General features: G+C 38.2%; 1 protein-coding gene across 3 annotated transcripts; it reads right to left on the reverse strand.

Annotated features, from left to right (window-relative positions):
• Positions 1-21,504: 21,504 nt before the first annotated feature.
• Positions 21,505-51,230, reverse strand: Vstm2a (V-set and transmembrane domain containing 2A). Of its 3 annotated transcripts, none has more exons than XM_036200707.1 (5): positions 50,713-51,225; positions 48,669-48,835; positions 47,215-47,265; positions 45,348-45,684; positions 21,505-24,946 (listed from the first exon to the last, which is right to left on the reverse strand). In XM_036200707.1, the coding sequence occupies exons 1-5, from the start codon at positions 50,789-50,791 to the stop codon at positions 24,822-24,824; spliced, it is 759 nt and encodes a 252-aa protein (XP_036056600.1). In that variant the 5' UTR covers positions 50,792-51,225; the 3' UTR covers positions 21,505-24,821. The 3 variants fall into 3 exon arrangements, with proteins under 3 accessions (XP_036056600.1, XP_036056601.1, XP_036056602.1); XM_036200708.1 differs by having other exon boundaries at positions 24,878-25,068; positions 50,713-51,230; XM_036200709.1 differs by lacking the exon at positions 21,505-24,946 and adding an exon at positions 25,075-25,206 and having other exon boundaries at positions 50,713-51,229.
• Between the last annotated feature and the right edge of the window lie 20,859 nt (positions 51,231-72,089).

Raw genomic sequence — 72,089 nt, forward strand, 5'->3', positions numbered from 1 at the left:
TTTCATTTTTCAGAAACAACAGTATTCTTAATATTTAAAATTGCTTAAGTATAAAAAAGAATGGATAATGAAAATGAAATATATATTATATATGTATGAAATGTTATATATATGGAAATTTGTTCAGCCACAAAGAATAATCTATGCCATTTACATGAAAATAGATGTGACTGAACAGATAATTTTAAGCCAATTAATTCAATCACAGAAAGACAAATGTCATCTATTTTCTCTCATTTTTTATTTCCTAGGTTTTTCAAAGATGAATAAAAACATGTATGGGTGCAGGGTAGGAGAGAGAAGTGAAGGTTTAGTGAGAAACGAAACGGATGGCTGTGAGGGTTTAGGGGACAGAAAAGAGGGTAGGGTGAAGTGGGGGAAATATATCCCATGTACAATGTGTAAGCATGAAGTATATCTAGTAATATCATGAAAAATCTAAAATAAAATACACCAACAAAATAATCTAATTAAAAATTGGAACAGAGCTAAACAGAGTTCTCAAAACAAGAAACACAAAAAATGAGAAATAATTCTTTTAAAGCTCAACATCCTTAATTATTACGGAAATGAAAATTAAAATTACTTTGAGATATCATCTTACCCCAGTCAAAATGGCTAAAAACAAAAACAGAAGAACAACAAACGCTGCCATGGATGTGGGGAAAGAGAACACTTATTCATTGTTGGTGGGAGCACAAACTGGTACATTTGCTGTTGCAGTCAGTGGAGGTTCCTCAAAAAGCTAAAGACAGATCTAGTCACACAACTTCGAGGCACAGTGCCAAAGGGCTCATTGTCCCACTGTAGAGATAATGTGCTTATCCACAGCAATTGTTATTCTATTCACAATAACCAAGAGATAACCAAATAAATGGGTAATCAAGATTTGCTGCATGTACAGAATATAATACTATTCATCTGGGTATCAAAGTGAAATTATGGTATTCCCAAGTAAACCAGATGCAGAAAGACAAAAGTTGCACATTGTCTTCCATGGATGTTAGTCTGAAGCTCAATCCTAATTAGTCTTAACAATAAAAACCAGGAGTCAGATATTGAGCATGAAAGCTGAAAGATCAGAGTAGCAGAACAGCCAGCCACCAGGAACTTCTTACCTCTATGAAATCTCTAGACTGAGTGGGAGCTTCCTATCTCTACCAATCCTTACATAGTCTGTCTCAACATGCCTTATTATATTTCTGTCTCCACCTCTTTAGTGCTGGGATTAAAGGTGTGTGCCACCAGAGCCTGGCTATTTCTCTTTTGGACCGATTGAACCTCGTGTAGCTCAGGGTGGCCTTGAATTCCCGATCTTCCTGCTTCCTCCTCCCAAGTGCTGGGATTAAAGTGTGTGCCACCACTGCCTGGCCTCTATGGTTAACTAGTAGCTAGCTCCACCGTCTGATCTCCAGGCAAGCTTTATTTGTCAGAATACAAACAAAAAAATCCTGAATTTTTAGAGATTTACTTTAAACTGGAGTGTCTATAGAAGTCAGGAAACTAGAAATGGGCCATGGGGTGAGATTTCAATGGTTGAGGATAGAGCACAAGAAGTATAAAGGGGAAAGGAATACAATGAAAGTCAGATAGTTAAATAGGATACGTGTGAGGGCTGGTTAGAAGAGGAGGTATGTGCAGAACAACTAACAGTAAAGACTTATGGAAACCTACTACTTCAGACCCTTCCTACAATCTGTACACACATATTTAATGGGGATAATGTCTCTTCCAGACACCATAGGGTAGACAAAAGGAAAGCCCAATGCCAGGTATGTGTAAACTCTTTTCAAGTTGTTGGTCAATGGAGTCTCATAGACCCCATTCTACTCTCTCTCTCTCTCTCTCTCTCTCTCTCTCTCTCTCTCCCTCTCTCTCACATTCCTGATAGGCCATTTCAATTGCTCTTGGTTGCCTTTCAGATCTCCAGAGCTTGATGGTAAGAAGCTTTTGCTAAAACCCTATACACATGAGTTATAGAATATAGAGCAATCAAGCTAGTACCACCCATGGAGCTTTAGCCCAGTCAGAGAGGCAAAACAGTGTTAGAAGGTGTGATAATAATCATTAGTCTCACTCAGTTGTGAACTTGTAAGCTCTGATACTTTCTGGTCTGTCTAGTTATGGCCACTGGTGAATTAGTAGCAATTGATATAATGGAAGTAATTAACCATGTTCTCACTGGATTCAAGGCCAGCTCCACCAAGCAGAACTCTGCTTGCCATGAATAACTGGGCCAAGATCTCATGACTGGTAGATAAGGCCTTATGGGAGAACCTAATATTACTATTTCACTAAATGGATATTGTATTAAAATCTTCCCATAGGTTCTTATTTTTATACTCATAGATTAGTGCATCTCTCAAGCCTCATCAGAGAGGAATCTTTTTGCATTACTTAGTGATTAATGACCAACAACTGGTCAACCTGAAGTGAATAGAAGACTATGGAGTGCTCAGCTCTAAATGAGACATCGGTATCATTGCCCATTGTCCAAAAGAACCGGAATTATTATTGCTGAGGAGGGACACAAAGATTGTAAGAACCAGAGATAGTGAACACCTGCAGCAAAACAGTATTTGGCTGGCAGGACAGGCCATAGTTCAAGCATAGATTGGACAGGGGCTTATGGAGTCTTAGCCTTACATGAGGCATTATTGGTAATTTATGGCTGGTGGGAGATGGAAAACCAGTTTTCTTTAGCAAATCAACCTCTGAGAGGCTAACCATGTTTCACTAACTAGTCCTCCACTCATTCCCACACAGGCAGCAGTAAGTGGTACAGAAAGCACGTGAATACTGCAGTAAAAAGTGATGGGGGAAAGGAAAGAATTGGAAGGGAGGGAATGGGGCTAGATTTGGTCAAAATGCAGTTTGTGCATGTATGAAATTCTCAAACAACAAAATTAAATCCAAATATTTAATGAAATATTGAATTTGAAAATTACTCACTTGTAAAGACTTCAGATACCCTTGAATCCCAGTAATTAATATAGTGATCAACAATATCTTGATGTATTTCTTTCTAGAACTATATACACACAACTATATTCCTCTATGTTTGTGGTGGTTTGAAATAGAAATACTCCTTGTAGGATCAGGTATTTGAATCTACAACTGGTCCTCAGCATGGCATTGTTTTTTGGAAAATTATGGAACCTTTAGGAGATGTAGTTTTGCTAGAGGAAGTGCACTACTGGGGGTGGGTTTTAAGAGTAAAATTTGGATAAAAAGAACTTATCAAGATTGACCTATTTGCTCTCTGGGTACGTGGATTGAACTCTGCCCTTCTGATGCCATCTTTTTTTTTTAGACCTAGTCTCAATTTGTGCCCTTGTCTGGCATGAGATGCCCTCTACAGTCCACACTAACCTTGAACTTTTGGGAGCCCTGCTACCTCTGCTTCCTGTGTGCTGGGATTATAAGTGTGCTACCATGTCTGTCTATTACCCTGGTCCGTTGTGAACTTCCATTCTAATCTGCAGTTTCAAGTCAACCCAAACCTCTAGGTAAAAATCCAGAAATCAATCTCCTGTGGTTCTGCTGGGCTGGAATGAGATGGTTCTTCAATGGCACCTGGCTTATTTAGTAACAGTGAAGACGTGGTGGTGTGGATGAAAAAACATAGCCACAATTCCCTGGTTGAATGTCAATACTGGACCACAATACTTGACCATTAGGCCTCTTCTCACTTTTCCTTGACTACTGGTTAGAGTGTATATTTCTCTACCACCTCTTAATCAGTCACGCTAAGTCGAATTATGGCTGCTCTTTCCTCTGGGGGACAACTATTATAATCTGTGGGTCTAGATGGGGAGGCTTGTTCTGTTCTAAGAATCAGAGACTGGGACTGCCAGGAGCACTTTGAAATCCGGATTCATTGGGGTTGTAATTAGCATAACATTCTTGCAAACTCCGGCAAAACACTCTCTCTCAGTCTTAGCTTTTGCAGACAGAATGAGTTACCATCATTCTGCTTAGGCACTGTTTCAGAATTTTTAAGTGAGGCTTCAGTTTAATCTAGGCATCATCATTTTTTTCTTTTTCTCAAAACTCAAAGGAACTGTAATTCCAGGGAAAATGTTTTTCTAAGAATCCTTAAATACTTAAACTTTTGAAAATTTGCTACTTCTTTAATATCTAAAGACAATTTCAGCTGGGTTTTGGGAAGCTGTGACTCAGGTGAAGTTTGATGCAAATTTTGACTGGGTCCCTAGCAGGGACCTTACAATCATGTGTTCCATGTTTTTGTTTCGCTCTTTGGAAAACATTCTGTTTATCGAACTTTCACTATTTTCCATAGCAACACTGCTGGTAAGAGGTTAAATCTGCTGTATCGAATCCCAGGGCTCTTTAGCTGTCTTCTGTGTGGAAGATAATAAAATGACACTTTTAATCTTTTATTAGCATTTCAGAAATTTCTTCACATACATTGTCTTATTTGCTTCTTGTAGCTGCCACATGAAATAGGCAGGGCAGAACTCATTACTTCCTCTGACAGGGGAAGAGATTGAGGGCCAGGGGAGTTAAGTGCCTCATTATCACCACAATCCTTTGACAGAGGTGTCATTGTGGACAGGGGTGGGTACCTGCTTAGGAGGCAGTGCCTCAAGTCTCGTCATCTCCATATTCTTATATTGTCTTGGCATACTGTTTAAAATCCCTGGTCTGGGTCATTAACTGAGACATGTAAAGCAAAGCAAAGTGTCAGGGACATGCTAAATACAAACTCATAAGACTCTTTGAAGATCGAGAGAGTGAGGCACACAGACAGTAGGTTAGGCAGAAAGGGCTCGACGGGCCAAAATGAATGATGAAAATGGAGTGGAAAGGAAATGGCCATTATTATTTGCATTTGTTTCCTTTGCAGAATATTCATATGTATAATCAACCAATAACCCAAGAGACACTTAGTGATGAGCCACGTGGGGTTTATTGTGTAGGACATTACAGCCTTTTCTTCCTCCCTCCCTCCCTTCTTTTTTTTCTTTCTTTCTTTCTTTCATTCATTTTTTAAAAGTATTTAACAAGCAGCAGGAAAATACACTTTAAAAATAGCTTGATCTGCTCAGCCTGGGGCTTGAGTGATGTGTTGCTGGGTTCTTTGTTACTAATGACAGCATGCTGGGCATTGGGGTATGATGAATAGGGTACTGCTGGTGTTTTGTAAAATCAGTGCTGGAAAAATCTGAGACGATAGGGTGAGGCCAGGACTTGAAGAATTCCAATCACTTGTTTAGATAGTGTTGTTTTGTTTTTTTTTTTTTTTTTTTTTTTTTTTTTTTTTGAGACGGGTTTCTCTGTGTAGGAATTTGTGATCTATACAAAGGGAAAGACTGGCAATATTATGCAGATCATTCGTTCTTCATTTGTTAGATATAGGCACACTCTTATAATGAGAAAAAATGAAGGCACTTTAAAAATCTAAATTATTTACGTTATGTCAATCATACATTACAATTATTATAATTCTTTAATTTACTGGAGTTTTATTGTAATCATGTTGATTAAAGTAAACATACTGTGGCTATTTATGAAAATTTTCAGTGTAACATTCTCTACCATGTGCTCTGGGGAGAACAGCACTGTGCCTAAGACAAACTAGAATGTGCCAGGCAGGACTCACTTCAGAGTTTCATTTTCTGTGAGTTGAACAATGAGGACAGAACCTTTGTCTCTTCTAGTTTTCCCACATTATAATTAGTATTTTATTTTTAGAGACCCTTCATTGAATTCTTTTATATCACGCTATAAGGTTAGGTTCCCACTCATGGCTGCTCAAGATGCTTAGAGCAAATTATAGTTGAATCCTCAGTCTAAACAGGACATGTATACCAACCTCTCTAAGGCTAAGGGGGCATTCTGAAAGGGAGAGCCTGAAGAATATAAAATCTGGAAGACAGAGAGAAGAAATGCCAAATTCTACTTTCATGGAATGATAGCCACTGAAACATAATCTTAAAGCAGCCCGTGCTTGCCTGCACTCTGCCTGTCACAGCTAATTGTGGATCAGAGAGGAGCTCATGAGGCCCCTACCGTCCCCTGCTTAAACACTGGTGACTGATGCATTTGGGATCAAGGGAGATGGCAGTCATCATCTTCAGTTGTATACCATGGTGAGCCCACGAGGCTCCAGTGGATACTTTCAAATGGAGGCCACACAGAAGATCCTGGTTAAAATCCGTGGATCTTTCTCTCTGTCTCCCTGTGTGTCTCTGTCTCTGTCTCTGTCTCTCTCATACACACACACACACACACACACACACACACACACACACACAGACCTTTTGAGTTTTCTCCTCTAACACCTTCAGGTACTATGCAGGCTTACCAATGCAGAGGAAGCTTCCAGGTTGGTACCAGCTTGCTTCATCCATGTGCAACAATGAAAATGTGTGATATCTTACCATTGAGTTCTAGTGTTTAACAAAGAGCGATGACAATAGACCATGCTACAACCTCCCTTAAAAATCTTTCTTCTTCTGCTGGGCAGTGGTGGCTCATGCCTTTAATCCCAGCACTTGGGAGGCAGAGGCAGGTGGATTTCTGTGAGTTTGAGGCCAGCCTGGGCAACAGAGTGAGTTCCAGGGAAGGTTCTAGGGAAGGTGCCAAAGCTACATAGAGAAACCCTGTCTCTGAAAACAAAACAGAACAAAAATATTTCTTCTTCTTCTATTGGTTAATATATTAAGGCAACTCTAGGTAGTTAAAAAGAAGGTTTATTTTGTGGGGTAACTTACAAGTGAATGGATAGATTACAGGGTCTGGGATAGGTGTAGCACAGTCTGGTGGTGTTTTCTCTAGAAGTCCGCTTGGTCCACCTCCAGCGTCCAGGGTCCAAGAACCAAGAGAACTCCCCTATCCAGATCTCGGGTCTTTAGGGGTCATCTCTAGGCTCTGCCTTGTAGACGTGGCAGTTACCGAGGCCTCAAAAGGGGGTGGTTGAGGATTTAGCTCAGTGGTAGAGCAATTGCCTAGCTAAGTGCAAGACCCAGGGTTCGATCCTCAGCTCCCCACCCACACCAAAACGAGGTGGGGTGGTATTTCCAAGTCAAAGCTGGAACGGCTACCCACTACATTTTTCCATCTTCCTATGCCCACTTTCTAGGTTCTTCATGCTAAATGCATTTAAATATTTAACACTTGGATATGTGTCTGAGAGAGAATATTTGGCAAATTTGCCTCTGGGTTCTCTCACTCAGTATATTTCCTCCCAGTTCTACCCATTTCTGTCCTTTCACTCTTTAAGCAGTATTTCTTGGAAGAACTTAAAAGAGGAATTTTATTTTCTAATCCAATCTGCTACTCTGCGTCTTTGATGGAGAATTCAGATTGTTAATATTCGGTTATTACTGAGAGGTGTGTAATGCTCCTTGTTGTCTTCCTGATTTTAAAACTTTTGGAAATTTCTTATTCACATTTTTATTTGTGTTTCCTATAGTCTCTTGAATGTGTTTGTCTTTCCCGTCTTCCTTAGGTTTTCCTTCCAGCGTCTTCCGTCAGTTCGCTTGGTGGTCATAAATCCCCTAGCTGCTTTGACCAAGTGAAGGTGTAGTTTCACCTTTAGTTATTGTGGTCTTGTCTAGTGTATTAGATGGTGCTGACAATATCTTCTGTCAGAGTTTAAAATGCATTATTATAAGCCCCTCTTGCTCTCTTCTTAGTTTGGACTGAAATGCCAGCATCATTTGGATAGGCTTGCCTTTAGAGGTGATTTGGCATTTGTTTGTTTGTTTTGCAGCTTTCAGGGTACTTTCTTTGTTCTATACAAAGTGTGAATACATTATGACATGGACAGTTTATTCTCTGGCCCTGTATGTTTGGTTTTCATGTATCCCCTGTTTCTGAGTGGCTTCTCTTCCTCTATATTAAGAAGGTTTTTGTCTATGGTTTATTAAAAATACATTGTATTCCATTTACATGAAATTATTCCCTATAATTTATAAGTTTTAATTTTAATTGTGTCTGAAGACCTTGCCTGAATGATCTAATTCCTTTATTTTGTTTTCATATCTGGATGTTTTGTCTTCTACATTCATTGGTGAAGTTGTATGGGTCCCAGAAAACACTGCAGGAAGACACAGACTCAAATAGTATGCAACAGCAAAGAATGTTTATTTACCAGCATATGTGAGGTTGTTCACTTGTACACAATGGCCATGACCCCAAGAAGAGCGTATGGGCTCCTTTTAAGCACAGCTAGGGGAATTTCAGGGGCAGTTAGGTCATCTCAAATGTGATTAGTTAAACACGGAGCAGTTTCATTAGTATATTTTTAACTGGATGAGGTTTTATCTTTGGTCATACTTGGGTAAGTTTCAAGGGGGTTGCAGGAACTGTCCTTGAGACATTGTGGGGCTGATGCAGGACCTTTTCATGCCTCTCCCTGGTCCCTGAATGTAATTTGTTGATAAATGGCCCTTTGTTGGGAGGGACACCTGTTTGCCACTCTCAGAGACCTGAAATCTAAATTCATTTTGGAAGTGGGGAAGTTTAAACACTTCAAGGTTTTCCATTGAACTTTTTATTTGACCAGTTGTGGTTTTCATTTCCATCATCATTTCAGTTTGGTTTTCTTGAGCAATTGTAGCTCTTTATTAAATTTTAATTTTGAATCTTGAATGGCCACCCCTTTTTTGTTAAGCTATTTTTGTTTCCTTGGAAGTGTTTGTATCTTTAGCTGTTTGACTATATTTATAATCACTTTCTTTGAGTTCTATGTCTAGAATTTTGCTTTATAGCTTCTAGGGATGGCAAATTCTTGAAAAGATGAGTTATCTTGGTTTTTATGTTACTTGTGCCTTTTAGCTGGGATCTGCCCACCTAGATGTTCCATTGTTTGCTATGTTGGTTTGGGTTTTTATTTTTATTTTTTTTGAATGGATTTATTTGGCTTATATCCCAGGTCATACATAGTCCAGCATGGGGGAAGCAGGGCAGAATGTAAATAGGAAGTTAAGCACAAACCATGTGGGAATGATGCTTGCTGCTTCACTGACTCATCATGCTCAGCTAGCTTTCTTCTTTTTTTAATTAAATTTTTTTTTCATATATTTTTATCATGTTTCTTCATTGTCCCAACTCTATTCAGGTCCTCCCCATCTCCCTACCCAGCCAACTTTATGTTCTTGTTCTCTCTCGCTTCAAATAAAAGTAAAGATATATATGCAGACATTGTAAAGCAGATCAGCTTCTGGGCTTTGAGAGATGAGGATGAGAAATGCATGTAGGAAATGAGAAAGAGAAAAAGAGGGGAAAGCTGTGTGTGTGTGTGTGTGTGTGTGTGTGTGTGTGTGTGTGTGTGTGAGAGAGAGAGAGAGAGAGAGAGAGAGAGAGAGAGAGAGAGAGAATGTGTGTATGTTGAGTGCAACTTTGTTTCCCCTTCTCTCTCTTAAAAAACAGGAAACAAAAAATAATACCAAGAAAGAAATAAACAAATAATCTCCTCTCCCCTTAAAACAAAAACCACAGCAACCAAGTAAAACAAATATAACAACAACAACAAAATGCAAAACATAACAAAAACTCCACACAAAGACAATTGAATTAGTTTTATGTTGCTAACTACTCCTGGGTTTGAGGCCTGCCCTGAATTGTGATTGATAGACTCAGTGACATTTCACTGGGGAAAACAAACCAAAACAAACTTTTCTTCTGTCAGTGAGTATCAGTGACAGATAGCCTCACGGTTAGAGGTAGGAGCCTATGTGTCCTTTCCCCTTTCAGTGCTGGGACTCCATCTGGCTTGAAACTGTGCGGGTCTTATGCAGGCGGTCACAGTCTCTGTGAGTTCATATGTGCACCAGTCCTGTTGTGTGTGGAAGACAGTTTCCTTGGAGTTATCCATCCTCTCTGGCCTTTATAATCTTTCTGTCTGCTCTTCCTCATAGATCCCTGACCCTTGAGGGAGGAGTCTCATGAAGACTGAGTGCTTCCACTGGAGGTTCTCTGTGTATTAGATGTCATCTATTGCATCTATTAATTCTCATCTCTTCCCTGATGATGGCTGAGTGTACCTATAGATCAGACGATAGTGTTAGCTTTCCCATATACCTGTCACCTATTTAGTCTCAGGTTCCTGGCCCCTTTATCAGTGTCAGGTATGGCTTCCATCATGGAGTGAGATGCTTTAAATGCCTTATTAGAAAGTGATTTGTGACTCCCCTCGTTAGTTAAGTCTTTTTTTGTTACTTAATTCAGGCTCATTTCATTCAGTAAATGTATTTGCAATGTTGAGAAAAGATTATGATTTCATATATTAGACTAGTGTTCCAGGCACCAGCATCTATCACACATCCATCTTAATGACTGAATACTGTTGGCAGCAATAATCACCTCTCAGCAGTAACCCACCCTGATAACCAAGAACAAGTACAGATATTTGTTAAGTAGCAATTGGTTTATCTAGCAGGGGGGGGGGGTGGGGGCGGCGCAGATAGTACTCAGTGTGCTGATATGTTAGGACGAGTCATAAGGAAAAGGAAAGAAGAGGTAGGCAATCATGGTGAGACTAGATGTTAGGTTGTTAGAGGGGTGAAGGAGTGGAGATGTGGAGTTTTGATTAATGGTCAAACTTCTAAAAGCGGTAAAGGTATGTGTGTAAATAGTGTAAGCCAGATACACTCTGGGGCTTTGGGAGGTGTAATAGTAAGAAGAATGGGTGTGGGGAAAGTGGACAAAAAAAGAGAAGGAGAGAGAGTGAGAAAGAAGGAGGGGGTATAAAATGGTAACAAGGGATGGGCAGCCAGGGAGAGTGTTGCCCTCCTACCTTGAACTAGTATTATATAAGCAGGCAATAGTTGTTCAGGGGAAGGGGTACTAGATAGTGGAAATCACTTGTTGTGTGATATTTTGTTCATGTTCTGACAAATAAAGCTTTCTTGGAGTCAGAGGATGGAGCTAGCCACTAGTTAATCATGGAGGTCTGGAGGGCTGTAGAGAGAAGGACAGGAAGCAGTAAGACAAGATCTCAGCCCTTTTGGTCAGAGGAATGGAAGAGATAGGAAGTCATTGGTGGTTTCTCCCCTGCTTCTCTGATCTTTCATGTTTTTACCCTGATATCTGACTCCTGGGTTTTATCAATAAGATCAATTAGATTTACACTCCAATCACTGGTAGATAAAGAAGAGTTGTAGGTGTTGAGCTAGGTGGAGATGTAAGAAAATGAGATCACTTGTCTCCCTGGTGCATCCTCTGTTTCATTACCCTGGAGCAGCTAGTCCAGGTTGTACTTGCTTTGATTTTTGCCTGTCCTGCTCTTCTGGACATCCAGGTCCCTGTGTGTGGATAATGGGCCAGTGTCACATTGTTTTAATGATAAAACTTTCAATTACCTTTCTACCTTGTACTTTCCTTCATTTCTTCTCCAAGATCAAGTTTAATTTGACAAAATTTCCACTTCTGTTCCACTCTCCTAACAACTTGGGATGTGTTTCGGCTGTGACAAGGAATGCTGTCTGAATAAAGACTCATTCTGGAAGATTTTCCAATGACTAATACTATTTTGTGTTCTCTTTGTATGAGTGGTAGAAATTTTCTTCCTTTAGGTCTGGCATATTTCTTGTTACTTTTATTCTTTTCTATTATTTGAGAATTTCATGCTTTGATGGAATATATTTTAATCAAGTCTACTCCTTATTCCTTCCTCTCCATTTCTCCCTCTATCCATCTACCACTCCCACCCACCAATTCTTTGGTTTTAAACCTACTGAATCCACTTAGTGCTATGTATATGGGCATGGGAGTAGGACCATGTACTGGATGACCTATAATGCCCCAGGGGTCACATCCATGCAAAAGTTCTGATTTCCTTTCTCAGAGCTGAGGAAGCAACTCACAACATTCCCCAAAGAGCTATGAGTAACCTTGACTGTTGGTATTGTTATTATTGTTTGTTTCTGTACACATTTTCATTTCCACTATGTTTCTTTAACACAGAAAAGCTGTGTTTGATGTATTAAGATTTTGTCTATCCCCATACAGTCAATTACTAGGTTTTGTTTGTTTGTTTGTTTGTTTGTTTGTTTTTGATTTTTGAGACAGGGTTTCTCTGTGTAGCTTTGCTCCTTTCTTCACACTCACTCTGTAGAGCAGGCTGGCCTTGAACTCACAGAGATCCACCTGCTTCTGCCTCCAGAGTGCTGGGATTAAAGGCATACGCCACCACTGCACGGCAATTACTAGTTTTAAAAGTTGTCAGTTTATCATCTGTCACTTATTCCCATTTGAACTTGTGATTAGTATATTCTTTCTAGTGGATTTTCCCTCCTTTTGTCATTTGTACTGGTTCAATGATCAGGTAACTATTATATTTTAAATAGTATTGGTGATCCTGAATAGGTTTCTAACCTGAATGAAATTGTTCATAGTGTCTAAATGTCAGCTTAAGGCATATTTCTTTTGCCTCTGTGAGAGCTTGAAACTCAAATTCAAATTAAGAATGTGTGTGCGTGTGTGTGTGTGTGTGTGTGTGTGTGTGTGTGTTTGGTGAATTTTGAAGTATATAAGTTTCATGTCTTGTCTGTAAAAGCAATCACTATATTTTAGCCTTATTAAAATCTTTTCTAATCTTAAAATAATACAAGTGTGTGGGCTCAGAGACAGAGTCTTACCTCTCAGGACACACATGTCTCTCTCCATCAGGTGGAAAAGAGTTCACTGGAACACAAGTTAGGATTGCTGTTTGCCCTTTGAGCACTGACACCATAAAATTCTGTTGTAGGTTATCATGATATGTAATCATATAATTTTATTATATTTGAGTGTCATCTCTTATTGATTTAAACCTATGTTTTCACCCACTTTTTTCTTGGGTATATTATATTGCTAGAAATTATGCTTGTTTTATTTGTTGCTTTATAAATCTTGTCTTATATTTACTACTGGAGATTTTCTATAGCACAATTCATTATTTTGAGCTCTTTATTATTATTATTATGATTTCTTCTTATGTTCTTTTTCACTCAACTGTTTTTTTTAACCTTCTTGGATAGAAATATCACTTACACAACTTCATTTTTTGATACCAAAATACTTGAGAATATCTATTTTTCTGAAATTCTTATTTCTATATGCAAAGCATAGTCTTTTCTCACTCCATTTGGGCTGTTAAGAATGCTAGACTGGATGATTTTAACCATAAGGGTTTATCCTTCATAGTTCTGGAGGGAGTGGTATCAAAGATGATGTTTAGGAGGCTTGCTTCTTGAGTCAGATAAGGCAATCTTCTGCTGTGCCTCACAGTGTGTGGAGGTTGCTGGTGTGAAGAACTAGGGAGGAAAGAGAAGGATACACTCTTTTAGGTCTCCTGTATAAAGGGCACTAACCCCATTCATGGGGCTCTGACTTCATGATCTCATACTGTAGTTACAACATGGAAGAAAGCAAATACTTATCCATCATAATATAGTTGTAGTTGGTTTCTTTTGTTTCAGTGAGGTTGAACATTTTGATGTTCTTGTACATCTATGTTGATTATTTATGCTTCTTAAAAATTATAATCATTTACCCATTGTTTAAGTAACTAAGGTAATTTATGGCCTAAATTACATTTAAAACTATGCTGGATGTTGATTTTTGGATAATCATGTGTACTGAAGAGGACTTCTCTTTTTAATTCACCTTTGAATTTGATCCGTTACCTAAATGTAAGTTCTGCCCTGTTATTGAGAAATAACTCCACCAGAGAACACTCATGGACACTCTTAAAGTGGAATAGAAGTCTTTATCTCTGATGCCTACACAGGAAACTTTCCCAATTCATGCAGCCCCTGAGCCTCCATACTTTGTATTTTGTGCACAAAACATGTATCCTGGTTGACACACTTCAGTTAGAGAGAAAAGTTAGCTTGAAGCAAAACTACAGAAGCTAAAAAGCAAGATTAGTATGTTTAGGGACTTTCCTGGATCCTGGAACTACTTACTAGGTCTTTGAAGGATTAGGTCTTTGTTACCATTTTGATAGATCCCAGGGCCTACCTGGACCATTCTAAGATCAAAATGGTGCCTTCAACATGGTGTCAGTCATGCTAAGGTCCCCAGATCAGTTACACTGTGACTTAATCTTTTCTTACTCCGTTTTCACTTCCGTCAATTCCTCTTACCCCACAAATAGTCAATTACTACAGGGTTAACTTATAGAATAATTTTCCTCCATCATTCGAGATGTTCTCATTAATTTTTTTATTGGTCTCTTCCTCTTTCTCACCCCCATATTCCAATGTTTGTTTAAGATCTGTTTGGTATTATGTCACATTTTATATATCCTCTAGATATTTTAAAATAAGAAAATTTTCTGTTTGCAAACCCATTGGTAGGTCAGATTTATTACTCTTTCTTCATAAATAGCTAGTTTTCACAGTGCTATAGGGCAGACTGCCTCAGGGCTGACAGTGTAATAGGAATAGATACTCTTAGGCTTGTACCTATTTGTGACAACTATGTGTACCTTGACATCTACCTACTGTTTGCTATTTACTTCTTAACAAACAACAGTGCTATGGTATTAAGGTAGGTCAGTTACTTGCTGCAGAACACAGGACTGTACTACAAAAGTGTTCTTGTCTTCAGTCATATTTTCATGAAGATTTCAGTGGCCTTGGATAGTTTGTCATTATTGCTAATGAGACATGTTGAACTCCATAGCACCTACCCATTCATATTTTTATCATGACTTGGGCCGGACTCATGATCCTTCTTCTGGGTTTACCTTGAAAGATGGCGAGCTTCCATGTCTCCAGAAAACAAAACAAACCAAACATTCACCTGATGGTGGTACATAATTTTCCAGAATCCGCAGAGAAGCATAAATGCACATTTACTTTTAGTAGTGGAGCAAATAAGATGCCAGAAATCTCTGCTTGGGGAAGGAGTTTTCAGACTTGCTTCAGTATCTGATTTAATTTGCATGATTCTGGTTCTCTCTCTCTCTCTCTCTCTCTCTCTCTCTGTCTGTCTGTCTCTTTGTGTGTGTGTGTGTGTGTGTGTGTGTGTGTGTGTGTATTTAAAGATGGGTGAAGGTGGGTGAGTGTGAGCTTGTGGGTACATATGCACAGGTATGAAATATGTGTGGAAGCCCATGGTAGGTGATGTTGGGTGTCTTTTCTTTCTTTCTTTCTTTCTTTCTTTCTTTCTTTCTTTCTTTCTTTCTTTCTTTCTTTCTTTCTCTCTCTCTCTCTCTCTCTCTCTCTCTCTCTCTCCCTCCCTCCCTCCCTCCCTCCCTCCCTCCCTTCCTTCTTTCTTTCAAAAGTATCTTTAATTGAACCCCAAACTCATGGGTTCAGTTAGATAGCCAATAAGGTTCAGGAATCTACCTCTCTGCCCTGCCCTCTCAGGGTGGGATTTACAGACATATGCCATCTTGCCTGGCTTTTAATGTGGCTTCTGAGAATATGAACTCAGGCCCTTGTGCTTGCATGGTAGGCACTTTACCAATGAAAAAATCTCCTTAGTCGTATTTCTATTTGATTAGAAAAAATAAAAACAGGACTCCAGTGTGCATATGTATATATGCTCACAAACTCACATGCACACAACACAGAGAGAGAGAGAGAGACAGAGAGAGACAGAGAGAGACAGAGAGAGACAGAGAGAGACAGAGAGAGACAGAGAGAGGAGAGAATCCAGAAATGTGCAAATTAAACCAGAATATGTATATTTCTTTATGGCTTTAAAAATGACTTTAAAATTCATCCATAATTTATGGATAATTTATGTACATAGTTCTTATTATTTATTTATCTATCTATTTATTCATTTTTGCTTTCCAGTTTCTCTTTGGTAAACAAACCTATGGTTTGTATGCTCTCCTGTATTGGTCCTCTATGCTTTTATTTTGACTAGGGTTCATTAAATAAATGCTTCCCATAAATGTGGGAACTGAACATCATGAGCATGTATTCACTTTTGTTTATAAAGGGCAAGTATTTAATCAAGAACAAATATTTAACTTCATCAAATGTGTTTTTTCCTTCTCTGGGATATATATGTCTGTTTTTCTCATCTGTTGTGGGGATGATTGTTGCAGCCGGAACTGCCATGGCCCATATCTACCTTAGCAGTTCATTATGTGCAAACATATCTCCAGCTGTCAAAGTCTGCAATCCTTTTACTGAATGTAGTCTGGGAAGGACTTGTTGTGCTCTGTACAAGGACAGTGGAATTTATACTATCTGTGGTTCCCCATGAGGTAAAATACCTTTACTAATACATTCTGTCTTTGTATTTCTTCTTCTTCTATGCGTGGCCCTGAACTTGCTAAATAAATTAATTAGAAACAAGCTCTCCTCTTTGTCTACTCTGCAGCAGTCTTTTCTAAGACTACTGAGAGCACCATTGGTGACTTTTCCAATTTACTTTTCTAGAATGTACCATGTTTATATATGATTATTGCATTTTGCTGGTTTTGTTTTGTTGTGGTTCTTTGGGGTTTAGCACCTATAGTCATGAGCTAGAATGAGTAGTAATTTCCTTTTTTTCCCACGCTGTCATTGTCAACTTTTCTAGCAAGTTAATGTTATCCTCACAAATGAACTTGTGGCTCTGCTTCTTTCTCCAGTTGCTTGCCACTCTCAGTGATGGGGGAGGGAGCTGAAGCAAGTGAACAGGGTAGGACGGCTTGTGAGTCAGTGCTCTGGGGAAATGATTTAAATGTTACTACTCTGCTTTATTCCAGAAAGACAAGGTAATATAAAGGCTGGGGACAGTGGCTGGGGCATCACCTAATTTGCATTAAGTGGCATGCTCCTATCATAAGGCTTCCTATGTGATGGTAGGGTCCTATAGCAAAGCTCCTAGTATAAATCTTAGTGACTATATGGGCAGCAGGGGAGGCTTCCAGGAGGGAACTGTGCCAAGGGTCATGCTAAAGATAAAATCCAGGCTTAGAAACAGCTTTCGGATAAGGTCAGTCCTCCATGCCCAGGAACACATTCCAGATAAGGGCAGGTAGAGAGCAGGAAGTGTCCCTAGGGAGAGAGTTCCCATATCCTCAGGCTTTGGAAAAAGCTGCCAGGCCATGATAGACTGTGGCCTCTGACCAGTAAAGTCTTCCAATGGAACTGGGGAATGTACAGTAATTTTGTATTCACTGTGATAGTTTGTGGAAGAGTAGAATTAATACTTGGTTGGGTATTTAAAGATGAATTCAAAGCCAACTCTTGTCCATATTTTTATAGAGCTTATCTTCTGTCTTACAGGCTGTATATGTATTATGAGGCCTCTAGGGTGCTATAGTTTCCTGATTTCTGGATGTCTTTAGTACATTATCCTAGGATCTGGCCAAGCAGACTACTGTGTGGCCAAGAGTCAATGTAACTTTGAGGTGCAATAAATGATAAAGATGTAATAATTGTATACCTGCCAGGTTTAAAAATATCTTCTTTTTAAAATTCTAATTACAATAAAATGATTGACTTCATAGCAGGTGTTGAGAATGCTGCTCATTTTCCTCAGAAAGTAATCCACACCTGGACCAGCAGCTATAATTGTATGCAGCCCATGATTATGCTATGATTATCCATACTCAAGACTCAGCTGCCTTTCCTATCACCAAGGACAGATATGAAAGCCTTATCCTTGTAGCTGATAGGATCATGGTTCTTCATTTTCTCAGAAAAAAACAAAACAAAACAAAAACAACTAATTGTTTTCTGTGGACAATTTTGATATAGAGAAGAAAATTCTGGGTCTTTTCTGGAATTGTATTCACTGCCTGGTAGGACAGAAAAATCTATGTGGAATTTTTTCCATTTCTAAAGCTACACATTTCAACTGTGTGTTACAAGCTGGAGGAATGACTGTTTGTAGACACAGTGGCCTCATCAGGCCCACAACAACTCTTACATATCCCTCAAGTCACTGTAGAGTGCCCTAGAGCCCATAGAATGTAGTAGTGGTTCTGAGCCATAGTCTGAGAACCCAGTAAGATATAGGCATTTCTCTTTTTTGCTATTTTTCTTAAAAATATTCAATTTGAAGTAAGGCTGACAGAAACATTTCTGTTAGGAGGGTCATAAAATATTTTTAGGATCAATGCTTTCTTCCATAGGTCCATGAAATGATTTTGGTGGTGGACTTGGGTGGGGGCTGTGACTTTATTAGGGTTTTGGTGGTGGACTAGAGTGGGGCTATATCTTTATGGTGACTTTTGTGATGGACTTGAGTGGGGCTATGACTTTACAATGATTTTGGTGGTGGACTTGAGTGGGGCTGTATCTTTATGGTGACTTTGGTGGTGGACTTGAATGGGGCTATGTCTTTATGGTGACTTTGGTGGTGGACTATGACTTTACTATAGTGTTTAGACATCTGCTTTCAGGGAATGGAGTATTTTTATTAGGTCATGGAAATCAAGTGAGGATTCGAGAAAGGCATCCTTCTGCTTACTTCGAGACTCCACAATCAATCCACCATTCAAAGTATGTCACAGGATGACTAAGCGCTGACTTCTATGTTTCCAGGGGCAGGATGGAAGCAGGCTTGAGTGCTGTGGTACTGCTCTGATCACCCAGGTGCTCCTCAAATCTTACAGGAAAGGTCTGCTGCCAACTAGATTTAGCTTAGCAGCCTGGAACAGAACCCAGATGACACACAAAGACTGCAAGCATGAAGGAGAGCCCCAGCCCTGGTTACACTCACCAGCAGAGGACTGGGAGCATTTCTTTGTCTGTGGTTCATCTTTGACTGTCCATTTTTGAATAACATAATGTGAGTTATATAATAATATAATATTTGGCAGTGAATTGTTCTTTGGAATGAAATATACCTGTGATTGTTTTGTAAAGTATGTAAAGTAAAATTAATGTGTGATAATCAACATGAATAAAATAGAACAAAACTGAAAATACTAAAGGGCATGAACAAAATGATGGTATTATTTTTTGTACATAGTGAAATAGAATAAAATACTTTATTATTATTTATATTTAACGTACTTTCAAATTTCTTATGGTTCACAGTTTATGTTATAGGTATTCACTTATAGCTTTGTGTTTGATTATTGCTGCAGTTGGGGTACACAGGGAAGCATTGCTTGCAAGTGTCCATACATCTGGGGCTGGCAAGATGACACAAGAGTTAAGAGTGTGCAATGATATTACAGAAGACCCAAGGTTGGTGCTCAGGACCCATTTGGGGCAGCTGACAACCTGACAACCACCTGTAACTCAAGCTCCAGAAGGTCCAAAGACCTCTTCTGTCTTTCATGGGCATCTTCACTCAAATTTACACACACACACACACACACACACACACACACACACACACACACACACCACAGACACACACATATAATTAAATCTTTAAAAAGTCCATACATCTTATTTTTTAAGGAACTTTGTCTATCTCAGAATGATTTTATTGTTTTCACAGTGAAAATACAATACATTGTAAAATGGTTTTGAGACAAATTTTCCTTTGAAAACACTATAATCTTCCATTTTGTTTCTTTAGACAAGGTTTTCATTTTCAAGTTTAGGCTGGCTATGAACTTGTGATCTTCCTGCCTAGTCTCCAGGCATGCACACCTGGCTAGTGCTCCAAGCTCCTGACCATTTATTCTATTGTCTTCTGAAATTTTTGTTGTGGAGAACTCCAAGATCTTAATTTCTGATATACAAAAATAAGTTTGTGGGTATATGTATGCACAGACATGTGGTATAATAAATTCTCCTCTACCTTCTAAAAAAACAGTCTTTCCAATAAATGTCTAGGAGTGTCTGTTCTTCCAATCTGTCTGCTCTTTCCATGAGAATAAGGTAGTTCCTCCCCTCTTCTTTGTTACTGAGGGGGATATGTCCCAAAACCCCCAGCAGATGCCTGATGTCACAGGTAATACAGAATAATCTATAGACTGTTTTTTTCTATATGTATTTATCTTTGATGTAGTTGAGAACTTTCATCTTTCTATTTAGAGTAAGCATTTCATAACTGTTTTTTGTCATAACTGAATTGCTACCATCACTTCTCTGGTGACCGTGGTCAGTTGAACATAAGCCCCAGGATACTACCACAGAGCATCTGCTAACTGGGATGGCTACTAAGTACCTAATGGGTATAAAGTATGTGGTTCTTGAATAAAAGATTGATTCATAGAGTGATGTGCAGTTCATTATACTACCCAGATTAACATACACTGTAAAGTCATGAATTGTTTGGGAGGTTTCCATTGGCTATTTTCAAAGTATGGCTAACGGCAGAAAACTAGAGTGAGGCAAATGTACCCATGCTTTTATTTTAAATCATGAATGCAGTTACAGTCACTAGTTCCTTACCATATTCCAAACAGTCCCAATTATCTTTTCAATCCCCAGTCTTACCCCTGAAAAGTATCCACTGTATATTAGCATTTAAAACATGTTAATATCTCACATCTCCTGAATTCCCACAGTATCAGTATAAAAGTATAACTAATTTGGGACTATGGAGAAGTTTCAGTGGGTAAAATCAAATGCTGCAAGAGTATGAGTGTGGCTGAGGATGCCTGTAAACACAGGAGATGGGAGGATTCCAGGGTCTGCTGTTTTCCAGCCAGGTTCCAGGCTCAGCAAGTAACCTTGTCCCAAGGGAATAAGGTGGAGAATGACAGAACATGACTCCATGCATACTCCTCTGTCCTCAACATGCACACATGAACACACAGCCAGACACACAGTCACACACACACACACACACACACACACTTTGGAAACTCCAGTGTTGTTCCCAAAGAGTGTTGCTAACACGATTAACTGACTAAGTGACTAAGCTTCAGGATGGCAGAACAAGCCTGTCTCCTGAGGGCAGACTCAAACCTTGAAGTGAGATCTCTGCAAGATCTAGCTCTTCTTTCTTTGCTCCCCTGGGCTCAGTACCTTCTGAAGATCCCTATGTAATCCTGCCTCAGACTCTCTCTCAGGTCCCTCTCCTGTCTCTCTTTCTTTGTAGGCCCATGTTCACAGACTATGCCTTGGACAACTCTACCTGAAGTTTGCTCCAGATGATTGGCATGGGCTATTCCCTCTCCCTGAAGATACATCTCCCAAATCTTCTGTTTCTTATCATTTAGGATTGCATAACTGCACCCCCAGAGCAACCTCCTGTGGCTTCCCAGTCACTCCCCTTTATCTCCTCTGATTGGGTCATCACAGAAATTATTGGCATCATACATTTTATTGCTTCTGAATGCTTCCCTCTTGTCTCTCACTACATACAGGGAAAGACCTTGTCTATGTCATGGCTGACATTTCCTGAATGACAGAGAACTCCCTTTACTAATGAACAATTCTAAAAATAAAATTTCTTGGTATAAATACTTGAAACTTAGAGCATTCATGATTTTTAACTTCATAGTCTTAATTCTATGATACAATCATTAGTTTATTTATTATCTCAAGAAAGATTGCTTTTACTTCTTGTGATTATTTTTTATACAAATTAACACTACAGTCAATATTTCCTATATAGGATTAATATAGGAATAATATCTGTGTGAGGGTTTTTTGCAAAATTAAACGAGCATATTTTATTTTATTTTATTTTTTAATGATTCAGGTTGTAGACAGGTTGGGCTTGAACTCATGTTTTTCCTATTCTAACCTCCTGAGTCTTGTGGTTACAGGAATGTGCCACCATTCTTTTTTTTTTATTAGCATCTGTTGTAAAAAGTCAACAAATATTACTCTATGATTATTATTCCATCCCATGTATAATAAATTTTAAAAATTTTCTAGGCTTAAAAATATATGTTTTATTTGCCCAATATGTGTGCATGTATGTGTGTATGCTAATATACTTATCTGAACACCTTTGTTTCTGAGAACTTTAAGGTAAACCACTTCAAAAACATAGTAATGAGGACTTTTCAGGTTCTTAAAATCATTTATATATTTCTTTCTCAGGCAAGGAAATCACATGAAATTTCTTTTCAGAAGTAATTCATGCCAAGGACTATCTCCATAAAATGAGTATCAGTAAAACCATACATCTATAGCTCTCCACCTAGCATCTGTAGATAGATGGCTGTACAAGCCAATCATTGGCTATCAGAATGTGTAGGTACTCAAGTCTTTCAGATAAAATGGCATAATATTTGAACACAATACACACAGCCTCCTGTATGTTAAATCACCTCTAATTGCTATGCCTGATACAGCACAAACACCACACAGATGGTTGCTACAGTATGCTGTTTAAGGACATGTAGGGCTGACTGTAAACAGGGCTGGTTCCTGGATCCTATGAAGCTTACTTACTAACTCAGATTACAGCTTCTGGTCTAGAGAATTCTATTATCTTATTTTGTTCAGGAGTAATTTCATTTGCCTCCTTTGCTTTGTTAACAGCGCATAAGTCGTTAAGGAATAACGTATTTAACTTATACTCATGTAAGCAATTTCAGCTTTTTAAAACTCTGTCTTATAAAAAGATACTATATTACCTTGGAAACAAGGTTGAAAAAGCCAGATTCTTTACTTTTGCATTTCTATTCACTTCCTTTGTCATGGCTACATAAAATTATAGTCCCAAAGGAATATAATATAGTGTACAGATGTTTAGAAATTCTCATTGACAGCTGTATTTTCTGCTCTAATGTTTAAAGTTCCATACTCTCTTTGAGTTTAGAACAAACAGATAGTATGCCATATTCTTTTTTCAAAGTGGATGATGGGCTGGACTTTGGTCACACAGTGATAAACAGGTCTTTATTATTTTGGACACTGATACAATGAATCTAGTGAGCATTCTTCCCAAACTAGCATGTGCTCTTTTATTACAAGCATGATGAACATTACTGATATGGGTACAAGTTTGGCTTACTGTAGAATTGGCTGATATCATTAACTGGACATTGAGTAAAAACATAATACATGATAGTTTTTCCCAGTTTGGTTGACTTTAAATCAGTATATTAATATATGCCTTAATGTATGGAACTCTTAAAGCTCAGAGACCTAACAGGCAATATTTACCTATCATCACTTTATACAACTTTCAGATATTAACTTTGAAAGAAAATACATTTGTATTTTAATAAATTATCACAATTAAACCTTTATTTTTCTCATTAGAAGGAAATAATGAATCAAATGAAACAAGAGAAATGGCAAGGAAAGATTTAGCATAAAGCAATATTTCTTAAAAGAAAATGTCAAGAATTTTATGAAAATATGCACATTTCTTATAAGTGAATGGCAGAGTCCAGCCCTTTACCTTAAAAAAAAAAATCAAAGCTATTCATAGCCTTTAAGCTTCAATTTAGGACCTTAAGCTGGGAATGGACCATTCCTAAATAGATGGTGTTCTGAATTTATAATGAAAGTAAATAAAGTAATCTCTCTGGAGGACTATCTGGATGTATTCTTTCTCAAACCATAACTATGATATTTTGGAAGAAGGATTATATGAGTTGTATCTTTCTTTGCCAGAGAAAGATTTATTTGGAATAGGTCTAAACAAAATATCTTAAAGTCAAAAATAACCATGGAATATTTAAAATTATAATTAATGAGTGAAGATTGAACACCTATCTTGTTCAGTATGGGTTTTGCAGTCATTTGCATATTGTATTCAGCCAACAATCACATTTTAAATTTTAATTAGTAGACATTAAAATATAATTAGCAGCAAATAACAGAATGACAAAGCTACAAAAATTCTTGAAGAACCAAGGAAGCAGCGTTATTTAGTCTGGGTGTGACGTGCTCTTCCAGGAACCTGAGGAGTCAAAATGTCTTCTTCAGCTTTCCCACTTGGCCTCATTCTATTTCTGAGATAGAATATTGATAACATGACGAGATCTGTCAAAACTAGGATGTGCATTCTTCAGATTCAAGATCCCCAAACCTCAATAAACACACATATAAAAGAACGCAGCAAGTTCCAACATGGCATACACACAACAAAATTAATTCACTTATCAGAGACATATACAATTTAAATATGCATTTTTCAGGAGGAAGCAGAGGACAACAGAGATAAACCGTAGCTGTCAAACCAGTGGAACAGAGAAACACACTACAAAACTCACACAATACATGAGTTACAGATGAAAAATAATGCTTTAGAAAAAGAAGTTGGTAGCCTAATATATGCTCATGTATATATTTGTATATAGAATGAAGAAAGTCAGCTTGCATGAGGGTCATATCTATCTACCTTGAAGTCATATCACACTTACTATAAGCAATTTACAGAATTTGCCAGATTTGCATATACAGAAATTGCAAAATGAATTAAAATACATTGAAATATAGCACACTCAATATGTATGAATATAAACCTCTCAGGATTAACTAGAATTGGCCATAATTGGCACTTGCTACCACGGAACAAGGATGGCGATTGAGGAAAAGAAGGGAAACTCCAAGAAAAATTCCAAGGGGAAAAAGAAGTTAAAAAAAAAAACCAAAAACCGAAAAACCAAAAACCAAAACTTGCTTTGATTCTTCCTTATGTAAAATAAAGTTGCCTGTTGTTGATTTGCAGTGTCCGGCATCTTGTTTTTTGTTTTTTTGTTTGTTTGTTTGTTTTCCCCCAGCTGGGGTGCTGTTTGAAGATAGTTTACATTTCTTAGGCTTTCCATCTTTGTTTGCTTCGTTCAGATTAGGTGTCCCTTGGTAGGTAATTGGTGAAATCCATGGAAATATTTACTATACTGATGACTTCCAGGCCAACTCTTGAGCAGTCAGTGAAATGTAGATTTTATTTGTTGAAAGAAGAGGAAAAAAAAAATAGATCTTGTTATTAGAAAATGTCCTATCGCTTCACATTAATTCTCTTCAAATAAAAGATCAGCCACTTCCCAAAGAAAATACTATCAATAAAGCGTGTGTTAGCCTCTTCACTTATGTTTCCGGAAGCTGATGCTCCTTGTGGAGGTAACTAGAGTACAGGGGTGCAGAATGGTGCTTGGAGTTTAGGGTCAACTTTGCTGTCCGCTCCGTAGATTTTACAGGCGATTTGCTCTTTGCTTTAAGAAGAGAAAGTGATATTGGAAAAAAGTCAGCACTTTAGATTAAAGCAAAGCACCCTTCACAAAGCCACAAACAAGAAGCAGGACAGAAAGTCCATGGCTTGTAGCTATCCTCGCACCTGCGGAAGAAGTTATAAGATATTCGCTCATCTTGAAGATTTCCAATGCTCCTTATTAGGCTGTTTTAAACATATACATATATATATTTAATTAGCTCGCCAGCTTGGCTCTGGTGCTCATGATTGTCTTGGCATGCACTGCAAACAACAACACATACAAAACATTTCAGTCCCAAGAAGCTGGTGGTGTCTGTTTTTACACAATGCCATCCCACGGCTGGGAACTCAGAGAGTAAATGAATCCAAACATGTTTCCCTTAAGAAATGGCATGAATCTCACTTCTTGTGATCAATTGGTTGTTCTCACCCTTGTCCCTGAGAGCACATTTCCTATTTCACTAGTGTGTGAGTGTAAAAGTGCAGAAGAAATCCAAAACTTAAGAGTACCATGCTGCTCAGTGTTGAGGACTGTGTTGGAGGCAACCACCTCTTGGGGATTACTTTCTGAGTATGACCCTTCTCAAGCTTTTATTTCTCATGTCTGGAGAAGAATTATCAATGCTAGGAACTTAACAAGCTCTGAAACTAATTGTATATGGTGGGGAGGGGATGAAATTGTACTGTCACAATGCTTCCTTTATTATCCAGTCAACTTCTAGCCTTAATGACATATCAGCAACTAATAGTAAAACCAAAAAATGTGAGGGACAAAAAACACTCCTTTTTTTTTCTGTGTTTACTTGGAGAATGGTTATAAAGAATTGAAAAGGAAAAGGGGTGCAACTTCAAATTGTTCAATATTTCAGCTAAACCAGGTTGACTCCTTAATTCCAAGGATAAGAGCTGATGCATTCAAAGAGCGGCTGTAGAATAGACATGTGAGACTTTGGAATGGCCTATTGAAAGACCAACACATCTGCTTTTTTGGTCAGGTTGCTTTGGTGTTGACTCTGACTTGCTTTCCTGGGAGGTGGCCTGTATATACTGCATGGAATCTCCTTTCATCAACCTAAGGACTAGAGACCCAGTAAGTGCCCTGTATGCAATTTCAATTTCTGTGAGAACATTCTGAGACCCAAAAGTTACTCTCAGTCCCCATGTGGCTCTAAGTACAGAGAACATGCAAATCAAACATGTATTCTAATCCACTAACTACTTGTAGCTAAGCATGTATTCATGTTAGATTTTGAAGTAAGATTCTTTGACAGAAAGAGAAAGACAAATTACTACCCAGTTCTCTAAATAGCTGATTGCACTTGATTTGACAGAAATATGTATGCCACCAAGAGAAATTTAAAAATGATGAAATAGCAAAATCTTTGGAAAAGGCTTCACTCCAGGAGTTATTTTGTGATGGAGCAGTTTCCTTCTCTAGTGAGTGATAGAAGTTGGGTTCTAACTGAAATTGCTCTTTCTTGGTGCTCCTTTCTTAGATATACTTAGATATTTCAGAACTTGCCCTGCCCATCATACCTCTCACATATTAATGAAGAAACAGCTGCTTCATTTCAAGTCAGCATTTCCTGTCATATGTCTAGCATGTGCAAGTTAAAGCATAATTTATATGAATATTTTCATGGGGAATCAAGCCAGTCTGACATGGTTGAACATGTTTGAAAGGCACTGGAAATTTGAATTGCCTTCAGATGCACAATCCACCATTGGAACACAGAACTTTCTTTTTTCCAGGTTGGACTCTTTCATCCATTCAAGTTGCATGCATTCACTAGCACATTTCTAATTCAATGAATTTATTTCTGCCAGGACAACCATAAAGACTTTGTTCTAGGTGGTAAATTCTACATTCTGTTTCATCACATCACAGAGTTGTTTTCATTTCTTTTTGTTTTTTATTTGTGTCCCAAGAGAGGAGAGATAGACTGCTCTTTTTGCAGCCTCCAAGGGAGTGAAATTTGAGGCTCTAAAATGCTGGAGTCTGTCTTACATAATTGTACTAGATTACCAACATTGCTGTTTCATCAAAATTCATACTATTTTCAGAAAACAATATTGTCAGCCAACATACTCTTGTTTATTACATATAAATATCAGAAGCATTGTTTTTCATCAAGAGAAAACCAGCAACTCCCCAGGTACCCTCTTTTTCCCATACAGAAACTTCTCACTTTTGTGAACTGGTAAGCCAAGTTTGCAGTCAGAAGCCGTGATTTCCAGTTTCTGTTGCCATCCACTTCTGAGACTTCAAGTGATACACTTATTCTATGCTTTCTAAAATCAGCCTAACTATGCATGGATTATGATTGTTCTGGCCTTTTCATATTACTAAGCCTAATCTGCCATAGAATACATGCACCTACTTTGTTTCATTTAGTTTCTTTTCCTCACTTGCCAGGTCAGCCATGTAACTTATCTCTTGCCCTAAAGAATTATACATTTCAGCAATCATTGCTCTCAGAAGACCTGCTGTCCACATTATCTTTTTTTTCTCCAGAAAATGGGACTCTCTTTATATTCTGAACTTTTCAAGTATTTTGGTTATGCTTCTCTTTTGCCTTCATATAGTTAAAATTGTTTGCAATTAATTGTTTATATATTATCTCACTGACAATTACAATCCATTAAAAGCAAAGTCCTGAATTTTTTATTATTTTTTAAAAGACTTTTATTATTTATTTATATATGAGTGCTTTATCTGCATGTACAACTTTATACCAGAAGAGAGTATCAAATCCCACTGGAGATGGTTGTGAGCCACCATGTGGTTGCTGGGAGTTGAACTCAGGACCTTTGGAAGAGCAGGCAGTACTCTTAACTACTAAGCCATCTCTCCACCCCCCCCCCAAATTCTTTAAAGTAATTGTTAAGCATGCTGTTCATATAAAAAAAATAAAAGTTTAGATGTTTTAAACTTTTGCCTCTAACATAAAATACTCTGTGAAGAAGAGAGATGTTATTATCTAATTGCTGGAAGAAAATGTGCAGGTAGTATGTCTAGGATAAAATAGGCCAGATCTGATAAAGAGTTTACTTCTAGGTTCAGAATTCACCTAGTTATGTCCCTTGGCATGTAGCTAGCCAATAGTGGCACCTGTCGCTACCCTTCAGGTTTAAAGATGTTCATAGGCCACTCTTTGGTGTCATCCCCATATCTGTGAAGCTGGTAGAGATATTTTCTGTACTGTAAGTAGAAAAGAAGTGCTCAAGAAATCTCAAAAGCCTGTGAACGCAGAAGTCTAGCTTCCATTTCTTATCTTCTCTGATGCCTCATGCTTTTGGCATTGTCTCCAGGGACAAAGACAAACACACAATTCTCAAGAATGTGAGAAATGCAGAAAATTGGGACTAAGTCTTCCTCAAGACCCAGCTATACTACTCTTGGGTATATATCTAAGGAATACTCAATCTCACCACAAGGACACATACTCAATTTTGTTTGTATCAGCATTATTCATAACAACAAGAACCTGGAAACAACCTAGATGCCCTTCAACTGAAGAATGGATAAAAAATATGTGGCACATATACACAATGGAGTACTACTCAGCAGTAAAAAAATAATGATATCACAAAATTTGCAGGCAAATGGATGGAACTAGAAAATATCATCCTGAGTGATGTAACCCAGACTTAGAAGGACAAACATAGTATGTATTCACTGATAAGTGGATACTAGGTGTGAGGGAAGGGATGGCCAGACTGCAACCCACAGCTCCAGAGAGGCTAGCTAACAGGGCAAAACCCTTGGAGGGACACATGGATGACCCAGTGAGGGAGAAGTGGATGAGATCTACATGAGTGGACTGGGTGTTGGGGAGGGCAAGGAGTTGGGGATGAGAACATAGGGAAATGGGAGGGTCTAGTTGGAGCAGGGACAGATTGGGATGGCAGGGAGGGAGATACCATGATATATGAGGATATCATGGGAATAGGAAGGGGCAGGATGCTGGGGAGGCTTTCAGGAATCCACAAGGATGACCCCACCTTGGTCTGTTGACAGTGGTCCAGAGGGTGCCTGGACTGGTCTACTCTGGTGACCAGTCTAGTGAATAACCTAGCTGTCATCATTGAGCCTTTGTCCAGTGACTGATGGAGCATATGTAGAAATCTATGGCCAGGCACAAGGCTTAGCTCTGGGAATCCAATCCATGAGAGAGAGGAGGGATTCTGCAGGTGGGGGATGTTGAGATCATGATGGGAAGACATGAGAGATGACTGGTCACACTAGTGGAAGCCCATGAACTATACACTAGTGGCTGTGCAGTCCTGTAGTGAGTAGCCATTCCAGCTTTGATCTGTAAGTTTCAACCTCCATTGAGGCTTTGGTAACTGTCACGCCTACAAGGTGGGCCGAGAGAGAGGATGCTGAAGACCCAAGATCTGGGTGGGCCAGCTCTCTTGGTTCCTGGACCCTGGACGCTGGAGGTAGACCAAGCAGAGTTCTTTAGAGAACACTGCTGGATCGTGCCACACCTTTCCCAGACCCTGTATCCCTTCACTTGTAAGTTACCCACAAAATAAACCTCCCTTTTAACTACACAGAGGGGCCTTAATAATTTCACCAATGGAGCCTCCATGGTGGATTAGGCCCTCTGGATATGGAAGATGGTTGTTTGGCTCGAACTATTGGGGGTTACCCAGGCAGGGGGATTAGGATCCATCCCTGATACATGGAAAGACTTTTGGGAAACCAGTGCCTGTGTTGTGATGCCTTGCTCAGCTTTGATGTAGTAGGAAGGGGCTTGGACCTGCCTAGGCTCAGTGTGCCAGGCTCTGCTGACTTCCCATGGGAGACCTTGATTTGGGGGATGTGAGAATGTAGGGTGGCTTGGGAGAAAGGGCTGGGGAGTGGGGGGGGGAGGAGGGAGGAGGTGGGATCTGTTGGTGGTATGTAGAGGGAGTAGAAAATTTCTTAATGAAGAAAAATGAAAACAAAATTTTGTAGTGGATAGCCATCCCAGCATTGGCCTGGAAGTTCCAACCCCCATTGAGGCTTCGGTAATGGTCACGCCCACAAGGCAGGGCAGAGAAGGAAGCGGAAGAGGGAGGATCGAGAGGAGGTCAGGCGCTTGGTTCAGGGACCCTGGACGCTGGAGGGAGACCGAGCAGAGTTCTCTAGAGAACACCGCCGGACTGCACTATACCTTTGCCAGACCCTGCAACCTACCCCTTCATTGTAAGTTACCCCACAAAATAAACCTCCCTTTTAACTACATGGAGTGACCTAAATAATTTCACCAATAAAATTTTATTTAAAAAGCAAAAAAAAAAAAGAATGTGAGAAATGAGTGTGACTAAGGAGCATTATATACAAGCCTCAACAATTCCATCATCATCATCATCATCATCATCATCATCATCACTACATAATATAATAGAAATTTCACTTGTTTATTTTTAAGTAAAGTTAAAACCAGTCCAAGCTCAGTAGTCAAGACTTGGCCAACTCTATCAACTGAACGAGAAATGATATGTGTTATACAGACTGCTAATATCATCTGTCCTAGCAGCTGTGCTCTGTTCCTGGTCATCAACAGGAATCACATTCATAAGGAAGTTTGGCCTCCATCTTCCTCTCATTTGTTAGAATAAGCAGTTACATTGTCTCCTTCTTCTGTTCCCTTGCCACTGTCCTCTGCCAGATGGAAGAATTTAGCTCCCGCACACTTTCCATGTAGCATTTATTTGTACTGCATGTCTAGCTATGCTTGTGATCTCTACAGTGGCTAAGAAGTATGGGGGAATGACTCTGCATAGCACAGTGAATAATTAAAGACACAGTCTCGCCGGGCGGTGGTGGCACATGCCTTTAATCCCAGCACTCGGGAGGCAGAACCAGGCGGATCTCTGTGAGTTTGAGGCCAGCCTGGGCTACCAGGTGAGTTCCAGGAAAGGTGCAAAGCTACACAGGGAAACCCTGTCTCCAAAAACCAAAAAAAAAAAAAGAAAAGAAAAGAAAAAAAAGACACAGTTTCATTCCTCACAACAATCCCAGATGCTTAATGCACAGATTAAGAAAGCAATAGTCAGAGACACAGAAAGCAGGAAGGCAAAAGCCTAGGTGTGAAGCCCAAGTGTGGTGCCAGCAGAGCCCCGACATGCTCCTGCCTGCACCATGGGGGAGTGGCCCAACTTCAAGATTTTCACTTGTGTGAGGTCATCGTTTGGAGAGTATGCTTGAGAGGTAAACCCATTTCACATAAATTTTACTTTTCTCTAGCTATAAACTGATAAATACCAGATATGGAAATATCATCAGGTCCTAAGTGAACTTCAGCTAGCTCAATGTTATCAGGTAGCACATGATACAATGTTTTGAACTTTTCAAATCATAAACTTTTAGAGTTTAAAGTTTCCTCAAAATCTCTTAAGTGTTTGAGTGAGCTGTGGGTTCACCATTATTCTGACATCACCTTAGCTAAGAGTTTTTTCCCCAAGTTTTTTATTTAAGATACAGAAATGGTAAGTCGAGTGTTGAAGATGTCAGCATTAGTAGGCTGTGGTGGAAAGAATAGCAAAGCTCATGGCTTGGAGGAAATGTCACCAGATATGAGTATTAAATAACCAAGGTGGAAGTGGAAAGAAGTATCTCAAATTTGAACTCATGCAAGATTTATTGAAATATTCATTTCTTTTGGCTCTGAATATTTTATGCATTACTTTCTTATGCACACATGACTTTTACTTGGTGTAGGAGCAAGAAGCACCCCTACTGAAAGCATCTGTGGGACACTCCAGGTGTGATGACTGAGAGCCCCTCCCCTTCTCCTTCTCCTTGACCACCTAATATCATCAAAAGGAACAAGAAAAAAGAAGAAAGACATCCTCTCCCTGTGTGGCTTCACTAGTGAGAATGTAGAATACTTATTTTGCAAGAATGAATATCGGAGATGCTCATTGTGTGGTCCGAACTCCTCTAGGAAGAATGCAACAACCACCTGGAACTCTGCTGCCATAGCAGGCAGGCCTCTTTGACATACTTTTCTTTATTACAGATGTCAGCTCTAAGAAGTGAAAAGAAACGGCAGTGCAAGACAATTTGAGCTAAGTTTTGATGAAAATTTTATTCAGGTTAGCTTATGATAAATCACTACTAACAGGAAAGATCAAATAATAGTATGACTTTATCCTAGACTTTTTTTTTTTTTTTTAGAAGAATACCTTTTTATTAGAATTCCTAGGGGTCCAGGGACAATTTCTTTTAGAAATCTAGCTTTTATAAAGAAGTTAGTATCATTTTGACAAAATATCTAAATTACTAACATTGCATGTTGGCAGTAGCAGCTTTTCCTGCTTTCCTTTGGTCAGCAAATTACAGCCCTTTTCTAGTTAAAGGGCTTCGTATTGAGGACCATGGAGAAAGGGTAGCTGCCCTTCCATTCCAGGTATACATAACAAGGCATTTAGATGATACCCTAGTCACCACAGAATGTTCCAGACTTTCCCATTGCTTAAAATAATATCTCATTTCAAGGTTTTTAGCTATTTATTTTCTAATGAAGACTGGAATTGTAAGAGGAATGTTGCTTCCCTTCAACTAAGACTATAATACATCTTTTATAATGTTTATCTATGTATTCATTGTGGATGCACACACATGTGCATGTCCACAGGAGATTGTTTGTGCATATGTATGTGGAGGCCAGAGGACATATTCCTTCATCACTTTTCACCTTGTATATTAAGCCCAGAGCTCACCAAATCAGCTAATTTAAAGAGCCAGCTAGTCCCAAGTTTCCCCTGTTTCTAATTTCAATGTGTTGGGATTATAAGAGGCTGTCACACCCTGGCTGACACTTATGTGGATACTGATACATGTTTGCATGGGAGGCACTTCTATCCAGAGAGTCAATTCCCCAGTCCTGAACTCTGTGCTTTATACTTGCACAGAAATAGTTTAATTACTCAGCCAACTCCCAGCGTGCTGTCATAGGACATCTTAACAAAGAACATTTTCATGGTGATGTCCCTATCCCAGCAAAAATGATTTTCTCAGTCTTGTAACTTTGACATAACATATTATAGCAGGACAAGTTAATACTTCTTGGGCACTTCTTTTACCTCTGGCTTTGATCCTGTGAACTTGCCATAGCCCCTTATTGAAAGGGTTTGTGAAGTTTGTTCAGGTTTACTCAGCTGGTAGTCAGTGCACTGAGTTCCAATCCAGGTTATGTTAACTTTAGAACTCAGATGCTGGCAGTTAATGCATCCCATAATTTCATCTGGTAATTCCTCATACTTGAAAAGGCTTTCTCAATTCTGACTGTTAAAAATAGAGGGCTGGATGGGAGCTCTCTAGGTGAAGGGAGGAAGGGAATGGACCTGCCTCAACTGAATCTACCAGGATGAGCTGAATCCCCAAGGGAGTCCTTGCTTTGTTGGAGGTGGGAATAGGGAGTGCATTGGGGGCAGGAGGGGGTGGGAGGAGGGAGGACAGGGGAATCTGTGGCTGATATGTAAAATTAAATTAATTATAAAATTAAAAACAGAGGGGAATATGAGAAGCTTTTACAAAATGGAAGCAAAAAGAATAAGACTTGGTGGATAATCAGAAGATTCCAAAGAGGGAAGTTTGAACATCATACTTTAATAACAATTCTAATATATTAATAAGATAAGTATTACATATAACTAGTACTATATATTTCCTGGCATATGAGTAAATACTGCTAATGTGCTTAAAACTATTTACTCATAGAATTTATAATCTCTGTGTATATGCTTTTATTATTAGTTAGAAAACTTTTATAATGTGAAGGTAGATAACAATCCAGATTCTTTCAATAATCAAGTTCTACACATGTAGCTTTCCTACACTGAAGACATTGAATAGTTACACATTTAATGAAGGGATTAAATAAGTGCCTTCAAAGCAGATAATGAAATAGAGACAAATCAGGACAGTTGGCACTGGAGTGTGATGACAGGAACAATGCCCATGATTCACCTACCAAGAGCAGCAAGACCTTGGACCCTGAGTTAGGAGCCAATATGAGATGCTCCATAGCTAGAGTGGCTGAATGTAAGGGTAGCGGTCAGAGAAATGTATTTTGATGATGCCTACACTGATGAAGTATAAGTTTGTCTTCTTAAATACATTGAAACTATGTCACCATAATTTGGAAAGTGGTAATTTTGTACAACTTAAAATTTAATTTTTGCTGTTCAGCGACTTTTGACTTTGAGGTGGCAAATATTGGAAGACCCAATGCCAACATGACAAAGAAACCATCACTCTTGTGTCTTTAACAATACTCTTCTTCAACATACAGCAAAAGGGCAAGATTTTATGCACTCATTTTTCAGGTTAGTGCTAATGATTTACCATTTTATGAATCTCGTGGTTTCAAAATTTTCTAAATTAAGATGTTTTATAGGGTATTTGTAAAACAGGGACTTGCATAATCTTCTTAGCTGTCAGTATTAGAGGTTCTAATGTGAATATTTTTAAAAATTGCTCCTTATCAAGACATATAAATCAAAGAATCAACACATTTTGGTATCAGAGAATACACATCCAACTTCCTAGACACAACTTGTCATTAAGTATCACTTGAAACACGGGTGTGACTTTTATCATTAAGCATGTAATTAAGGGTGGTCCAAGTACTATTTTCCAATTTTTTCTGTCCATCACTATATAAGTGGTCTGAATTTGTTTTCTTAAATATTAACCAACTTATTTAAAAATGTATGCATCTTCTTAACAATAATGTACTTTTATGGTTTGTATTGCAGATAAACTAAAACATAAAGATTCAAATTTTAAGCATTCATTTTTTCCATAATTTTATCAGCTAAACAGTGCTAGGCACTACAATAGCATTAAAAGCATTAAGATATAATTCATAGCCCCAAATATTTTATAACATTTTAGATCAATGTTTCTCACCCTTCCTAATGCTGCAACTCTTTAATACAGTTTCTTATGTTATGTTTTGTTGCTATTTTATAACTGTAATCTTGCTATTGTTATGAATAAGAATATAAATATCTGTGTTTTCTCATGGTTTGGGGGGATCCCTGTAAAAGAGTCATTTGATCTTCCAGAAAGGTTGTGACACACAGGTTGAGAACTGCTGTTTTAGATGGTTGAAATAGAATTTTTAAATTTGGTAAGCTTTTTTTTTTAAGTGGTTGTAATTCGATTGATTGCTCCTTTAATGCATCATTTGTCCACATTATTTATTTAAAGGATAGAAATGAGAACATTACCTTCAACCCACATGAATTTGTTTGACCAGAAAATTTAAAAGTGAAATATTTTACAAGCTACCAATGACACTTCTACATATTTGTCTCTGAGACCTCTAAATGATACAAGGAATGGCTGATGTAGCAGTATACTGTCACAGCTTTATATACACCTTTACATAGAGACATTCGAGAGTATCTGACTACATTATATAATCTTCACTAAAATGTTATTGACTTTGAAGATAAAACTGATTTCTTTAATTTCACTTTCTGTTTTTATTTTCTCAATAGTTCCATAGTTGTCTGCCTAATGGAACAAGAAATTGGAAACCATGGCTTCACAGTTTGCTTTGCGTCAAGACTTGGAGACTATGAAGCAGTCAGGTTAAGTTCTAACGTCCCTTGTCTGTAAGTCTTTCTGTGCTTGGTAACTTCTGATATTTCCAATAATGACACATCACCTATTATCCTAATATTCCTTTGAATTGGGAGGATGAACCGTATCACTGAGAGAGCATAAGACTGCATATTTTATTTATGGATATTATGTGTGTTTGACTTATTATTCATCAGGCTCAAGTCTTCTTGCTTAGAAACAATGACTTGATTGTTATATTATCTATTTGGTGTCCAGAAAGTATGGTGTTGCATATGTGTAAAATACCATATGGATATAATGTTCCTAATTTTATCCTACATGAAATCACATCACATTTTCATAACAGTGCTTTATTGTAAACATCTACTTCCATGCATCTATTTTAATTTTGTCATAAACTCCACAGTAACATAACAGTATTATTTTCTTCACTTGTTGTACTGTCATGAGATGCCTACTTTTATTTTTGAAACAGGCACATTTTAAACATTAAATTGTTTTTTATAGCAAAGTATCATGTTATTCTACTAACAGTATAAATACAAATCCAAATGTTACCATCTTGACATTTTGATGCACATTTTCATGTATCATTTTTATTAGTCTTCTATGATCATAGGTCAGATGGATTTAAAGTTTCACATATGATGTGTTTTCATTTAAGGGTTTGTTTCCTATAGTTTCTTATGTTATATTAGATATTAAATATTCATACTCTAATTAAATATCTTTAAAATATGGTTCTAGAAGATGCATAATATTTAATATATGCTTTAATAATTCATGTTGACTACTTTGGTTTTAGTCACTTTAGTGTATTTTAAGTATATGAAAATCTGTCATGAATATGACTGGTCAGAAATACACATATGATTCACTACTGATCTAGAAATTTCTTTCCACAAGTACAATATCAGACAACATGGATCTAAAGCCCCATATTTGACTTTGCCTATCAAGTCAAATTATCCTTGGAAAGGGATGTTCCTTCTCAGTGCAGAGTGGTGGGGCATTCAATTCATTGTGACCTTGATAATATCATTATTATAAGCAGTATGTGCCACAGTCATGTCTGTCAAGTTTTAGAAAAATTACCAGAGATTTTTAACTTCATTAAACATATGAATACCTGTAATAAGTCTGACAATTGCAGTATTGAGTCTAACCACCCAGTGAACAGCATGTTCATTTACACAACCCTAAATTATCTCAATAAGTTGCTCTATTCACATTTGTGTGACCTATTATTATTTGTTTTATTTTTCAAAAATGACTATTTTACATCTTTTCCTTTTGGAAACTACTGAGGATTTTGCATTATGTTCTGACTTTTTCCTCCCTGGATATTGTATTTAGATAGAAGATTGAATTGAATTTATACATTAGTCTAGTTTTTAATCCATGTCACTTGAGCCCCTGCTGAGTGGGCCACACAATCATAGCACATTTCACTATTTATATGCTTCCTTTCTTCCCTAAGAGTTATACAAAAATTTTACTTTGCACATTGATGCAAGTTTTCATTAATTTTTAAAGCATTTATGTTACTTACAGCAAAATGTCTTTTTCATTTGCAAAGCCTCAGATCTCTGATTTGACATTCCTACTTTTGGTTTTATTTTCATTTGGAAATAGATCCTAAATCATGGTAAAATGTTTCCTTTTTGCTTCTTTTAGTTTCTCCTCAATGTTTTGTTTCTAATTTATATTGTTTAACATAATTTTAGAGTTTTCCAATCTTTGTTTTCTCTGTTCATATTTGTCTTCCTTTGATTCCTTCTTAGAAGGTGGCAATGAGATAGTCTCTCAGGAAAGATGAAGAGGATAGGGAGCACTGACCTCACTCTCAGGCCAAGTTTACTTGTTAAATGTTTCCAGTTCACAATTTCACTCCAGGCTGAGAAATGACCTGGGAGATGAGCATTGCCATTTCAGTTTTTATAAACAAGAGCATTTCTAAAGTTCAGAGGGATTCTGTGGGCAGCTCATTCACAAGAAGAAGATGGTAGACTGTGAGTCTAGCAATCAATCTCTATTCACGAAGGATCAGGATCTAAACTTTCAGTATTGGCTTTTACACTTTTTATTTTATTTTATTTTATTTATTTATTTTTTACTGTTAAAGCTTTTGAAGATATTTTCAAAAAAACATCCTTAGCTGCATCTCTAACCACATAAATCTTTCAAAGGCTATTTTGAAAGCTTTCATTTAATTTTGACAATAGGAGGTCTATCGACTTACAGCATTAAAATCCTTGCTGCTTATTCAGGTCCATTTCTTAAAGTTCTCTGGAAGTTTATTTCAGTTTAAAATATGGATCTAATTACAAGCTTGGGAAGAACATCTGCTGGTCAATATGATGGGGTTCTACCAAGAGAAACCTACCATTAATTAATGGCATCACAACAGAAGGGGAAAGACAGCTTGGAAATGACAGGTGACAAGACATGAAGACTCTCTTCCCTCTTTAACTTATCACATCTCTATGCTCCCAAAGGAAAATATCTGCTTCATAAAACAAGTAGACCCAGACATTTACAGCCCTTTCCCTAATCTACAGTTTCTCTCTATATCTCAGTCACCTAAGGTCAACTACTCTCAAAAAAAAAAAGAAAAAAAGAAAAAAGAAAAAGAAAAAGAAAAAAAAAGATGTTTGTCTTATGTGTCTGGAGAGATTTCTTAGTGGCTAAGAGTACTGATTGCCCTTCCAGGGTTTGACTTCCAAAACCCACATAGCACTCAAAGCCATCTGAGACTCCAGTCTCATGGAATCCAATGCTCTTTTCTGTCCTCTGTGGGCACTGCATTTATGTGATGTGCAGATATACACACAGTCAACATTCCCACATACATAAAATAAAAATAAAGGAAAAATACTAAAAATATTTGTCTTGACTTTCTAGAAAGAGAGACCATATTGCCATGGCTTTTTTAAATAGTTGCTCTAAATTTGTGATTATTTTTGGTAATCTCTTCTTATGCCCTATTTACAAATTAAACTGTGTGATCAGTAGGTACACAAAGGAAGAGAACGGCATCTATAGGGTTCAGGTTATCTGAAGTTTTATGAGTCCTGGAATGTATCCCCTATAGATTAGGATGGCCAAGTGTGCTCTCCTTACTTTTTTCTGGGAGTAACATGCAACTACATGTAATGAAAGTCATGCCTACACTGTAATTTATTATTGTTTATTAAGAAGTTAAGTGCCAAGCCTTTAATGTATAATTCTCCAAAATCTGAGGATTGCACTGTAGTTCCCTTTCAGAGAATGAGGAAATACAATCATAGAGCTATACATGCTTTATCATGGCCTGGTCTTTACTGCTGTACATTCTTCCTCTGCTGGCAGCAGAGGCCAGGCAAGGAGTTTAACCCCTTGGCCTTCCTGTCTGAGACATATACTAGCTGCATATTATTTTTTTCTTCAGGGCAACAGGATTTCTCGGAGGAGTAATTCTGCCTTTCATTTCTCTTTCAGGATGTGTGCCCCTTTGACCAATAAGGTAAGTTATTTCCAGCAGCTTTCTAACTTCTTGGTCATCTACTCAGAAAGATGCTCATATTACAACAGCAGCTTCTTGAAGTTCTAAGTTCTATGAGACACATCATTTGAGATACAGCCTAGAGCACTGACAGATTTGGCTTCATGTCTCCTCAGTTACAGATGGCCTAATAATCACAAGTGAATCTTCACCATGATCTGAAAAGCCTATCCAGGCAGAAGGTACTGTGTTTCAGTTAGTAAAATTTGCTAATGGTTTCTGGAGAAGTTAACCAGTACAGACTCATCATCTACACAATTCCTATTCTAACAGCTCTAGAAGATTCTCTGTCCTGTGGTATCCAAATCATTACTTCTCATCTGTTTTTCTCCTTATTCACTGACCATCCATTTATACAGCAGTCATTTAGTTGATGGAATAACAATGATCAAATTAACCTACCCTAAATATCAACATAACATCTGGATTATGTGATGGTTCTGTACCTCTGTGTGGAACAGCACTTACTCACACATTACATCAATCTTCATGAAAGGTCCTCAACTTTAAATCCCATCTTTTCAATTACTCTGAAATTTTGACTTAAGGACGTTTGAACCCAGCCACTCTTGGAAAGCTGCCATGTTTATCAGCAGCAGAGGAGCTCCAGTGAGCCCTGGGCTTCTGTCAGCTATTAGCAGCAGCTGACTCTCAGCTCTAAGGATAATATCATGGTGGAACCACAAAAATCATGTTTCAGTGTTCAGAGAATCAGTATTCCCACCGAGTGCCTAGAGGCTTCATGTGTAGCAACAAAGCTAGCAGCATCTTTAACCACTGTCAGCTTTCTTCCCACTCTCAGCTGCTCAACCAGGAGCAAAGAAAAGAGCTTTGCAAGGCCCTGTCAACACTAGAAAAATACAGTAGCCAAAGTAAAGGCTCTATGAATATTTTGAGTTGCCACTGTCATCACCAATAGAGTTATAATTTTCTGCTTGTTTCAAAAGGCTTTTGAAAACTAGTCATTCTCATAGTTTACAAACATAAAGCTGGTCCCATCCTCAGATGCTATAAGTGAGGTGCTAGATGGGGTGTTAGTACAGGAAAGTGTGACAAGATCTCTTGTGGGCTCTTGCATGTAGAGGGTGCAGGATTCACTTCAAGAATCATTGTCAATAGTCTCCATCTTTTGTGAGATTGTGGTCTATTCACTTCTTCTAAGTATGTCAAGTCCTCTTAAATTCTTGCAGGATCTGCTTGCTATCTGTTGCCAAGTTACAGTTAGTGTAGCACATGTCATACTTGGCCAGAACATGAGATTTACAGAGCTGAAAGAGGCATGTTTTGCAATATAAAGTACAGCATTGGTTTCACAGCAAGTCTGACCAATGTGATGGAGGAGACCTGCCTGGGGAAACAATGTAGTTTATTTCCTGATCAGGGGGCAGGGGAGAGTAGTATAGAGCGATAACATAGGAATTCACAATCAAGGAAAGACCCATACAGAGGGGAAAAAAACAACATTTGCAGGGTTATAGAGGCAAGAGAATACCTGGAAATACTCAGGATATACTAAGCATGAAGAGTAAGGGCCAGGATTCTGACTTAAGAAACAGGAAATGAGACTATAAAAGTTAGTGGTGGGCACTTCAGAAATATTTTTTTTTTAAAAAATGATGGCTCTTAGAAATAACACATAGACTGTTGTGATACATTCTTTACATTGGAATTGAAACACAGAGGCTTGTGAGAGCTTTAGGATAAAGAAAGCATGGAGGGCATGTTCAAAATAAAATCAATGTTTGTAGAATAGAAAAATGCAATTTTCAGGAGTTCATCTTGGGGAGAAAGTTATTGGGACAAAATGATAAATTGAACTGGCAACTGAAAGAGAGAGCGAGAAGACATTTCCAAAGTTTTCCCAGGAGCTACCATTACGATGATACTATTAGATGTTTGGAAACAGGAGGAAGGACATTTCTTTTTAGTGAATAAGCTCAGATAATAACAGATAGCTCTGAACACCTGAGTTTCAGTGTCTTATGTGGGTTTCTACTACTGTGAAAGAAACCCTCCCCCCATGCCCAGTCTTGAAAAAAATGGCAAAAGTTATTGTCTCTTGCTATTGTGTATGATGCCTGGGCTGAGCTGGACAGTGCTTATCGGGAGATAGATTTAGAGCAGAGGTTAGATATTGGCTGGGGTTGATGGTTGTTCAAGATGGCTTCCTCATGGTAATTGTCTTCCAAGAGGCGAGGACAGAGACTTTGGGACCTTGTAAGGCCTAGGATTGGAATAGCATAACTTTCCCAAACTTTGTTAGTCATATGGTCCCAGGCCAATGCAAAATCTAGCTGAAGGAAAACAGACTCTACTCAGCAGTGGAGTATCAACAAATGTGCCCATAGTTTACATTTTCCACAAGACACTGAAGACCCACACTCAGGGATGTTGGAGAGACAATTATGAACCCTGGTCTGGGTCTGCTGAAAGAAATTGGAAGGAGAAATGTGAATGGAAATATTTTCTAAGGAAAATTAGCAATCTAAACTACAAGATAAAGTCAAGAGGTTATGAATGATAAAATAATAGCATTATGAAGGGAACTAATGGATGCAAAGGAGAAAATAAAGCAGGGGGCAAGGACAGGGAGCCAGTCTCTGTGTGCAAGAGAGGTCAGAATGTCAGAAATGAGTGGAAACCAGTGCTGTCTAAATGTTGGAAAGAATGAGTTACAAAGGAATGTTCAATAGACATCAGTAACTGAGGTCAGAGAAGAGGATGGAGCATAATACTGCCCTTCTGGGAGGAGCTGGGGGTGAGGAATGGAGGATACATGGTGCAAAAACAAAGCAAGGTTATGCATAACAAAGCATTTGATTATGCAGGGATATGGTTGGGGAGGAGGGAGTGAGAGTAAATCTTCAATTTTCTGGAATGTGGAGCTAAGACCTTCTACCCTGACAGAGGTCCTGGGTTTCCCATTCTGGTCCCCCCACTCTTCTGTCAGAGAAGTCCCAGGGGACAGGAAGAAAGAAGGCTCCTTCCTCCTCAGAACAGTTGCAGAACATTTCTTTAAATTTTAAATCCATGCTTTGATTGTCTCATGTATTATATTTGATAGTATTTTTTTTCTTTCCAAGCTTTGTGTATAATAAAAACAAAACCTAACAGAACAAAAATATGATGGATTTGATATGAACTACTTCTGTCCTGGGCACACACAAAACTGGAGAGGGCTCTAAAGAACTGAAGATGAGAAATTTGTAAGAAACTTTTATCTATCTGCATTGTATTTTCTTTTTGCTGATCTGTTCTAATTGCTGATTGTAAAATGAAAATACAATTTAAATAACATTAAATGTTAGGGATTTATAATTATTTGTCATTTATAACACAATTTATAAAGAGAAAGAAAATAGTTGCAGGCAAGCAAGGACAGCATATAGTCACTAGCTTTGGGGAAGTTTTGAAAAAAAAAAAAAAACAGGACTAGTTACATTAAATTATTATCAAACCTACATCTGGTTCCATAAAGAATGTCACAGGTTATCTTTTCCCTCTTCCTTTTCATGTTAATTTTGCTTTAGAGTTAAATTAATTTTTAAGACAATTTGAAGACTTTATATAAAGCTATTTTCAGCTTATATGTTTCCTTCATAAAGATATAAAAATTATTTGACAGGAAAATAGTATGAATTTAGAGTTGAGTTTGTGAATCTAGTCAATTGAGCCAAAGAATGTAACAAAAAATAAAGGGCTGAATAAATTAGTTTATTATAGCACAGGTTAATATGACCATGCCACGTGTGCTAGGCCCCCTTGTATCAGTTGATAAAATATGAAAGGCTAGCATAGCCCTTTGGCACTCAGAGCAAGATTTTAATTTTTATGTCTTCACCATAAAAATTGCAAACTATATGGAGTCAATGAGTATCCTTTTTAATGTCAAACTGAACAGTAGAGGGAGGGAGTGTACTTTTTGTTTTTGTGTTCCTGTTTTGTCATGCCTTGAAGAGATGAGAGGTAAATAAGTGAATTAAAAAAAAAGAAGAATTGAAGTAAGTTTTATTATCAACTGGGATATGGCTATCACATGTATAATGTATGTATATGTAATTATCATTCCAATTACTGTATTATATAAAATGATCTTAAAAGCATAAAATGTACACAATCCGCTAGAGTGACTGGGAAACCTTAACTGCTGAATGGGTTATTAGAGAATGTTGATAGAAATACATGAAGGGTTTTCCAGTATCGTCTGGTAGGAAAAGAAATATTGAATGCTTTGATATAGTTAATGCCCATTTTTGCTACAATCAGGAAGGGGGTAGTGCACAAAGCTTTTAGTGGATGGAAGCTTCCAGGAGACAAAGTCCTCCTCTCCTTTAACTTTAAGGAAAAACAATTCTGTACCTAAGAAGGCTGATGGAAAAGTGCAAAATGAGCAGAACTGTACTTCGTTTCCATCATAGCTCTAGGAGACATAGCAAAATGAAGCAGCTATTTTTAAAGTATATAATTTTATACCATGAAAGTGAACAAGATATTTTAGAAACAGATCACTTCATTCTCTTTAGTCATTCACATGGACTAATTGCTCCATTTGACTTAATCTCATAGATGGATTTATGGTGTCTAGCTTGGAATATTCTATGCATGCTAATAACTTCTCTTTCAGGGTTTGGAGTTCTCACTAATTATGTTGTAAATTGACTGCTGAGGATGCTCTGTAATTCTACAGGTAGTGTTTAGCTTCTTGGTGTTATAATGTACAAGAAGATGAAAGGGGTACAACCTCAAAAGGCATTAAATCTTTGAAAAGTAATAATAGTTAAAACTTGTAATTGATATATAGGCATTTGTGTATTCCCATATACAATAAAAAACACTAGTAGCTCTGCTGGCTTTGTTCTTGAATTTTGAAAACAAAGGAGATCACAAGGAGAGAAATGAGACAAACCCACAAAAACTGGACTTCAGAAAAGCTCAGTTGTCACTTAGCAGACTGTATGTTACCAGGACTAAAACCTAACAAGAAGAGTCTTTTCAGCATTTAAAGCAATAGGAATGCACAGGACCCTAGCTGAGCATCTTGCAGAATCTACATCACATCTATTCAAACAAAAGTATAAAGATTAAATGCATGCTGGCATACATTATTTTATTAGTTTTTATTGATTGATTGGTCATTTTCTATGATGCTGGAGATTGAATCCAGGGTTTTATACAAACTAATCAAATGTTATACCACTGAGTTATACCCCCAGACCTGGCACATCTATATTTTAAACATTTTTAACAAGCAGGGATTTAGAGGTGTGCATTGGCTATTATTGCCAGTGGCTTTCTGGCGGCTGGACCTGTGCTGCTCTACCTCCCTATAATTGGCACCAGTCACCTTGCACTCCGTCTGCCCCACTTCAGAAATCTGAAGCCTTTGGTGGGAATTGTTATTTTTGACTTCACTGTTTGAAAGATTGCAGGTGGAAAAAAAAAAAAACCCATAAATCACCACATCAAGTGATTTCATTGTTGCGCAGGATGTTGCTCTAATCCTCTGTCAGGCAAAGCATTTGAGAAAATAAGATGGGGGTCTTTGTACACAACTGCTCAATCCTGACAGCCTTGACCCCACATCAAGGTTAGAAGTTCAGTGAGTTTCCATTGGTGTAATGATTGTATAAGTTAACGCCATTTAGAATTACTTTAACTTGCACAGCTGACTCGAGAGACGTGTGACTAAGCTTCCAAATTGGCACCCATGGCACATTTGTAGGAGCTGCCTTATCTCTGCACCACTTCCTCCCTCCCCCTCCTCACTTCCTGCCATTATCACCATCAATTTCATCACAGGCAGCTGAAGTTTCCCTTTCAAAATCAAAAGCCCTTGGAGAATAGTTCTGCTTAAAGCCATAGGTCACTAAATATATGGATGATTATGATGACTCTTTTTCATTTCCATTTTGATTAAGTGAAAGCCTCTTAATTTGGGTCATTATTGATACATAAATCTGTAGAGAAAATGAACATGCCTTTATAATGTAACCAACATTACATGATTTATTGTTCTTATAATGTGTAAATACAGAAAGAAGGGGGAGAATAAAAGAGTCCAGCTCTTAGTTCCCTGGATGTGAACCAGTGCCAGGGACTAATGGAGCAAACTCATCCTGAATGTCCAGCCTCCTGTTCTCAATGGCTCATGTCTCCTATTTGAAAAGCTGTCTGACATTAATCTTTCTACGCTAGTCAACTGACCCTTTGGTGGGAGGTGTGTGAGTGATAAAATGAAAGGCTCAAAATGGGTTTCCATACCTGATTGTGGACTTTGTTTGGGGATTTTGGCTACCGCTTGAGGGCTGGAGGTGGAGTGCGTTCGTTGGTTGGCAGAGCTGTGGATGCTGCTGGGAACCACTGATGACGCATTCTTTCGAGGCTTCATGTCTTGTAGCCACATAGGTGAGGCTTCAAAGGCCTGCATCCTCCGAGCATGGCTGTTGGCATTGACTTTCAGATAGGCCTGGGCCTTGTGTTCCTGTAGCTCCCCGTAGTTGGCATCAGTCACCCTGCACTCATATAAACCTTCATCCTTTTTCCTCACTTTGGAAATCTGAAGCTTGTGGGAGATGTCATTGCCTTGGACTTTCACTGTCTGAAAAATCACAGGTGAAAAACAAAGTTTCACATCAAAGGGTTTTATTCACACTATCTTAACTTTGCTAATGTCGGGATTAAAGGGTCTTAATGGCTTCCTAGTACGAATTTGAAGGTCATATTCATCCTGTCCTACAAACAGCCTCATCCACAGACTTTATCGGTCATAAGCTCAATTTAAGCAGTGCCAGAGTGGCCCTGCTGTCCACATTTCATAGATTCCCCTAACAGCACTGTCAATTTTTCAACATGGGATTGGCCTCTGCCTGGTTAACTCAGCTGAATGAAACCTTGAGGAAGGAGTCCATTTCTGGATAGATTTTTCTTTTTTATGGCTACAAGACAACTCCCTCAAAACCAGGGCCCAAAAGAAAAAAAAAATGTTGGTCATAACAATTTAGGAACAGGGTGCACTTTACTAAAGGCACAGATAATAGACTTGGATAGTAATATTTTTCTTCTGAGTTACCTGTAGCAGGGCTCAGGCTACAGAGAAATAGCATCTGAAATCAAGGCTCATTGCATATGCTTATGTCATTATACAAACTTGTGATGCTATTAATTGAACAATGGTTTGATTTTTAAAACAAGTCAATTTTATTTATTCTAGTAATTTTATCCCAGATTATTAATAAGATCATGTGCCTAATGTATAATATTAAATATGTACTATGTATCCCATGATATGAATATATGAATATATATGAAATATATATCATCAGAGCAGTTAAATTTGATATATATCATATGTTAATCCATGATTGACAGACTGAAAGATCATACCAATCTGTCAAGTTTAAGGATTTGATTGATTTTATAAACATAGAAAACACAGAAATGAAGGATGAAGAAGAAGGATATCCTAGCCATTTCCATTGTAATTATGACAAATTAGCTGCATCTTCAAGTTGTCAGTAGGTCATCTGGCCTAAAAGCATGTGCAGATTTATGTCTGCTTTGGTTTAATATTTTTGTAATTTATTTGAATACTAGATTTATAAATATTTTATGAGTTATGAATGATATCCAACTTGAGTCATATTGTTTCATTACATTTCAAAATCCTATTGGATGGTTTCATTTTTGTTTTCCTGAGGTTTTTTTTTATTTCCTATTAAGAGTTGGTACTCCCATTACTTTGAATTATTAACATTATTAATGTTGAAGTATTGCAGACCTTCATTGTTACACTTAGGTGACTATAAAAAAGAGCAAGAAAAACAGTGCAAGAATCTCATTAGCTAGCAAATTAATAGTCTAGCCGACTTATAATTATTTATATGATTCAAACATGCAATTTTATTCATGGACTCTAAATTTAGGCTCAATTTTTAGGTCTTTAATAAGGTTAAAAAAAGACAAGGGCCTCTCATCCTGAATTTACAAAATTATCTCTTCGGGCTCAATGAATTAAAAGGATTTAAATCTAAAATCTGTCTTATACTAATGTTCACCTTGGGCCTTTCTGGCCATTTACTAAAGCATGCGCCCCCTGTCGCCCCCTGTCGCTTGTCTCTGTGACACTCACACTTATCTTGGTCCCGTCGTTGTCCGGGTCTCTGTCGGGTAAGAGCTCCACCTGTAGGACAAGAGTGCAAATGCTCAACCTCGCCCGAGTCCTCCAGTCCCAGGAGCCGCGATACCGCAGCGGCGCAACCGCTAGGAGAGATCCCAGCCTTCTGGTCTTGGAACACTTCAGCCAAGGGAATTTCAGAGGCAGAAGAACGACCGAGGCTGCTAAGACACTCAGTCCTGAGGCCAGGCTGGACTGCCTCCCATGCTCCTCCCTGGAGCATCCCTGAAGTCCCCTTCTCCCCTCTTTGGATTCCAAGCAGTCCTTGGGGTCTCCATGTCTTCCCGAGCATCATTGCGATCCCGTCTCTCCTTGAGAATCCCTAAGGTCCTCGTGGTCCTCTCTATCCAAGTGACACCCTGGAGAGTCCCTGTGGTCCCCAAGCATTCCTGTGGCCGCCAGCACATTCCTCGTTGTCCCCCAAAGTCCCTGAGTTCCCTGCGGTCTCCTCTATCATAGCGACACCCGGAGAGTCCCTGTGGTCCCTGAAGCCCTGCAGGATTGCTAAGCCCTGGCTAGAGTCGCAGCGAGGCTAGGTAGGTCTTCTCCTTCTCAGTTCAGGGCGCCCTGCCTGCAGGCTTGGGGAAGGGTAGGGACAGGCGTAAACCCAGGCGGGGACAGGAATGTAGGTGGAAGTTTTCCGGATAAATTTCTGCATCTCTGACCTCGCTGCTGCTAACCAGTCAGTCCCCAGGTTCTCTTCACCGGACTTTCTCGGTCCTCTGGATCTCCTATCCGAGTCCTCTTTCGCTCCGCGCGTCTCTCTTTCCTGCTCTTAGCGCGCTACTCTTTTAGCTTCTTTACGTTTTCCTTCTCTTCTGGCTTTCTCCCTTCTCCTTTGTCTCCTGCTCTACTCTCCCTGCTTTTCTGATGCCTACCCTCATCTCTCCCTCTCCCCATCTTTTGCCACTCTCTCCTTCCCTCCCTCCCTCCTGTCCCCCGCCCCCTCTCCCTTCTCTGCACCCCCTGCTGTGTGTGTGTGTGTGTGTGTGTGTGTGTGTGTGTGTGTGTGTGAGTGAGAGAGAGAGAGAGAGAGAGAGAGAGAGAGAGAGAGAGAGAGAGAACGCTAACCTAGAAAAGGAATGACTCCCCTCATCCTTGATGTTGGGGAGACAGAAGGAAGCCTGGTAGAGGGTGCCCTGGTTTGTACCAGCGATACATTGCCAGTTTGGACAGCTTCATAAAACCGGGTATTAAGGGCTGGTTAATTCTGGTCTAAATCAGGCAAGTCCCCGCTAGTGTGACTTTCTAGGTGCTTTTAACTTACTGTAACCAGGACAAATTCAGCCTTGCTCACTCTCATAGAGCAGGGAATGTTCCCTTGGACGCATGGACCCTGGCGCTGGTTACACATGCATAGAACTAAGAAAGTGACGTGCAGGGGGTCTGTTGCTATAAGCCATGACTACCTGAGAGCCGGCCGCCTCAGTCCCATGCTCCAGATCCTCTGGTCCCCGAAGGAACCACCACTGGATCTCCAGGTACACTGAAGCAGAGCCGCTTTGGAAAGCACAGGACATTTCCACATTTTGTCCCTCGGTCGCAGTCACGTTCCGCGGAAACTCGGTAAATTTTGCTGCAAGACAGAAATGCATCATTTTGGCGTGTCTATATCAGGTTTGCTAATGTCTCTTTCCTGGAGAACTCGACACAAGTTTTTGTTTGTTTAGCCTTTTTCGTGGGCATTGAAAGGAGAAAATAAAAACAGCAGTAACAACCCCTATGACATCTCTGCAGGGCTCCCTATCCCCATTGCTTTGCCTCTGCGTGCCTTGTTCTTGGTATCATGCCTACATCACTTTGTTCTTGGTCAAGTCCAGATAATGGAAAGGTTAACGAGCTTGCCAAACAGCCCAGAGTTAGATCCAAACATCTTTTTGCCAGATTGCAGCATTCCCTAAAACTTACTGAGAGATCCAGGGAGGTGCATTTTAGAGCTTCTGTCCAACTGATCTATGAGAAAGCTTCTGGATTCTTAAGTTTCTAAACCATCTATGACTAAACGGGATGTTTCATGTTAGACATGGGTAGTAAGTATATGTCAAAACCCACATTCTTAATCTGTCAAAACAGTGGTTAGCAATTTCGTTCTGGAGCCCAAGTAGTGAAACAAGTTGCACATTGCCTAAGAGGCATATGCTTCATCTCTACAAGTTAACCTTCACGTTTGTTCCCTTCGAGCCATTATAAATTGACATATGTCAGGGGATATAAAAAAAAATCACACATCCATGTTTGGTTCAGATTAAAGATTATTTGAAAGACAATACAGAGACTCTGTCTAGCCCTTTTGCTAACCTTGACACTGCCAGCTCATAAGATTAATAGAGCCATGTGAAAGTCATAAAAATAAAATGCCCCTTCTCCTTAGAGGCATTCCTTGAACACGGGATGATGCTTTGCTTGCTAACTAGATGATTGTTCTTAGCCTTTCTAAGGGGCACTTTGCAAAGAGCTGATGGCTCTCTAGAAGAAACCTTCTATTTGTGGCTGATAGAAGGGCACAACCACACATAGGAAAGGAGGGTCGTTGAAAGGATGGCAGGACTGATTACAGTTACTTTCTCCTCATTTCTTACATATGGTGAATCTGGGTGGCTCTTTTCACTATTTATGAAATCTCAAAGGAACTGATTATGTTTCAAGGAAATGGACACTATGAGAAGGCAGTCTATCTGAATAGGGTTTTTTTTTTTTTTTTTTTTTTTTCTCACATCAGCCAGCAGAATGGGGCATTTCTGCTTGCAGAAGTGATGCAGTCTTCAGGAGGCAAACACTGTGATCTGCTCATGGTGCCGAAGCATCCACTGCAGCCTGCAAAGTCCTGAACAACTGGGCCCAGGAGGCAGCTGCTGCTTATGATGCAATTAATACCTGCTTGTGGGTTCTCTGTTAAACACACATGGGGAAGAAGTCACAGGAACCAGAGAAGGAGACTAAAGCTTTCCAAAGGGAGTACTAGCAGAAAGAAACCCCTTCCAACCATCAGCTCTGTATTCCTAATGATTGTATGTGCCATGAGTGGTTGCCCTGTTCATGCACATGGAACACACACAGACACACAGACAGACACACAGACACACAGACACACACACACACACACACACACACACACACACACACACACACACACACACACACACACACACACACACACCCCACACCACACCACACCTGTGTATGTGCTCACTGAAGAACTCAGCCCATTGCCAGTCTGGCGTCTACTAGATTTGTCTTTTAAACCTGGCTTGCTTACGATTAATAAACTTTGAAGGAAAAAAAAAAGCCAAGCCAAAGACTATTCATACTACCTAAACCCACTGTTGGCTTGATTTGAGCCACTCTCGAGCTGTCTGTCAATTCTTCCAGTTGGTACAGCACACACACACACACACACACACACACACACACACACACACAACACCACATACACAATACAAGAAACGGACTTACCTTGAGAAGAAAGCCCTTGTTGTACATACAACACGGAAAAGAACACAAATCCAACAGACGCCAAAAAGATCCCCATCATGCCAAGGGAGGGAGGCACATTCGTGTAGCCGAGAGCCCCAAAACCTGAAAAGACAGGCAAGCAAGCGTGTCCACAGGCTGCTTTCAGAGCCCGGGGCGCGACACTGCATGCATGCTGCCGCTCGCAGCGAAGACTGGCTTGGGCACTGGGGATTGCGACTGGTGAGGATTGGACCAAAGCTGGCTGGGATCCGGAGGCTTCAGGCGCAGACCCGGGCTGCCACGCTGCGAAGTGTCTCCGCCGGGCGGCTAGCTGCTTCCGCTACCTGGCAGCTCGTCCCACGTCAGCCGCTCGGCTTGCGTGCTCGCCGCCCTCCCCACGCCCAGAGAGCCGGCGGCGAGTGGAGCGGGCGCGGGGCGGCGCGGACTGGGCTCGTGCGGAGCCCAACTTTGCCTCTAATGGCTGCGATGATGCCTTTAACTCTGTGAGCGCCGGGGGCTGCGCACCTGCTGGCCAGGGGGCCCTGCCAGACTTCTATGCACTGGTCTGCCTTTACCCCCATCAGCCGTCTTGGGCTTCGCCGGTGCAGAGGACAGGACAAACACAGGGTCTTGGTGTTTGTTCAGGCATAGGAGAGAGGGTTTTGAGAAGGAAGTTGAGGCATTGTTAAAGACAGAGGAGGGATGGATGGGTTGGTTGGGAGTGACTGCTTTGGGGAAATGAAAACAGCCCTTGGAGGGAAATGCTGCTTAACCAGTTATTAACTGCTCCAACTAGAGCGATCTCATGCTATAATTTCACCAGAATGTATTGTGAGCGGCTTGCAGCCCAGGAGAGGCCCTTCGTGCAGGCACTGGATCACTCCAGCTGGCAAATGGAAGGCACAAAAAGTACTCAAGTTATGGATTGAGAGAATGTTCCAGAAGGAAAAGTCTACCATGCAATGCGAACCATCTTTTTATTCTTATACCCATTGCTTGCCACAGTATTTCTGGTGGGGGAGGGGTTTTTACAAATCATCAAGATACTTTTAATGATTTATTTTTGTTTTGTTCAATTTGTTTTGCATATTAGTAATTACATAATAGTCTGTAGGATTATATGAATAAAGAATACTATTTTAATCACAACAAACCCCCAAACAAGGCAAAAAATCTAATAAGTTTCAGAACTTGGAACAAGCCTGGTCATTTGTCTTGGGAAAGCTTGAGATGTATACTGTATTTTTAAAATTAAGGATTTTAAAGAAACAAAACCCCAGAAACTCTTGTCAGTTCTTGTGAAATCTAATCATTACTCAATGAGTTTACATCTTAAAATTTATTTTTCAACAGAAAGTACAGAATAATGTAAAATATTTTCATTATTTTCCTGTGCAGATGTACCTCAGTTCTTCAATATTAACTGGAAATATGCATTAGTCTTACAATAATGCCGGAAAACCAATGAAGCTTATGCATTTTCATCTTCGAAGTTAAGAGTTTGTGCTTGGCTGATTCCTTTCTTGCCACAAAAACTTAACCCTAACGTGTCTGTAGGGTTTTAAAACCACTTGTCTCCTACAGCTGAATGCAGCAGGAACTTAAAATGTCACGAAATTAAGGCACAAAAATCTCATAGCAATATAATTTATTTTGTGAAGATATAGTTACTCCCATTGTGGGTAGAGGCAGAAGAGGAGATTTACAGACAGACATGGGGAGCAGTACTTTAGGCCTGTTCATGTTTAAGTTAAACATGCTTTGCATCTGCCTTGCAGTCAGTGGGGAAAGAGGATGGTGAAGTTCGTCATACTTGAAAAAAAAAAACGGGTATTTTTTTGTTCTAACATTCTGTCTTAGAAAAGGTGTTCAGTGTATGAAAACACAACTCAGGTCAGGATACCTCCTCCGTATTAACCCATATTTCTTGGAAAACAAACAATATTTTACAGGCATTAAGAGTTCATCTGTCAGGTCGTCTTCTAATTTAAATGTTACACCTAACTTGGTCATGTGGGGACTGCAAAGTTTTAACTTTCTTTACAGAGCTTAGCATAAACAGTTTAATATGTCCTGGGAATGACTTGGAGGTTATCTGTTGTTTTTCCAGTACCAAGAAAGAGCACCCATTGGAAGCAGGAGATCGAGTCAATTTAGCAAGGCACAAACTTTAAATGGAGAAACTGATCACTAGCTGCAAACATTCAGTGGGAAAAGCTTGAAAGTGCAAAGAGAGAAAAGAGCTAAAATTAGACAGACAAACCATCAAAATTCATGACCAAGAAGTTACACCATCTATGTTATGTAAAGAGGGAGGGAGTGAAGAAGAACAGAAGGAAGGTAACACTGTGAAAACATTTGATTCTTCTGAGAAAATAGCCTCATAGATATTTGACTTTCAGTTTTTCCATGTAGGCCCAAATTCTTCTAACATATTCATTCCTGCATCTCGAAAGAGTGCAGATAGTGCTGGCAGACACATTTGCGAGATTCAGTATAGAGCATTTACCTTATTAAAGACCAGATATATGTTAAAGACTCAAAACAAGATGAGTCTGTTAAAAGTAAATGTAAGCAGTAGAGCAAATGGCCGTTCTGAAACAGTCATTGTAGTACACTATATTTTACAAGACTGTAGGAAAGGCCAGTTTTCTGCATCAAGATGTGGAAGGAATGTTTCCTTTCCATCCTTCCTCTCCCGAAGCATGGCTAATGTGTAGTCTTACAGAAGTGACTGTAAATTTCTTCTTAATGTCACTTAATATTCATGATTTTGCTTTCTAAAAAGTTAATCATTTGTATTACCACAATTGTCCTTCTCTCCTAAGTTTGTGCTACAGATGGTTGTGCCTCCTTGGAACATATTTCAGTCCCTTCAAGTCTTCCCATTGTCTTTCACTAGCCTTTTATTTAGGTTACATTTATGTACTGTTTGCAAATTGAAAGTTGCTTATCTTTGTCTTTCAAACAAGTTTCCTTTGCAGGCTTCCGCAAAAGCTTTCAGAGCTATTGATCACTGAGTCAAAGGCAGAGGAAGGCCTAAGCAGCCTCTGGCTAGGGACCCAGTAATCTCTTTATCCTAAGAGATGTGTGTAGGGGTATTTTCCCATAGTGAACTTAAAAGGATTCCTCACATTCTGCTCTCATATGCATATAGTGCATTCACTTTTTATTTTATATATATATTTTTCTAAACTGAGTCCTGGATACCAAATGAAATTTTGAAAAAAAAAGTTTGGAATAATTTAAAGACAGAAAAGTAGACATTTTCTTCACAAACAGCCTTTTAAACATTTAACATAGCCACATGGAGAACCAAAAGTTAATCCCTGTGGATTCAAGAAGATAAGCTCCTTCCTTTGCCTCTCTTGCTGGCATCTCCCTGACTTAGCTGAACAGAGCATACATGCTTTCCTGTCTGCACCCTGATGGTGCTCACTATGGTGTTCTTGAACACTTATTTTGGAGATAAAGAAAACTGCTTAAGAAAGAATATTTCAGGGTGTTGAGAAACATTTTCCCTCACAATCTTATGCGTGCATTAATTTATTTCTTACTTGGGAAAATAAAATGAAGTATTACAAAGCTTAAATGTTGAAGTGTCATAAAAATGTTACAGAGAAATTTTATTTCAGCTGAGAAATGTAAGAGTTAAGAGGAAAGTCACTAACTTAGAGTTATCAAAAATGAACTTTAAAAATTTGACTTCCACTGGACTCTACAAGCCAAGTCATGTCACAGTTCAGACTTCTTGGCATGCAGAAATGAAAGATATAATAAAGTTAAAAATGGACGGCAATGGCAGAAGAGATGGGACTGTCTCTTTCTGGACATGTAAAGATCCTACCATTAGACCTGAGTCTATTTCTGAACTTCTGGGGATTCCAAACCCTTCATGCTGGACCAGTCCAAGCATATGGCTGTGTTACAAAAGCAAACCTATGCTTTATTTCTCCAAGATACTAAGATCTAAAATGTCTGATGTGAGTGTAGTCCTACACATTAGCTGAGAAAAGGCCCATTGAAACAGCACAATTCTTTCCTAACATTGACTAGCAAGTCACTTGCATTCAAGATCAGGATAGTTTTCTTCAACACAACTTCATGTTGCCTTGTGGATTGTGCTTTGCAAACAGTTGCAAGAATGCTGGTGAACTCTGGAAGAGACTAAGGATGGCACAGGTGGCCCAAAGACGTCAACTGCCTACTTTACAGCTATTGTTCATTCAAATCCCCCAGATGGTGTACATCCCTTTATCTTTTCCTCTTGTACATGACAAAAATGTAGATCTGGCTTTTATGCTGGGAAATTCTGTGTAACTTTGCAATCAGAGTTCATGACGTTAGAATACAAATTATTCATGAGGTCGTCTTGTGTCATTTTAGAACTGTAATGTCTGGCTTACAGGTGACCTCTGGAAAAAGCAAAGAACAGAGTCACATTTTCTTTAAAAGTTTCTTTCACTATCTGAATTGCTGCCCCATACAATGGCATGCCTGGATTAATTTATTTCTTTCTAGCTTCTCCCATTCATGTTAATTCCCTTAAAATATTTTTATACAAACATGGGGGTTGCGTCTGTTAATTTCATTAGCAAAGAATTAACATCTCTTCAAAGCATCTTTAACTACCAAGGAAGAAAAGCTGAGGATTCTGACTCTGAAGCTGCTCTCTCAGGAGAGTTCCTGCTTCAGAATTCTGCTTCAGGTAAAGCTCAGAACTTGTACTCAGTATTTGCTAGCTCCGATTTTTTTTAAAGCTTTCATTTCAAATTCAGTGGGTTTGATTAGATGTGAATAACCAAAATATGCACCCAATTTTGAGAAACAGATAATTAAATTGAAAAAAGAAAGCAAAGAAAAAAATATTGCTTTTTGGTAGAATCTATAATTTCCAAGCTTTCCCATGATTCTATGTCAATGTTTACAATTAGGATGAAAATAAATAGTAAGTTTTAATTATGCTTTTGGAAAGCCTTTTAAGAAACAAAGCAACTGTAGACATTTAACTGGTCTAATATTTTAAGTATGCATATTTCCTAGTTAAACATGCAGTTTGAGTATCATTAGGTTTTTCTTAATATGTGTTATTTTATAACCTTAACAAGTAACTTAAACTCCTTGGACATTATCCACTTTCCCAGCAAATAAAAATTCTAGTTTCACACTTCATGCTGATATAGTAGGAAAATGCATACCATGACTTCTCATTACAGTGCATACATTAGGATATCAGATTACCTGATTATGGCCATTCCAATCTAATGAGATGGCATCTATAGTACTTTTAATTTGTATTGATCCAATAACTAGAAATGTTGGTCACTTTAAAAAAATCATTGGTCATTTATATTTTATTTGAGAATTATTTGTTCACTTTTTAGGTTAGCTTTTCTTTTTTCTTATTTTAAAATTTTTATTAAGAAAAAAATTTTATTCCTTTTACATACCAATCAAAGATTCCCTCTTCCCTCCTCCTGCCCCTCCAGCCTCCCCCTTCCAACCCACCCCCTATTCCTTCCTACAAGATTAACCCATTTGTTGAATGATAGTTTTGGGGTGTGTGTGTGTGTGTGTGTGTGTGTGTGTATTCTTTGCAGTGCTCTGTAAATTCTGGATACTGGTCCCTTGTCTGAAGAATAGCTGGTAAAGCTTTCCTAGAGTTCTGGGGTTGTCTGTTTGCTCTGCTGACAGCTTCTCTTCCCCATTTGTGCATCCTTGGAGCCAGTTCCTGTGCTCTTAGAGTACCATTCAGCATGTTCTTGCAGAAACCTGTACTTTAAAGTTCATTTCCTATCTTTTCCTCTAGTAGTTTTATCATTTTGGATTTTAAATTAGGGTCTTTTAGTAGATGTGGGGTGGGTATGCCAAAACACATTGGTTCAAAGATATTATAAAGATACATAATATATTATGTTGTTTTAATAAAAAATAAAACAAAGTGTCAGCTATCCAGTAAATACTCATGGATCTGAGGTTTTATAAAACTCATGTGAAATTAAAGATGTCTCACTACACTATAGAGGGGTCTCTTTAGGAATGTTGTATAGGGATATTCTGAGATCCCCCAGAAGCACACAGGGAAAGTTATATTCTGTTGGTATTGGAGTAATTAAGAATTTGCGTAATAGAAAAAAAAAACAAAAAAACAGAAATTAGCTCAAACAATAGACCAAATAAAATACACTTGGGTCTTGAGACTGTATTTGTTAGATGTGGATGAAAAAAGGGACTCTTAAAATGTAGATGTATGTTCAGCTTAGTCATATTCAAGGATAGAATTATATTGGGAAGGGGTGTTAGTGTGGTTTTAGTATAAATGCAGCATAACCCTTAACCCTGGTCCCCAGGTAAGCTATGCCAGAGATGCTAGTATGTATCTATTAAGTGATTCTGTTTGATAATGTGCTTTCCTAAAGCTATAATAGTGATAAGTAGGGAAAAACAGCTACTTGGATAAGGGGTTAATGCTTCATAAAACTTTAACTGCTTGAACTCCTAAAAGCCTAGGACTTAAGGGACTATTGTTGAAATCTTAGGGTGATTAAAATATTGTGAAGCCAGTGGGATGGTCTTGATTCATGGCACCTGCCCCAGCATAGGCAATGAAGCGGAACCTTTGCTTCAGAGTACAGTCTGCTTTGGATTAAAAAAATAGTCTAACTGTACCAGTTGAAGAGGAATGGGAGGGACTTAGATGAACAAAACGAAGGATCCTGACAGGGAAACTTGCGAGGTACAAGCTGAAAGATAATGTAAGACCCCTTTAATAGGTCGGGATTCAGTAGTGTGAGGCTATTTGAGGTGGGATGAAAGAAAAGTTTGATCCCAGTAAGACTATTCTATATTCCGAGAGTTAAGAGTCAGTTCACATTCTCTTTGGAGAGCCCACTAGGCCATGTGGGAGTAGCTGTGGATGTCTGGGCTGAATCATCAGTTTAGTCTGGATAATTGCTAAGAAGGAGCAAAAGCACATTGAATTTAGGGAAATGTAATACAGGCAACCAAGCCTTGGAAAAATGCATAGCAATTTAAGAAATTGGTGGAAAAAAATAGAAATGGAGACTTTCAGAAGTTCTGGGGGGCTTCTCTGTATTTGAAGGGCTAAATTGCTAACCTTGAAGGTTATACTCTCTCATCAAAAGTGGGGGGTGCTGACAAAGGGAGAGGGAGGGAACATGGTGTGCTACAGCCATCAATTTTACACATGTCATGGAAACGGGGAGAGAGAAGTAATAACAAGATATGGAGAAATTACAACTGAGAGCCAGCATAGTCATCCCAACAGAGGACCTCACAGGATCACTGGTATATAGATAAGTAACACATGTTGAAAACACAAAATAGTGTGACATAGTATCTAAGTGAGTTAGTTCTATCTTGCAACAATTTTTAGAAACATCAAAACATATAATGAGACAATGAAGTATAAAGTTGAAATATGTCCACTTTAGATTATTAAAAAAATCCTCACATTTTGAGCTTGGAGAATTTTTAAAGCATCATCCTCATCTGAAGGCTGATTTAAGTATTGGATGATGGCAAGTCATGGGATATTTTGTTCAGTGATAAAGTACCAAATAAGTAAGATCATCTGAAAATAAAAACTGTTATGTTTGAGACTGAACTACATAAGTTTCAAATAACAACACGTGACTGAAGGTCCAAACGCCATGATTTGAAGTTCGAATTGCTAGTATTTTGAAATTAGAATGTAGCCATGGTGAGTAAAGCTCCTAATGATACCATGCCATTTTATTAAGGATGGAATATATATGTATGTGTGTATGTTTGTGGGTATGGGTGGGTGTTTCTTTGTGCATATGCATGCAAGAGAAAGAACGTAATGGAGTAGAAAGATTCACCTTAGTGGAGATAACGTGAAAGCATAGTGTAGGGGAGAGGTGAAGGATGCTTAACCATCCTGGGGATGGGCTCCTTGTAGCACAGAAGTTAGGGCTAAATCCTGTGTGGGAACTTAGGTAATACAAATTTCAACTGTGAATTGCTCTCCATAATCCTCCAGCATGATGAATGGTGGTGGCTCTTTTGTGCCCTAAGCATTGATTGGTTGGAGAATTTCAAGGGGATATACATACTCTTTCAATAAACATGCTTTCTGATTAATTGAAAATTTTTTGGGGGTGGGGGGTATTGGAAGCAAAATGGTCTAACATCTGTAGACAAACAAGAGTGAGTTTAAAATAAGCCTAAATAAAAATTACTGTAGGTTCTTGATATTGTGTTCATAAGACATATATGAGAAAGGGACCAAGGCAACAGTTTGGAGTTTTATGTTTGATTTAGCTCTTTTCTAACAAAGCTACATTGAGCAAAATGCTTTGGAATGGCTCCAGTGTGGAGGGAGGCCTCGTCTTTTATACTCTGTGTCTGAGCATAGTGAGAGGATGTTTGTTTTGGTGTGTGTAATGCCTTGAGTCATGCAAGAGCTAATGTTTTGTTTGTTTTCTCTACTTGTGAAGACTGGTAATACTTTCAAAAATAATCATCCATTCAATTTCTAGTGTCTTTGTAATTGGTGTACTACAACTGAGATCCTTGTATGTCACTATCTCTCCTAATTATTCAGGCATCCTTTTGGCTTAGTGGTGTCCTTTTGTTGTGAAGTACTGTCATCAAACAATCATCTTCATAAAAATAGAAACATCTTTTTGAACTGCAGCACTGCTACCACAGGGCTGCTTTGATTTCCTGAGATACTTCTTCATATTTTATGAATGGAGTGTCTGCTGAGCCCTCTCAAGCAGGAGTTAGAGATGGCATAACCTTCAAGAGCCCACCCTTAGTAACTGACTTCTACCACCCAATTTCCCCTTCTCAAGGCTTCACAGCCATCAAGTAGCACTGGAAATTGGACATCAAGTGTTCAAAATATAGGCATATGGAGGATATTACAGATTCAAACCAAATCAGATCCAAATTCCATTCATAAGGTTTAGGAGAAAGAATTGTTAAGATGTGACATTAGCATGAAGACAGACAAATGCACATATGACATTAAAATAGATAATATAGAAATCTCTTTGTGTACTTGTGAACTTTTATATAGGACAGTGGTGAGATTTGAAGTAAATGATCAGAAGACCTTTTGTATAACTGGTAATTGATGAATAGGATGTCTGTATGAAAATAAAGGAAGATATGATCCTTGAATTATGATGAGCAGGAAAATGACTCAGGCTGACTATTATTTAATAAGGACTCAGGACATCAGTATTTCTAGAGAATAATGCAAATTACAATATTTTTCATTTTAGCAGAGAAAAACATTACTTAATATGGTGCAAAACCCACCATTTATAAAGGTAATAAAAGGAAAGGCTAACAAATTGAACTTCATTAAGCTTAATAAGTTCTGTTCACTGAAAGACATCATTAATTAAGTAAGAATGATAGTAGTTCAGTGTCATAGAGAATGGAACACCTATAATCAATAAATATCTCATATTCAAAACAAAAAGACTTTCTATAGATCAATAAGAAAAAATACAACTTAAAAATGACTGTCGTCATTTCACAAAGACATTATCTTTTAGTCAAGGAATACTTTAAAAGGCATTTAGTCATTCTATTAGTTACTCAATGCAAATGAAAGTACAGTGATATTTCAGAACACTTTATAATCATTACATTTAGTTAATTCATTAATATTTTTTCAACACAGGGTTTCTCAGTGTACCCCTGGCTGTGCTGGAACTCGATATATAGACTAGGATGGCTTTGAACTCACAGAGACACCCCTGCCTCTGCCTCCTGAGTTCTGGGATTAAAGGTGTACACCACCACTGCCAGCTAATGTTATATTTTAAAGATTAGCATTGCTTCATGTTCTGGTTTTACTTCTGTTAGTGTGATAAAATACATTGACAAAAAAGCAGCTTAGGGAAGGAAGAGTTTATTTTAGGTCATAAGTTCAAGTTACAGTCTGTGATTGCACAGAAGTCAAAGTGGCAGGACCTTAAAAAGACTTGGCCATGTCTCCTTCGTATTCCCGAGCAGAAACAAACAAATGCACGCGTGCTTCTTGTTCTCTTGCTCACTTGTGCTTGGGTCAGTTTCTATCCTTTCCCAGTCAGGACCCCTTGCCTAGGGAATTGGTGTAGCCCACAGTGAGCTGGGTATATTCACATCATTAATTTAAGACAGTCTTCTATAGATATGCCCACAGGCAAGCTTAATGTAGACTATGTTTCACTGACACTCTCTTTCCAAGTGATTCCAGGTTGTGTCAAGTGGAGTTGATAACTAATGTTAGATACCTCATTTCATATCCAGTGATAGCCTGTATCTGAAGTAAGTTTGGGAATTTTTTTTTTCCAGAGCTGAGGACTGAACACAGGGCCTTGGGCTTGCTAGGGAAGCGCTCTACCACTGAGCTAAATCCCCAACCCCAAGTTTGGGAATCTTAAGCAATCTTGTGGGAATACGACAGACTCAGCACCAGTTTTTAATTACCATCAATACCATTGTTAGATATACATACATTTATACTAACAACTCTACTTTCACTCCTGGGTACATATCAGAAAGAATTTCAGAATATGTATAGTACAAAATTTGTTTAAGAATGTCACAATAATTACCTTTAAGAATTCACAGTAGAAATTTTAATAGCTCAAAATAAAGTTGATGTCTATCTGCAGTAGAATGGCAAATGGTTTATGTCTTATTAATATAATTAGATATCAAATAGCAAGGAAAACTAACAAATACAACCATATACAGAAATTGATAAAGCATGTAAACACATTGAACACGAGAATCAGACATAGAAGAATGCATAATGGTTAGTACTACCCAATGAAGTTTGAACAATTGGTTGATCTGTGCCAGACATCAGAATGGGAAGAGAGAAGAGGGTTAAAGGAAGATGATCATATTCTATTTTTGATGTGGGTGTGTTCTACATTATCATTTATTGATCTGGACATCAATTTTGTAGATTAAAAAAAACAAAATAAATGAGAAGAAATTAGAAATCATATCAGTAAAGTTTTACCAAAGAACATCAATTTTGACTTGTTTCCTCAGTCATGCCTACAGCTGTTCTTTTTCACAGTAGTAAAGGTGAGCAGACCATTTTTCTGATTGGGTCGCTTCACATTTTCCTTGTTACTATTTCTAACACTTTGTCACAAAATACACAAATTTGCCTAAGAGTTGAAGTTGTTATTTTATTTATTTATTTATTCATTTATTCATTTATTTATTTAGAGTTTTTCTGTTGTGCTTTTCTTTTTTAATTAATTAATTAATTTTTCTATTATCAACTTGATACAGTATAAATTCTTATCCTAATAGTGAAATGTTTCATTGAGGCTTGCCCAGTAATTGAGTAAAACCAAAACTTATTATAAGCCACAGTCATCCTGGGGTCCCCCTGCTATATAGCCTCCCTGGTTCTGTGGGTTGTAGTCTGATTGTTCTTTGCTTTATATCTAGAATCCACTTATGAGAGAGGCCATACTATGTTTGTCCTTCTGGGTTTGGGTTACCTCACTCAGGATGATCTTTTCTAGTTCCATCCATTTGCCTGCAAATTTCATGCTGTCATTGTTTTTCTCTGCTGAGTAGTACTCCATTGTGTATATGAACCACATTTTCTTAATCCATTCTTCAGTTGATGGGCATCTAGGTTGTTTCCAGGTTCCTGCTATTACAACTAGTACTGCTATGAACATAGCTGAGCATGCATCTTTGTGGTATTATTGAGCATTCCTTGAGTATATGCCCGAGAGTGTTATGGCTGGGTCTTGAGGTAGATAGATACCCAATTTTCTGAGAAACCACCATATTGATTTCCACAGTGGTTGTACAAGTTTGCATTCCTGTTATCTTTAGAATTAAATTTTATTAAATTTAATTAAAATTTGTGTGATAAAACCCACAAATAGCAATGCCTCAAGCAAGAGCGTGCTTATTTCTCTGTCTATCTTTCACATTTACAGCACCTGAGGTCCATATATCAAGGCTCACTGGATATTCTACTCTTTAAGCCCCAAGAGAGGTTGAATGTGGCCCTTGTTCTGATGTCTCAATAAGGATACAACACTAGATAGACATGTAGGTGAAAGGAAATGACAGAGGACAAACACACAGGCAAGCAGACCTGTGTTATATGAGAGTGTCCTCTAGATATGATATGAGTTTTTCTAATTTTCTATAACACATGCCACACAGACAATATATGAGTCACATTGTTCTCCGCAACCATTCTTTTAGGCCAATTTAGAAAAGTTCCAAGCATCAGGATGTGATGACACACACCTTTAGTCCCAGCACTTGGGAGGCAGACACAGGTGGATTTCAAAGTCTGAGACCAGCCTGGACTACAGAGTGCATTCCAGGAAAGCCTGGGCTACAGAAGAAACCATGTCTCAAACAAATAAACAACAACAACTCCCCCCAAACCCAAAACCAAACCAAAAACCAAGTAGTTTTCAGCTTGTTTCCTCTCTCTCTTGTAATATGTCTTTCTGGAACAGCTTCTGTGAGGTGCTGCCAGCTTCACTGCAGCCAATGCGTCCGTATCAGCATGGTCCACAAGGAAAACCACCCACTGCATCATTTCCTTTCAATACTAATCCAACGTAATCTGGATTGGGCCAACAAATTTCACTGAAAACTTTTTCAAAAAGGTGAGTAGAAAGCTTTCTTCAAAATAAAACAAGTGGACACACACACACACACACACACACACACACACATTTCCTTACCTAATTATACATTTCAACATAACTGTCTTTGATGGCCACCTCCCACTCCTCAGTTTCCTGTTGATTTCTAAAAGTCACAATCTTCTAAGTGGAAATAAATAAATCCTTTAGTTAAATGCAGGAAAACACATGCAAACAAAAAAGGAAGAAATGAATAAATCCTTTAAAGTAATCCAAGAAAAATTCAACAAACAAATAGTTAAAGGAAATGAATAAAACTGTTCAAACCTGAAAATGGAAACAGAATCAATTAAAAAAACAAAACAACAACCAAGCTGAAGGAATTCTGGAAATGAAAAATTTAGGAATTCAAAGAGGAACCACAGAGGAAGCTTCATTGACTGAATACAAGAGATATAGAGAGAATCTCAAGCATTGAGGAAAAGATAGAAGAAATGGATACATCAGTTAAAGAAAATGTTAAGTCTAAAGAAACCCCTGACACAAAACATGTAGGAAATATGGGATATTATGAAAAGACTAATTAAAGAATAATAGGAATAGAGGAAGAATTTCAGCTCAAAGATCCAGAAAATATTTTCAACAAAGTCATAGAAGAAAATTTTCCTAACCTAAAGAAGATGCCTCTAAAAGTACAAGAAGCTTACAGAACACCAAATAAGCTGGACCAGAAAAGAAAGTGCCCTCACTACACAATAAGAGGCAAGGTCATAGCACTAAGAGTCTTCATAAAAAAGATGAAAGATCTTATATTAGCAATTTAATAGCACATCTGAAAGCTCTAGAACAAAAATAAGTAATCACATCCAAGAGGAATAAATGGTAAGAAATAACCAAAATGAGGGATGAAATCAATAAAATACAAATGAAGAGAACAATATGAAGATTCAATGAAACAAAGAGTTGGTTCTTTGAGAAAGTCAACATAATGGACAAACCCTTGTCCAAACTAACTGCAAGCGAGAGAAAGAATATCTGATTTAATGAAATCAGAAATGAAACTAGGGACATAACAACAGTCATAGAAGAAATCAAGAGAATCTGAAGAACAAAATATAGAAAACTGTACTCCACCAAACTGGAAAATCTAAAAGAGATAGATAATTTTATTAATAAGTTCAACTTAACAAAGTAAAATCATAATCAGATAAACAACTTAAATATACCTACAACCTTTAACAAAACAGAAGTAGTCATTAAAAGTCTACCAATCCAAAAAAAAACAAAAACAAAAACAAAACAAAACAATAAAACAAGGGCCAGATGAGTTTAGTGCAAAATTCAACCAGATTTCAAATTAAAGAATTAAAGCCAATATTATTTCACAAAATGTAAACAGAGGGAACATTGCCCAACTCATTCTGTGAGGTCATAGTTACCCTGATATCTGAGTGACAAAAAGACCCAACAAGGGAAGAGAATTACAAATCAATTTCTGTTATGACCATAGGTGCAAAAATACTCAATAGCATACTTTCAAACCAAATTCAAAAACATATAAAAAGATCATCCACCATGATCAAGTAGGCTTCATCCCAGAGTTGCAGGGATGGTTCAGTATATGGAAATCCATATATAGTGTAATCCACTATATAAACAAACTGAAAGAAAATAAAACACATGCTCATCTCTTTAGATTCAGAAAAGACCTTTGACAAAATCCAACACCCTTTCAGGATAAAAAGTCTTAGAGAAATTAGGGATTTAAGAGACATATCTAAACATAGTAAAGTCAATTTACAGCAAGTCAACATCAGATTAAAGGGAGAGAAACTCAAAGCGATTCCACTAAAATCAAGAACATGACAAGGCTACCCATTCTCTCAATATCTATTCAATTTACTATTTGAAGTATTAGTTAGAACAATAAGACAATTAAAGGGGATCAAAGGGATACAAATCAGAGAGAAAGAAGTCAAAGTATCATTATTTACTGATGATATGATAATATACATAAGTAACCCAAAAAATTCTACCAGAAAACTACAGGTGATAAACACTGTCAGCAAATTAGTAGTATACAAAATTAACTCACAAAAAATGAGTATCCCTCCTATATACAAATGACAAATTGACGAGAAAGAATTCAGGAAAACAACATATTTTATAATAGTCTCAAAGAATATAAAATACCTTGAGGGCAACTCTAACCAAGCAAGTGAAAGACTTGTATGATAAAAACTTCAATTCTTTGAAGAAAGAAATTGAAGAAGATATCAGAAGTTGGAAAGATGTTCCATGCTGGTGGATCAGTAGAGTTAATATAGTAAAAATGACTATCCTACCAAAAGAAATCTACAAATTCAAGGCAATCCCCATCAAAATTCCAATACAATTCTTCACAGACCTTGAAAGGACAATTCTTAACTTCATATAGAAAAACAAAAAAACTGAGATAGCTAAAACAATTTTGTACAATAAAAGAACTGTGAGAGTTCTGAACATCCTTAATTTCAAGTTATATTACAGAGCTATAGCAATAAAAATCAGAGCAATTGGTTTTCTCAATCATTGTGGAGATAAAATGGAAAATAATTTGGTAGCTTATTACAGACTTAATCATTGTCCATTATTTTTACATGTCTTATCCTTTCTACTGATTATGATAATTATCAATTAATTAATTATGCAAATTGATGGGTTTCACTGTTACTTTTCTTTACATGCATGTGGCAGTTTGAATAGGAATGGCCCACATAGACTCATGCATATGAATGTTTAGCCCATGGGAAGTGGCACCATCAGGAGGTGTGGCCTTGTTGGAGTAGATGTGGCTTTGTTGGAGGAAGTGTGTCACTGTGGTGGCAGGCTTTGAGGTGTCATATATACTGAAGCCATGGTCAGTATGGCAGTCTTTCTTTCTGCTGCCTGTAGATCAAGACATAGAACTATCAGCTCCTTCTCCAGTACCATGTCTGCCTACATGCTGCCATGTCCTGCCATGATAATTAAATCTCTGAAATTGTAAGTCAGCCCCAATTAAATGTTTTCCTCAAGGCTGGGCAGTGGTGGTGCACGCCTTTAATCCTAGCACTAGGGAGGCAGAGGTAGGTGGATCTTTGTGAGTTAGAGGCTAGCCTGGTCTACAGAGCTAGATCCAGGAAAGGCACAGAGCTGCACAGAGAAACCCTGCCTCGAAAAACCAAAAAAAAAAAAAAAAAGTTTTCCTTTGTAATAGTTGCAGTGGTCATGGTGTCTCTCCACAGCAATAGAAACTCAAACTAAGACAATGTATGTATTCTGCTTTTGTTTTAAATTTTTTTCTCCTATATTATATCCTGACCACAGTCTCCCCACTCCACTTCTCTCAGTCCTTCCCCTCCCCTAATCTCCTCTCCCCCAGATCCACTCCTCCTCTGTTTCCCTTCAAATAAAAGAGTAGATCTCCCAGGGATATCAACTGAACAAGCCATAACAAGTTACAATAAGACTAGGCACAAACTCTCATATAAAGGCTGGTTGAGGCAACCCAGTAGGGTTCCAAGAGCAGGCAGAAGAGTAGGAGACACCCTCCACACTACTTCTGTTAGGAGTCCCATAAGAACACCCAGCTACACAAGTATCTTGTATATGTAGAGGACCTACCTCAGACCCATACTGGGTCTGTGATTGTTGCTTCAGTCTCTGTGAGCCCCTATACTCCGGGTTTAGTTGATTCTGGGGTTTGTGTTCTTGTGTCATCAACCCTTCTGGCTCCTACAAGCCTTCCTCCACATTTTCTTTTAGCCAGCTTAGTGAGGGTCTGTGGATATGCTGTTGATATGCTTTCTCTTTTAAAGTCAATGTGTGAAGCAATAAGTACATTTATAAAAGTATATAAGTGCATGGAAGTAGCACAAGGCCTCAAGGACAACAAATAATTGTCAAAACATCATACTATTCAATGAACAATATGGAGACCTGAAAATTGCCTGACAAAGAATTAAAAGAATCATTCACAGAAATCCAGTGAGTTAAAACGCAGCATTCAGACAAGAAATAACAGCAGGAAAATGATACATAAACAAAATTAGAAGCTAAAAATAATCTGGAACTGCAATTAGAGAGCTGTTGGCTATTCCTAAGATATGAGTGCCACTATTGCATCTTAGGGCTATCATGCCATGATGATCAGTGAGGTTCATAGATACTATTTTTGGTTGCTTCCTCCCTTTGGAAACTTGCACAACACTTTCTGGTATTATGAAAGCTTAGTCCCCAGGGAGGAAGCCTCCAGGTTAGATAAAGCACAGCATCCTCTGGGTCTTGTAGCAGAAGCGCATGGCGTCCTCAGCTATAGAGACTTATCTTCAATCTCTGTGGGCCAATTTAGGGCAATAGAAATCACATATATAGTTTTGGGGGTCACATGGACTCCCCTGCCCGACAATTCAAAACAAGGTTTCTCATGCCTGCTACTGGGATATTTGTTAGTCTGTGACTCTTAGGGGGAAGCTTTGTTAGTTCAAGTCATGTAACTTCATTTAAACAAAATATGTGAACACATAGACTTGTATATATTGTATGCAATTTTAGGTAAATAATATGATGCCTTACAGCTTTTAACAGACATTTAGTGTTACTAGCTCTCACCACTCATGAACTCTTTGTAAAAGAAGATGATCATTATAGAATACCACAACTGGTCAAAAAGCAGAAAACAAGTGAATTTGGGGTACCCAGCCCCAACTGAGACATCTGCAACACAACTCCTCCACCTAAGGCTCAGGGAACTTCTTCAGAGAGGAGGCAGAAAGAGTATAAGAGCCAGAGAACCAGGACATCTGATGTGAGAATGTGTCCTCTAGAAATGATAGGGAAGCTAAACATGATACCTCAACAACACGGCTGTTCAACAAGACCTAGAGAAGCACACCATCAGTAGACATGCTAACTTGAGAAGGGGAATCTCCTGGGACCCTATTACAGGCAAAGAACCAGAGGCAACTAAGGGATGCAGGGAGCAGGGTAGTCTTCTTTAGGTAAGAGGCCTTAGGCATTGGTTTTCTAGTTATAAATGGTCAGCCCTGAAATCAAATGCATGCAAGTAACTAAACACTAAACAGACTGGACAGTGTGTGTGTGTGTGTGTGTGTGTGTGTGTGTGTGTGTGTGTGTGTATGTTTATGAGAATGTGTCTGTGTGTATGTATGAGATTGTGTGTGTGTGTGTGTGTGTGTGTGTGTGTGTGTAGAAGAGACGGTAATATTTTGCGGGGGAGAAAATCATGCCATGCCCCTTGGTTTGTCACTTCTCACAGAAGTGATGGTTTTAACCGATACAGAAAAAAAAGTCCATAACACAGTACCACAGAAACCCCAAAGAGCAAAAACAACCTTGAGCAATAACAAAACTGAGGACATCACATTACCTGATTTCAAAGCAAACTGTAAAGCTACCCCAAGTAAAGCAATATCATTTTGGTATTAAAAAGCAAACATTTTTTGCTTGAGGAGTGAATGGCATAGCCCCTGGACAGTTGGCCTTGTAACCCACCCTTAACCTCACAAAACCAGCTCTAGTGAACTGTAACAGATTACCAAAAATAAAAATAAAAACCCGGTATTTAAGTTGGAGGGGGACTTGTTTGGAAGAACAGGGGGACTGGTTAGAGGGAGAAAGGGATATGAGAGGAGAACAGGGAAAAATGATCAAAGTATATCGTCCATATATTTTATATGGATGAAATTATGACAAAACACACAAACTAAAAACAACAACACTCATTCCAAATATGGAGATTAGTTACAGTACAGAAAACTCGGAAATAAACCCTTGTCTTTATGTTATTTATCTACAATAACTGCAGGGAAGGAGGCTCTTCAGTAGCTGATGTTTTGCATACAAAACATGTATATGCAGAAGAGTGACAGCTGAATGTGATGCTGCAGAATATCCTATACCAATGTAAGTATTTGATAATTTGACACTTATATAATTCTTTTTGCATGTCCCCTCTAACCTTCAGGCTTATTTCCTTTAGATTGGGTGGTTAGTTACATAAAATTCATTTCTGTATGAAAGAAATTCAGTGAGATTTTTTTCCTTTTGTTTTCATGGTTGGGATGAATAACAGTATAAAAATTCACTTTTGAGTCTGCCTGAACAGTTATAGGATCATTTAAATTTGAAAGCTATTTAGATACTTCGAAGGAATAACCTGCATGCTTTTCATGGAGAATGACAAACTGAGGAGCATGGAATGATTTGTTTTGCCTTAGTTTTTCTTGTAACAAGTTCCCCTCACCGTTGGCACCCCAGAAATACTGAAATGGTTTGGCAGTGCAGCCGAGGATGTTGAAAACAGGACCAGTTTATTGTGGATCAGGGAGTTTCTAAGGAGAATTCCCAGGGGCTTTATCCTCTGATTATTAGTTATAAAAGTGGGGTTTATAAAATGGCATGATTTGAAACTTTACAGTAGAGTTTTGTGAGAAAATTTCACCATTTTTTACAGACAATTGTGTTTTTGAACATAATTTTAGTAATTCTAGAGAGTAACAAATATGAAAATATATGACAGAGAATTGAATAAAATAAATGGAATTAGGCAATATTCAACATCTTTTGAAGGGTCAAATAGTCTTCAAATCATTTTTAAAGCTGTCATTAATCCTGTATCAATGTAATTATATGGTACAATTAATAACAAATTATAAGACTTTAATAATTACAGAAATTGTCACTTTTATACTTCTACAATCTTATGCAATCCACTTTGCAACTTACTTTTATAATTAAAGTATAAGGGAGATACGTAAACATTGCAACTTGGTCTGGTAGATTCTGTGTCGTGTTAAGATATACTTGATTTATGATAATTGATGAAGAAAAGAAAGGCAAGTGTGAGCATCCTCTTATAAAAGGGGGGATATAGATGAGTTTGTTTGATCCCTCTAAGACACATTCTGCCTTGAAATGACCACACACTGGCTGATGGATGTAAAATGAACTAGAAAAGGATGGCAAAGAGATTTAACATTTAGTGAAGTTTATGCTATTTACACTATATATATTGCAGGATCTTCTTTCAGAAAGTGATTGGCAAGATTTTCACTGCCTTAAATTTTTTTGTTTTCTTTCTTTCCCTCTTTCTCCTCCACCTCCCTACCTCCCTCCTTCCCTCCCCTTTCCCTTCCTTACTTCTTTCTTTCTTTCTTTCCTTCCTCCCTCCCTCCCCTCCCTCCCTCCCTCCCTCCCTCCCTCTCTCTTTCTTTTTTTTCTTTCTTTCTACGTTATTGGGGATTGAATTCAGGTTCTTTGTGTGCCAGCCAAAGAAAAGTCACAATTATGAACTATATGATATTTCGAACAATCGTCTCAAAAGATTGTATCACCTAGAAAAATCTTCCTTGTGTTAATTTGTTTAAAATACTCTATAGTGTCCACAGAATGATAAAATGTCCCACTGATATTTGGTACATCTCTGTCATGTATGACTATAATTATTTATGACTTTTGTAATAAGGAAGAAATAACACAGAAATCTTATACAATACCAATAAAACAGTAGTTAAAAATATAATGTCAACAGACACCTCTCCTCCCTCCTTCCACCCCCAGCGCTCTTTCCCAAGCCACCCTGCATCCCCACATCCTCCAAATCGAGGTCTCCCATGGGGAGTCAGCAGAGCCCAGCACACTGAGCCTAGGCAGGTCCAAGCCCCTTCCCAAAGCACCAAGGCTGTGCAAGGTATCACACCACAGGGTGCCCCCCATCTGTGGATAGCATGTGGAGTGAGTAGAAAATTTCTTAATAAAGAAAAATGAAAAAAAAAAGAAAGAAAATTCCTCTCAGGCATGACCAGAGGCCAACTTAAATTGGGATAGTCTCTCAGTAAGACTCCTTTCCCAGTTGATTCTAGAATCTGTTAAGTTGACAATTAGCACTGACCATGGCAACAAGTAATCAGAATTGTATGCAGTTTATATGTATATACATATATATTCTTAAATATAATCTGATCACTAACATCAAACAGATAGTAAATATACAAAAGAAGGCAAGGCAAGAAAAGTAGATAATCAGAACAAAATAATTAGAAAATGGATATAAAAAGAGTAGAATAAAAAAGTTACATGGATAATTACATGAATTTCAAGTGAACAAAATATTTCTACTGTCAGATAAAATTTTCTGAACAGAAATGAAAAGAAGAATGAATTAACCATTGTTGTTTAAAAGATTTAGACTTTTGATATAAGGAAATAGGTGGGGTTTAAACTAAAAGTTTGAAGAAATATATAAAGTTCATAAATGAAACTCTACTATAGCTTAAGTCACATATTGACCCTCACACACTGTCAGCTCTCACCAATAGACAGGTCATCCAGACAAAAACTAAACTGAGAAGTACTCAAGATAAATGGTGCTATAAACCAAATGGACTTAACATATTTACAGAACATTTCACCCAAACACAAAATAATAGACAGACCTTCTTCTCAGCACCTCATGGAACTTTCTTCAAAAATGATTACATATGCAGAAACAAAACAAGTCTCAATAGGTACAAGAAAATTGAAATAACACCCTGAATCCTGTCTGACCACCATGGATTAAAACTGGATATAAACAACAACAGAAACAATAGAAAGCTTATAAACTAATATCAAAGACTTTTTAGAAATGAATGAAAAAGAATACATAACATACCTAAGCATATAGGATATATGAAGGGTATTAAGAAAACCTATCAC

The sequence above is a fragment of the Onychomys torridus genome, chromosome 10 (assembly GCF_903995425.1).
Source record: "Onychomys torridus chromosome 10, mOncTor1.1, whole genome shotgun sequence".
Classification (NCBI taxonomy): Eukaryota; Metazoa; Chordata; class Mammalia; order Rodentia; family Cricetidae; genus Onychomys; species Onychomys torridus.

What these genes read in the sequence shown, in the direction of transcription:
- Vstm2a (XM_036200707.1), bottom strand. Translation starts at nt 50,791, where the DNA reads ATGATGGGGATCTTTTTGGCGTCTGTTGGATTTGTGTTCTTTTCCGTG. An exon ending in ACAAGGGCTTTCTTCTCAAG is followed by an intron (nt 48,836 to 50,712) that starts GTAAGTCCGTTT and finishes TCTGTCTTGCAG; the next exon opens with CAAAATTTACCGAGTTTCCG. An exon ending in CTGAGGCGGCCGGCTCTCAG is followed by an intron (nt 47,266 to 48,668) that starts GTAGTCATGGCT and finishes CTTGTCCTACAG; the next exon opens with GTGGAGCTCTTACCCGACAG.